General features: G+C 33.8%; 2 protein-coding genes across 2 annotated transcripts; one reads left to right on the top strand and one right to left on the bottom strand.

The window, feature by feature from the left end:
* Positions 1 to 26,291: 26,291 nt before the first annotated feature.
* LOC129229979 (uncharacterized) lies at positions 26,292 to 33,657 on the bottom strand. The gene is made up of 2 exons (XM_054864363.1): positions 32,867 to 33,657; positions 26,292 to 26,645 (listed from the first exon to the last, which is right to left on the bottom strand). The coding sequence occupies exons 1-2, from the start codon at positions 33,508 to 33,510 to the stop codon at positions 26,294 to 26,296; spliced, it is 996 nt and encodes a 331-aa protein (XP_054720338.1). The 5' UTR covers positions 33,511 to 33,657; the 3' UTR covers positions 26,292 to 26,293.
* A 695-nt stretch (positions 33,658 to 34,352) lies between these two features.
* LOC129229750 (DNA polymerase epsilon subunit 4-like) lies at positions 34,353 to 50,922 on the top strand (the record flags this gene model as incomplete). The annotated part of the gene is made up of 4 exons (XM_054864120.1): positions 34,353 to 34,580; positions 36,647 to 36,731; positions 46,277 to 46,318; positions 50,627 to 50,922. Coding segments are annotated over 4 exons (378 nt in total), but the record flags the coding sequence as incomplete, so codon positions are not given.
* Positions 50,923 to 72,089: the final 21,167 nt, after the last annotated feature.

The following is a 72,089-nucleotide window of genomic DNA, read 5'->3' as shown; positions in this document are numbered from 1 at the left end:
ATTATCATAAGTTCTCGTTATTCCCATCACTAATAGGTACTATCGCTTGATTAATCAGTTAAACAACTGTAGGTTCAATTGAAAGCAACAATATTGTGTATTGTACTCGAGTTTAACCATTTACTAAAGAAACAACTAATTTAGTTTAAGAATATGAAATTAAGGATAAATCTTCCTTTCATATAAAAAAATTGCACAAGAGTCGAAAAGAAATATCTCTCGTGTCAAAAGTAATAGACTTTTCTCTCAAGGATTTTTTTTTTCCAATTCTTTTCACTTGAGGGTTCCTACACTCTAAGAGTCAACGATACATACGTGTGAACCTGGAAACATACCTTCATCAATCATATGGCTGGAAATGTAATACGATTATTTTTCAGGTTTTTCTGCGGAATGTACAGAATATTTCCTACACTTTGAGGATGCAATTTTCGATATGACGAGTGAGAAAGATATTTTACGCATGGACATCAGAATATCTTCTTGTAGATTATTTTAATGGCGTATCGTATGCAACTGCACTTCGGAGAAACAAAACCGAAAATGACAGATTTTGACGAAATTTAATTTATGATGCAAAAGTGTCCACAAAGAGATAGCTGTTTCAGTACAACAACAACCAATGCGATGTAACGCCTTTGTATTGATTTTTGTAATCACAACACTTAAGTCCGATAATTTTGGATTTTTCAGCTCTCTGTATTTTTTTATAGAGTTAAAACAAGCAAGGTCTCTTGTAATTCGGGTATACTTATAAAAGTTTAAAATTACCTGTATATTCTTAGTGTAGCATGAGACTAATTTAAAAGTAAAAATTTTCGCTGGTCTCGGTGGTTAAGTCAGATAAAGCTAGGAAATAATCAAGAAGCTTTAAGATCACTTTTTGACACACTGATAATTTTGACATTGGTTGGTGTTCCAAAGTACAACAACAACAACTAATGTCAAAAGCAGTAACGAGTTTTTTTGTGAGGTCATGTGACATTACAGCTACTAATAATCAAAACTTTTATTTGATGCAAATGATTACTTATCTTATTCTTAACATTTACATATTTTTGTAACACGGCAACAATACCAAGTAAAAAATGCACTCAAAAATGTATTTATTATTAAGTAAAAAGGGGGACACCCCCCCCCCTTTCCTGCCGTTTCAAAAAATATTTCACAATTGTTGTGTGCGTCCCCAAATAGAAAGATTTTTTTAAATTTATTTTCTTTTTTGCAAAAAATGGGGTTTAGGAGACATCGTTTGTTAACAAAAAAAAATCACATAACGATCCACAGATAAAAGTTTTTTTTTTGGAAAGTAAGAAAGGAAAAGAAAAGGAGAGGAAAACATAACGCGTCTACTAATGTAAACACCGCGAAATTGAACGTACATCTCGACCGCACTGCCATCTAGAGGTTTTCATACAATTTGTCTTCAAGAATCGTGGGGAAAAAAGCGCCGGTCGGCACACTACTCTTTCTAGGCACTATAGTTTGAACAGATCTGTAAGATTGCCTTCAGGTTGCTAAACACAGGTTAGTTTGGCCAGGGATGCCATGCATAAAAAATTATCGCCTCATTGGCGAGAAAAATATTTTAATTTTGTGCAAAAAAATCGAATGTCGCCAAATGGGGGGGTATATCACATCTGTACCAAAATCACTATCTTCAATTTTTAACTTATAAATGTAACTTATTGCATCTACTGTATACTCTTACAGTGCAGTGCTTTATTATTACTACATTACTGTACGTACCGCACTTTTATTTTTATGTCTCTCTCTCCCATCGATCATTGATTTTGTGCATCGTAACAGTATCTTATGTTAAATAATGCAGCTTTTTTAAAATTCAGCCCTATGTGTAAGAAACAGTAATATATAGTTTAAAAATGGTCTAAAACAGTTTTAAAAGTGTTTAAAAATGTCTAAAATGATTGGGTTTGTTAATAGAAAAAATCATATACACAACACTTTTCCACAACGCGAAATTTCGACTTACGCGAGGAGTCATGGAACGCATCCCTCGCGTAAGTCGGGATTCGACTGTATTAGATTTTTTTTAATGGATTGATTTATTTAAAAATTAAACAATTAATTTTAAATTTCAACAATTGTTTGATGGATTGTTTTTTATTTTAAATATAACTTTCAGTCATTTAATAAAGTGCTTTATTTAAAAGCTAAACATTGAATTCTAAATTTCAACAAGACTGATTTTGGCAACTTTTGACGAACAAATAAGCGTTTTGTTGTTTATATCAGTTAAGCGATCTTTTTTTTTAAATGAGCCGCTTCATACCGAAATCGATAACGAAAAACATTTATCACCCTTCTCCAGGCTTTTGATATCTTGCGTAGTTTATACACAAGTACAATTTTTTTTCTACTAAAACTTATCTTTTCACCTTAATACAATAAAATTTGCGGAATTATAACTTCGAAAAGAATTATGTAATACGAAACATTAAGAAGTTGGGTTTTGCAAGTTTTTTTTAAATAGACTTGAAATTATAACTGTTCCAACGAAGTTAAAAATTACCTCATTAAAAAAAATCATTAAGTTATCTACCGATTTGCGTTTTTTGTTTGACCGATATAAGTAGATTGAAACGTAAATGTAACGTAACTGAGAATAAGAAAACAATGACCGTTGTACAACATACTGTTACGAACATCATGCAAACTTTCTTTTGTATAATGCTAAAATTTTATAAACTTGAATCACCGCAATGACTGTGTTTTTGTTTAAAATATGTATTGTCGTTCAATGCATCAAAAGCCTGTCTGTTTTCAATATCAGGTACACACAAATTGATTTTAAAAAAGAAAAAAAAAAAGGTAGCAGTCGAGAAAAAACATAGCCAGACAAATTTTTGGACGCATGATAATTTGCCCTTGTCTCTCCATTATCGAGATATAAGGTCTTAAAGCCTGTCGAATTTTCAAAAAATCTGACCATAGTTAAAGATTTTGCAAGAAATTAAAGATATCTTCCATTTGCCACTGAAAATCGCTAAATTTGGCGATTTTTCTTAAATTTTCGGCAGATTTGAGCATTTTATATTTAGATTAGCGGTACCCGCACGGCTTTGTCCGTAGTAGAAATTTAAAAGGTCATTTTAATTTTTTACTACGGATTGTTACATAGTTCCACGTTATGATAATTTGGTAATTTACTCGTCCTCGTTATGATAATTTGCTCGGTAAAATGTTCTTAAAATTGGAATAGAAAAAGAACAAAATCGAACTTGCAAAAAATCGCTTTGAGGTGCTCACCCTTATGCCACAAACTAATTTTGTGCCAAATTTCATGAAAAAAGGAGGGGAGTGAACGGTATCTCATTTGAATTGCACTGGGCCGTAAGTGTGTACAAAACAGCATTTTGTTTAAAAATTCGATTTTGTCCTTAATTTTAATTCTAAGCGTTATTTTCACATTAAGTTCCCGATTTGAGGTCGACGAATATTCGCACCAAAAAAAAAAAAAAAAATTGGAATTTTGACATTTTGAATTCAAATTATGTTAATCGCAATCAAGAGTGTGTGTATGTGGGCGTGTGTGTTTGTGTGTGGGGGGTATGTGTGTTTGTAGGGGTATGTATGTGTGTGTAGGCATGTGTGTTTGTGTCTATGTGTTGGCATAAGTGTGTGGGTAGTTGGTGTTTGAATGTGTGTGTGGGGGGGGGGGTATGTAGGTATATGTGTTTGTTTCTGTCTGCAGGCATGAATGTGTGGGTAGTTGTGTGTATGTGTATGTGTGTAGGCGTGTTTGTGTGTGTGTATATGTGTGTGCGTGCGTTAGTGTTGTGTAGTATGTATGCGCGTGTGTGTAGGACATGGATGCAACCTGGAGACGGCTTTCGCTATAGGAGCAGCATCGTGAGGACCCGGTCGACGGTGATGCTGCAGAGGGTGGCGGTGGCAAAATAAAATGATAGCAAGCTAAAAACAGTCAAATGAAAGCAATAAGCAATCGTGATTGCTCAAAAAAAAAAAAAACACCTATCTGTTTTATGTTTTTTCAAAGATGAACCTTTTCCAACTTTTAAAGTTGGTGATAACGCATAACTAATATCCACCTATATATAATAGCGAATGATCGAGTAACGCTCCTGACATCATGAACAATGAAACTCGCGCCACGGCATGATAATTTAATAATATGTTTTGGTAGTGTTTGACCTGCAGGGAAATGCTTTATTTTGACACTAGTGGCACCCGCACGGCTTTGCCCGAAGTAGAAAATTAAAAGATCTTTTGGTTCGCCTGTATATTTACAAATAATGTATGATCAACTCTCGGCAATTAGCTTGTCCATGTTACGGTTCCACGTTATGATAACTTGGTAATTTACTCGTCCATCTTATAATTTTTCTCGGGAAAATGTTCTTAAAATTTTAATAGAAAAAGAGAAAAATCGAATTTTTGAAAAATCGCTTCGAGGTGCTCACCCCCATGCTATAAACTAATTCTGTGCGAAATTTCATGAAAATTGGGCGAACCGTCTAGGCGCGTCTGAGAGATCTAGACAGACAGAGATATGGACAGAGAGAGATCCGGACAGGGAGATATAGACAGAGAGACTTTCAGCTTTATTATTAGTAAAGATAAAAAGGCAGAACTCTGGATCTCGATCTCTCTCTCTCTCCGGTAACTTGACTGTTTTATTAGTCAGATTGTGTCATTTCAGGGGAATGAAGAAACGAAAAAGGGGTCAGCAGTGAACGCTATGTACTAGAGTATAGCGGTCATCCACTAGATATAAAATTTCAACTATCAGAATATCACTATCAGAGTGTGCAGTACACTGTACTGTGGGCATAACTTACTGTCGGAAAGTCATTGCTTTCTAAAGATTCCGGTCAAAGTACTGTCCAACCACGGATTGCATGGAATTTTCATAGGTCCAGATAAGACGAATCTGTGTGAATAAGGGGGAAAAGTAAAAATTTGATGCGCGTATTCCGCTCATTTGAATGAGACTCTGCTTCTGCAAAAGCTGACATCGGAAAAAAATAATAGATTCGTCCATTTCCGGCTGTAAAGCGGATGTTTGTCTTTCCATACAATCCGTGGTCAGACTATAAGCTGTTTGGCTATTGCGCGTGTACACTGAATAATTATTTTATGAATTGCAATACGTTTTATCCTTTTTTCTTTTTTTTTCTTCTGAATACTGAAAGCGATTCGGATAGTCGGATTTCGGATAGTTGAAATATTCCACTGCATTGCTTCTAACGCGCGTACTGTAAGAGGAAATGAATGGAACTGATATAATTCGGAAATATATAGATTCCTGGTGAAATTCGGTGCCCCTCTTAAGAAAACCCGCACATTTTCAAAGTAGTTGTTCAAAAAACAAAAGTAGAAAGAAAGAAATTTGCCCCATTTTGGTGCACCTAAAATTGTGGAACCCAAATCCTGACATTGAGTTTATACGCCAACCCCCCCCCCCCCTATGAAGGAATTCACCGACTTGTATTTAATATAACTCCAAATGAAAACTAAATGTCCAAGCCCCACACACCATAAAGATTGGGTTCAAAACTCGTGCTAATGAATCGATTGAAGCAAAAACTAGCAAAAGAAAGTTAAACCTGCATATCTGGAAAATCGTTTAAATCCTATTAGCATTATACGTATATCACCATTTGATAAACGATCTAACAGGCAGGGCTCTTGATTTTGCAAATAATACAGACTTTCATAACAATACCTCCGAGAATGCACATGGTCTGCTTATTAAGGAGATGCATTAGCAGACAATGGCCTTTGTCAGGTTTTGTGTAGTGTCGAGGAATGTGTTGATAATGAACAAACGCTTAAGTCACTGTCACCTCCCTGGTCACTGTATATCTGCCGGATGTGTTTCCGCTTAACGGAGAGAATTTTAAGATTAATCGAACAACATAAGTATTGATACTTGATGTAGTCCGTTAAAAAGCTACTTTATCAGCCACTGATATTATAATAATGGACAAGCACAGCTTACACGCTTGATATTGAAGGAAGTTGCCCACGTTTGAATTGCAAAAAAACGTGTTGTATAACTATTAAACTGATGGGGAGATCCCGGGTTTGAATCCCGGCTCGGGTATGAATGTACTTTCTCTCTCCTGTCCTTGTCCTTCATTTGCGTGGATGTGTTGTTGTGCTGCGAATGGTTGCCTACCCTATATACACAGGGCCGGATTTGGAAGTGTGGAGGCCCCTAATCAGGGTTCGAAAAGATCATCATATTTTCGGAAAATATCCGAAACTTTGATATATATTCGAATAGGTACAGATGTGATATACCCCCCCCCCCATTTGGCGACATTCGATTTTTTTGCACAAAATTAAAATATTTTTCTCGCCAATGAGGCGATAATTTTTTATGCATGGCATCCCTGGCCAAACTAACCTGTGTTTAGCAACCCGAAGGCAATCTTACAGATCTGTTCAAACTTGTTTACTTGGGTTGTTTGGGTTTCACGCAGGAGAGATACGTGGTATTGTTTCGTGCAATATACCTTACAGGAATGCTTATTTTGTGTTAGTTTAAATGCAGTAGTTGTGTTTTGAAGTAAAAACATTAGAAAATGCCAGTTTCTTCAAACTTGAAGGTTAATTAAAAGTTAACTCCAACGTGGTGTGTATCTGTAACGTGCCATTGTCATATGATGTATTGTTTTAGACTGAGTGTGAATATTTATACCATATAAAAAGGTAAGTTCTTTATTTTAGAATTCAAAAAAACCTCTCACTTCCAAAATTCTTTGTTTTTACAAATCCTTGAGGGGTTCTTGTAGTTTTTAACTTTATTTTTACTGTATGTAAATTAATTTTACAGAAATAGTACGGTTATTTTGTTCTAAAAGTTAATTCTTATCGATGCCACGAATTATTTAGACATTAACGTGCCTCCTTTAGGTACTGAATTTTATGTTAACAATTGAAAGTTCTTTCGGTTGTACTCTTAAAAATGCTGAATTTTATTAATAAATCTGCACAATAATGGTGCATATTTCACACTTAAAACTGTGTCATTATTGTGCACTGAACGGAAGGAGCCACCCTTGGGTGTACATACACATGAATATGCATAATATACATAAATATACATAATTGTGACCATACTCCGACTGTAATGTATATTAACAGTCGGAGGGATATCGGACCGAGCGGAGCGAGGTCCTGGCTCGCCAGAGGTCTCATAGTACTTTCGTAATGAGACCTCGGCTTACTATGAGACCGAGGGCTCGTATCCCGGAGAAATGATGAAAAAAAAATTAATGCATTAATTTCGACTTGTAATTAATACAATAATTTATTTCATTGTATTTTAATATGTTTACAAAATCCCCGGCCCTGTACATTTTTGAAGCATATATTCGTGATGTTTTTTTGTTGTGCTTTTATGTTGTTTTTATAAATATTGTGTTCTGAAGTGCTTTGATCATGTTTTTTTATCTGATTTTTTCCTGTTGGCGCTAAAAAAGCGTCGCTAAGAACGATGTATGACATATGTCGTCATACATCGTTTTCTTGGCGACGCTTTCTTGGCGCCAACAGGAAAAAGTCGCCAAGGGTGGGGTATATCACATCAGTTCCGTGATTTTTGCTGCGCAATCCGATCGTCATTATAATATATTTCTAACTGCAGTGGCTTTGCATTTACTTTTATAACATTTACAGCTATGGTAACACCCTTCTTTCAGAGTCTCTATAATCAGCAATACAAGAGCAGATTTCAGTTTCATATTGTTTGCATTTTGCTTAAACACCACTCTGCGAGCTTCATGTTAAAACTAAGGTCTGGACCTATACGGATTGCCTTCTCTTGACTTTTAATTGTACGTATGAAAACTTCACTCAAACATAATTGCCGTGCTACCTTCGACCCATTTTCTAGTTGTTCAAGCGCATCAAGTATTTTTTACCTTTTCTTAAATTGTCGCAAACTTTCGCTTTTTGTTTCTATCTTCAAACTTTAGATGAAACTGTGCCTAGGTGCCACCATATTTCATCACCTTTGATGAAAGTACATACACGAAGTCAATGTTTAGTAGTCAATAACAAAGCCGAAACTTAGTATCACGATTCCTTTCCAAATATTTTCGCGTTAATAGAGCGAGAAATTTGCTTTAGCTCTAAAAGTCGTTGCTCCTGAAAAACTCGCGTTATAGCCATTTCGCGTAAGTCGAATCGCGTTATAGTGAGAGTCGACTGTAGTTAAACGAAAAAGAAAATCCACCAAACAAATGAACGAAACCGTTAAATATATAAAATTTGGATGTGTCAGAAGGTCTATGCAACTGTTGTATCTATGTTCCAGCCTTGATGCCTTTTTTGATTATTTTCTGTTGTATTTTCGTTTAAATTCATTTCCAAAGACTACTTTTGAATAACTGTTAGATGTGTGCCGTATTGCACAATTGCACACATCTAACACTTGCACTACATCCTTGCAATTTCAGAAACACTTTCACAAGCTCGATGAGCTGCGAGTAAGTACAAAAATATTTGGGAAACATAACTTATTCAATATTCAACTGAATAATTTTCAAGCAAGAGTTAAGGGACAATAGCAATAAGGTAAAAATAGTTAATGAGGGAAGATAGAAAAAGTTTTATTTTTATTTTAATTCCTGTGAATTATGACTTGAATTTAATAAACAACTAATTCAACTGAAATTTTAGAGGCAACAGTTAAAAGTACAGAAGTAGTAATCAAAAACTAGAACAAGTACTACTAAACTACTAAAGGAAATTTCTAGAGCAAGTTTTATTCGAATTTCAGTTGTTGTGCTTGAAATTGAAACAAAAGGTTCTTTATTTAAGGTATGGCTTGGATTAAACAAATATAACTTTTGAATGGAATAGATTAGGAACAACAGTTAAGGTACAGTAGCCCAAAGCTGGAATGCCCTTATCCAAAGAGCAAAGGCGCCCCCCCCCCCCCCACCCCGAAATCGGGAGTCTCCATCACAAAAACGAGAAAATATCCCTGAAAATACTCTTTAAAATTTTAATAGTGCCTGTCTGAGCCATGACCTCTCTCCCCCCCCCTCCCCACCCGGTCCATACAAAAATATAAAAAACAGTTATCAAGGAAATATCGAGCAAGTTTAATTTTTAGTTTAGTTCTTGCGAATTACGGCCTGTGTTTAATTTTGACTGAACTTTTGATCAACAACACATTCTTTCCAAACATTCGTACATACATATTTAACTTAAAATAATGAATTCGAATCAATATCGTCTTTAAAACATGAGCAGTGTGTTTCATTTTTAGTTTATCTGCTAATTGCTAATTTTTGGAATAGAATGTTAACTTGAATTTGTTTCATAACATACAATATAAAGTTGATTAGTAATGGCACTCAACAAAATCAATTTATGGGTTGAATAAGAACAAGGTTCTATACGCTGTATGATACAAACAACTCATAGTGGCCAAAGGGCAAGCCCGGCTCTTGGGGTAGGCGACCTAAGCGGCCGCCTAGGGCATCAGATTTTAAGGGCGGCAAATTTCGAAGCTGAAACATTTTTTTAAAATATGAATATCTGTTTCAGCGGCATAAGCTATTCAACGCTACAGAAAAATAAATAAATAGATTGTTTACTTACATGCAAAGCATAGTTCAGAATTCAATTTTAGAGACAGAAAATTGCGGATTTAAAAAAGGGCTTTTGAAAATATTAATATCTGTTTCAGTGTCATAAGATGCATTACTTAAATGCTAAAAAAAAGATAATTCATGGAGTATACCAGTGCTTGAATATGCAAAACCCAGTATGGAATTTAACTAGAAACTCACTTTAATTTTTAGCACTTTACTATTATTTGGATTTTATTAATATATTATTATTGAGCAATCACGATTGCTTATTGCTTTCATTTGACTGTTTTGGCGTTCCTATGATTTTATTTTCCCACCAGCACCCTCTGCAGCATCACCGTCGACCGGCTCCAAACGATGCTGCTCCTATAGCGAAAGCCGTCTCCAGGGTACATCAATATCCTACACAACTACACACACATACACAACTACACACACACACACAACTACACACACACACGTACTCACACATACAGCTACACACATACACACACGCATACATACAGACACCTACACATACATACACACACAAACACATACACACACAGAAACACATATGCGTACACACGCATACACATACCCCCTACACACAAACACACATACCCTCCCCCCCCCACACACAAACACACACGCCTACATATACTCACACACACTCGTGATTGCGAAAAACATAATTTGAATTCAAGATGAAAAAATTCAAAATTTTTTTTTTTTATATTATTCTATTATTCAATGTGGAAGGGGGCGTGGGCACTTGTCACTATTGCCTAGGGCGGCAGAACTACTAGTGCCGGCTCTGCCAAAGGGAACATTATAAACGTACTTCAGGATAAGAAATAAAAGTCCATTTTGGCAAAACACTTCAACGCGAATATTTTACAAATTAATCACAACTAGCAGTTTTCCTTTATAAAATCATGAACAACTCACCACTTGAGAGACACGGAAACACCAATGAAAAAGCATCCAGGTTCCATAATTATACACCAGCACAAATACGCACTGAAATCACCAACGCGGACTCGAACCCATCAAAACAACCGATGCAGCGCGAGCACACACACACACTTCACTCAATGGATTTGCAGCCGGCCCTCACCGATAGAACAGCTGGGCCACACTCGACTGACTGACTGCCACTCTTGAACTGCTTGCTTACCTGTGGCATGCAGAAGCCCGACTCATCTGTTGTTACGCCACAATGCTTTTTCTCCCTTTTCCCTATTTGTGGGGATGCGCTTTTCCCTCCCTAGCCACAGGTATGGCAGATTTGCCAACCTTCCTTTTCGTTTCCCCGCATATATCGAGGCTCGAAGTATCACAGTAAGGGCCAGATTAAGGCTTGGGCACATGGGGCTCGGGCCCAAAATTTGGGGGGCACCAAATCTATAGGTAAAATTTTGATTTTTGACTCACTCCATATCGCACTATAGCAAAATGAAAATATTAAGTCTAGAAAAAAAAATCCCTGTAAAAATTTAATATCTTTCGCAAATCCCGAAACAACTCCAAGTTCGCTCTATATTTACAACAATTTTTACTTTCTTCTATATCTAGTATATAGAAGAAAGTATTGGATTCGTGCAAATTTTCGAATTTCGAATTTTGACGGATTCGAACGTTTTGAGGTGTGCTGAGTCCATTTCGACCATTTTTGGAAAATGTCTGTCTGTCTGTGTGTGTGTATGTATGTGTGTGTGTGTGTTTGTATGTGTGTGACCAGTTTTTCGTGGCCGCTCTACAGCAAAAACTACCGCATGAAATCGAACGAAATTTGGTACACATATGTGCCCCTATGTGAACTTGTGCCCATTGGTTTTTGGCGCGAATTCCTCCAAGGGGGGTGGAGCAATGGGACGTTTTTTGAGTTACGCGTGCTTGCTATTCCTCAGGAAGTAACTGGCGGAATCAAACAAAATTTGGTCCATATGTTGCCATCAACAGGAACAGGTGTTGATTCAATTTTGGTGTCAATAACTCAAACGGGGGTTGAGCTATAGAACGTTTTTTGTCGTTAATTGTGACTGCTGTATCTCAAGAAATAATGAACGGAATGAAAGAAAAAATTATCGGCAAGTAGCCCTTAGTGGGTATAAGAGCTGATTTCATTTTGGTGTCAACAGGTAAAAAGGGGGGTAGCGCAATCGCCCGTTCTTTTTTTCCATTGTGAGTATCTCAAGAAGTAATGCTACGTTCTGGTTGAAATTTAGAATATATGTGAATCCATATGTAAACAGGCTTTGGTTCAATTTTGACGCCAATCGCTCCAAGAGGTGTTGATTTTTTTTTTTTTTTTTTTTTTTGAATAAAAATAGCTTTATTAATGCAACAATAAGAAAGATAAATCGTAATAGATTGTCGTCTGCGTATTTCTCGTGATTTTAATTGTATGGAAATGATCGGAAATATTATCTCAATGATTTAAAAATTTTTAGCTGTTGCCATCTTATGTTTGTTAACAAATAAAATATTTGTAATTAATTCAAGCAAGGCTTTTAAAATAACTTTCAATTTTCGCTCTTTGCTTTGCTTTAGCAATAATTCAGAGATTGGGATGGTCGTCAAGTTTTTGCATGTGTAATTTTGTTTTTGTTAGGAATATTGCTTCCTCGTCAAGCATGGGGAGAGATCAGAAAAAAAAAGAAAAATATAAAAGAAAGTTTCGTGATGGCCACAACATACTAGTTAAAGCTATACCTTAGATAATTTTGATATGAATGGGATACTGCAACGGGCAGTTTGACGACATCTTATATTATCATGTTTAGTTATCGTAATACTATGTCACTTCTATTTTTTGCAATATAAGGTACCACCCAATTTAGTACAGATATGGTAATACGCAAGTATCAAAATATTTTACTGCTTCTGTATGTAGCACTTGAAAGTACACTTAACTAGGGCTTGATTACTGAACAGGCCAACTTGGCCGTGACTTAGAAGCCCAAAATGGCTAAAATTGTTTTAGGAAATGACTAAAATTAAAAGTTTTGGTTACAGGGGGCCCCTGAAAAAATGTTTGGCAAAGAGCAAAACACAAACATCTTAATCGGGTCCTGCACTTAACATGTTAAAGTGTTGACATTTCATTTAATTAAGAAAAAGCTCTCTTTCTTTAAAAATAGTTTTTTTTCTTCCCATTTTTTCAACACTCACAGTAATTAATTAAAATTGATTAATTAGAATCCAATCATCGAATGGGGTCAGGTGTAAATTGATCCAGGATAAATGGAGTTCTCCTCAGGGGGCCCCGAACTCAATTTTTTGGCAAGGCTAAAAATCTGAATTTTCCGAATAGAACTCCAAATTTTTCCGGTTAATATTTTTTTCAAATCGTCTAACAAAATTTGCCGCATAAGGGAATTTTTGGAAGGTTATGGTAACCTCACATGGGGGGCGCCACTGGTTCTTCTGTACGTAATATGTTGTTTTCTTGCCTAAATCTTGAGCTAGATGTTATCTAGAACTGTATAAGTTGGAGTGCCAGACGTCCCCGTTTTCAGATAAAATCCCGGTGCCCCGGCCGGTTTATTTTACGTCCAAAAAAAGGTAAATATGATTACAAATGACCAATGAGATTTTAAAGTAATAAACTTTGAAGGTCTATTTGGGACATTTACTTTATCATTTGTAACATTGACTTGTAAAATTAACATTAGATTAGCTTGTGAGGATTTTTTACAACAAGATTAAAACCAAAAAAGTCCTATAAAATGAAAAGTATATTCAAATATTATTCATTTTTTGTTCCTCATTCAAAGTGTCTTTTTTAATTAAAATAAATCTTACTAATATTATATATGCGAAAATTTGTCTGTATGGATGTATGGATGTTTGTTACTCTTTCACGCAAAAACTACTGAACGGATTTTGATGAAACTTTACAATAATATAGCTTATGCATCAGAATAACACATAGGGTAGTTTTCGTCCCGTTATGGGGGGCAAAACCCCATTAGGGGGGCAATAAAACACAATTTTTGTATAAATTCGCTAATATTGGGATGAAAAAATACTTGCACATATTTACATCATATGTCCATCGAAAGCTCTGATTTTTCTGCTGAAGATGGCACCTGTTCGAAATTTCTAAGTAGAATAAAAAACGAGTTATGAGCTTTTTAGATCCATGTTCGAAGGCTTTCCTCAACTCAATACAGTATTTAGTGTATCATCTCAACTCCCTGTCGATAGCGACAATTGTTGTATTGTTGACTTTCTTTGCTTTTCGTGATTGTTCTAGGCTTTTCTCAAGTCAAATCTCGAAGTAAGATTTTTGCACAAGATTGGCAAATAATACATGATTTGGCTGATGATTTTCCATTTAAACGGAACTTTAATGTAATTAATGGTTTTTATTATTATTTATGCTGATTGAACACTTACTCATTATCCAAACAACCAGCAGATCGCCAAAATGTTTGCAGAAAGATTTCCGTAGCTGATACATTTGGCAGTTCTTTCAACGTTGCTGTTTTTGAAGCCGAAGACTACGTCATAATGTTTCTCAGCTTTCACCATGTAAACAAAATATCGCCAATCAAAGAATTTTCAAAAGACTTTTTTTACTGTGTTAAATAATCCAGCAACTAAATTAGGCAAATCCATAAACAGCACAAAAACTTCCATTAATTTTCCTTTTTGCACAATTTCAAACAATCACCAAATTTTATTACTTATTTTGGTAACATTTCGGATGAAACTGTTTAGCGCCATTTTATGGTGACCAAAAATATCTCAGCATCTGGCGACGATATCTCTGTAAGGAAAATTAATATCATATCGTTTTACAAAGTAAGGAAAGAATGGGGGAGCATCATCGAAGGTACCCCGAAACGACTTTCGCAAATTCGGTAAAATCGCACCAAGAGCCCACAATGATTGAAATTTCCCGAAATAACTAAAGCAAGTATAAGGGGATTACGAGCGCAGCTACTTTTTTTTTAATCACTTCGTACTTCATTAGCCATACAGAGAAGGTTTTAGACTCCATGTTAAAAAAAAAAGTATCAACAGATTAATCTTTTTAAACACGAGAAGATTAATTTCATGTTTTTTTAAATTTGTATATGCTTAAATATAGTGTTTTCGTTTCTAAATCAATACTACTTTGTTCTTTATACTTACTGCTAATTTAGTTTTATGGGTAAGGAAGAAACTCGATTTTTTAATCACGTCAAAAAGATGTGTTTTAAATTCTTTCACTTAAAACAGAAAACAAAAGCAAGTAACGATTTTTTCTAATAATTATTACTGACCCAGGCAACGCCGGGTATTTTTGCTAGTTGTAAATATTTACATCTCGGAAGTGAAATATCCAAATATTGTCTGCTTATGTCATTTTTCATTACCCTTGTTTTAGATCCACAATTAGTAAACATTATTTTTTACATTAAGAATAAACTGCTCTATAAAATACTTCAAAAATCATCCACAGGTGTGTATCCTTTTGCATACCGGCAACGCAGGGGGGGGGGGAAGCATTCCTGTGTCCCGGTTGAACATTTTAGAAATCTGGTAAGCCTACGTATGAGCCCAATCTTGGATTTTTCAAAAAAAAAAAAAAATCTCAATGACAGCCTTGCTACAGATGCGTTCTAAACGGAAGGATCGAGTGTTGACGGATTGGCAGCTGCTCTATTTTTCTTCGACGGGGATTCACGAAAAGGGCCAACACCGTCACGCCGGCTGCTTCGCGCGGACGGTACAGGTACACGCGAACGACGGACGTTCCCCAGAGAGAATGGGGTACACCAAAATGTCGTCCTCTCACTCTCATGGAAATAAATTATGGCAACAAAGCTAACATCGAAAGCTGAAAATTGGAAGACTTATGCGTATAATCAGGGCTGGCTCTAGTAGTTCTGCCGCCCTAGGCGATTTGACAAGTGCCGCCCCCCTCCATTAAATAAGAATATAAAATAATAACAAATTAAAAAAATAGAAATAATAGTAAAGTACATGAAATACACCACTCATCAGCCCGGCATAGGAAAGTGACTGAGCTGGAAATGGAAAACCTCTAAAGGAAGCCAAGAGTACCAAACAAACTAGTAGCTAATATAGAATTAGCAGACCAGACGAGTGATCGAAGCAATGGTTCGGTTCAACTCGAATATTGAAGGCAAGGCATGGTATATTCAGTAAATTATCGCCCATTAGCCAGGGTTAAAGCAGAAATACACCGCCAGCTCAGTCATTTCCAGCCGAGGACTGTATTTTATGTATTTCTGCTTTAGCCCTGGCCAATGGGCGATAATTTACTGAATAGTAAAGTGTTAAAATTAAATATAGTTTCTAGTTAAATTCCAAACTGCGTTTTGCATATCCAAGCACTGGTTCACACTTTAAGTTATCTTTTAACATTAAAGTAGTGCACCTTACGGACCTGAAACAGTATAATATATTCAAAAGATTTTTAAATCACGCCATTTTCCGCCTCTAAAAGAAAATTGAAATTCTAGTTAAATTTCGAGCTATACTTTGCATGTCCAAGCATTAAAACACACTCTAAATTATTTTTATTTTTAGCATTGAAGCAGTGAATCTAATGGCGCAGAAACAGATGTTTTGCTTCAGTTTACTTCAAAAAAAAAACATGTTTCAACTTCGAAATTTGCCGCCTCTAAAATCTGCCGCCCAATGCGGCCGCCTACCCCAGGAGCCAAGCCTACGTATAATTAGGGACACTTTGCACGAACAAATCTAAAGACAAAAATTAAGACTGAAGTTAAATTTTTGAGGAGGCTGAAACTCTCAATTTGCCGGATGGAGCTCCAAATTTTGCCGAATCGTCAGACGAAATTTGCTAAATAAGGGCATTTTTGGGAGGTCACAGTGACCTCCCATTGGGCACTGCTGAGTGAAAGGGACTTTTTAAAAAAAATACTAAGGAAAGAGCACCTATAGTAGATACTACCCGGGGCTCCCCGATGGGAAGTCAAAAATTTCCTGATTTCGGTAAAATTTTCACCATTCGGCAAAATTTGGAGCTCTATTTGGCAAAATTAGTAGTTGGCGAAATTTTGTGTTCCATTCGGCAAAATTTTCATCATTTGGCGAAAAAAATACTTAATTTTACGCTAGTAAAGAAACCCATTTTAAACTAATATACGTATCGGACATTGAAAACAGCCGAAATTTCAATTTGTTTCCGATACCACACTAGAAGCGGAGAGCGTCTTCGAAAAATCAAGATAATAAGACCTTTTACCTAGCTAGATGGTCCCCCTAAAAACTACCTCCTTATTTGGGGGCTACGTAGCTAGGGAAAAAAGTTTTATTATCTTTCTTTTTTCAAAGATGTTGTGAGCTTTTGGTGCATATCCACTATAGGTGCACTTACCTTAAAGCCTAATTAATTAATCCGAACTAATAGAGGATATAAGTAGTCGGAATTAATGAAAATAAGGATTAAACAAATAACATATAAAATGGGCTAAGGCTGAACATCATAATATTTAGGTTATTTCTAAAGCAGTCAATAAAAGCTAAATTAACGAGCTGATGTGTGCCTCATATGACTTCCTTTTACTCCAATTTAATGTCATTTTCCTATTATTGACAATTTTAATGTGATTCAATAGTTTACTCTCTAAATACCACCAACAGTAACCAAATTGAAACCAGATTAAAAAAAAAAAAAAAACTCGCCAAATTTGTCGCCAAGTTGGCGAAAAAACTTGGCGACCATAATACTCAGGGTTCATACCCTTTAGGCAGAAAAAAATTCAAGCACTTTTCAAGTACTTTTCAAGGTAAAAAATTTTGTTTTCAAGGCAATATCAGAAATTTGTACTAAAAATATTGTATGCAGATTTCATTTACTACAAACACATAGAAATAAGGCAATAATACAAAAAAGTATAGGAAAACAAAATTGCTTTTTTTACAACGAGAGACACTTTGATGAAAGATCTACTGCGTCGAAAGTTTTTCTGAAAATGTTTGAAAAGTTTGGTCATAAAGAGAAGCAGATACCAAGAGGTTTAATTTTGAGGTTTTTCAAAGGTTGCAGCAGTCAGAGGTTTGTATATTTTCTAGAATCAGCAAATTAATACTTAAAAAAAAAAACCTTTCATAAGTGCTTGTAACTTTCATGGGAAGAAACTAAAATACCCAAGTTCAATGGCATTGCCAGAGAGGAGTTTTTGAAGTCACTCCCCCCCCCCCGTTTTAACATTTATTAACAATAGCTATAGAGTGGTTTATTACGATATAAGGGCGGTTAGGACAAAAACACTACCCAGAAAGTTATTTCAGTTTGCACTATTAAGTTCTAAAAATATTAGGTTTGCAAATCATTTATAAGTATGCAAATCAATTATTTGTATGTATGTATTATTAGCTGTTCAGCCAATAAGGCATTTCAACTGTCCTCGAGTAAATTTAAAAATTAGGAAGTAAGAAAAGTTTATGAAAGTCCACAGTCCAGTCTCTACACCTCAAAATATACAAAAGCAGCTTAAACAGTGATAAATACTCTGAATGCAAACTTGAGCCTATTCAGCTTTCATTGATTAACTTGCAATAGTCAATAAATGTGCAAGTTCAGATTTATAGAGCCATATTTCGAAATTGAAAAGATTCACAAGAAGTTGACATATGTTATGACAAAAGTAGTTTTATTTTGGGAACAAATGGGTTATTGTTGAAATTAGAATTTAAATTTAGAAAGGCAATAATATTCAGGTGTGATTGTGATTTGTGAGTTCATAAAAAATTACCTGAAAGTTTCAAAGAGCAAAATGGGGCGAGGGGGGGGAATAATTTTTAAAACTAAGACCCCTATTACTTGAATATACATATGTACAACAATAACTTTTGCTATGCATACAATTCATAAAATAGTTTATTAAGTCAAAATATTTTGCATAGAAATACCATGCCCAGTGCCTGTTGATAACCAGCAACAGGCACTGGGACTAGCTAGGCTGGTCCTGGTCAATTTATTAGATCCAAATGAAGATGAATGACCCTCCTTAAGCTATCTACCCCTTTGCTGATTAAAGCCTCTTTCAGTAAGCTGCTCCAAGTACCCACAACCTTAATAAAGTAGTAATTTTGAACATTTGAGGAAAAGGGGAAAATTGGAGATATAGGGAGGTAAAAGCATAAAAACGAACACTACTGGATTTCAAGTAAATAATCATAATACAACCACCCCTGTTATACACCTGTATTTTCCATAGTTATCTCGAAATTTATTTTTCGAAACCCTTGATATGTTGAAAGTTTTGCACAGAAGCAAGTTTCAGTTGTCTTTTTTCTTTGGCAATTTTTGTAGTAAAATCAGTTCCAGGGACCAATTTTCATCTCCCTTCTTGGAAACTTTGTGATTAGAGGATTGAACCAAGATAATAGGGGAGTGTTGGTATGAAAGGGGTGCTGTGTTTTCCCCCAGAGTTTAGAATCTTTGTGCATTTCTCTCGAACATGTTGTCCATTTTGAGGAAAGGGGGTTGATTTTTCGCCAGTCACTTTTCAAGTGAAAACAGAAAATGCATTCCTCATTTTCATCTTTCTGCTTTTTTAACTCCTACAAAATGGCTGCTGAAAAGTTTTTGAATGTGGGGAGCTACTAGTTGAAGATAAGAATCTTTAAATTTTTAGGTAAAAAGCCAAGTTTAAATTGTTGTTCATTTCAAAATTTCTTCTTTTGCACTTTGGACAATTATAAAATTTAAAATCTAGTAAAATATTGAAGACTACTTTATTAATCGTAATTCAAAGTGGTCTCATAGTACATATATAAATGCATATAGCGTACATGTGTGTAATTGTGAGAGTTTCTAGTGTATTTTTTTAAAAACCTTGATATAACTCAAAAACTCGATATCTCGAATTTTTTTCCCGTCTCGAGAGATTTGAGATATCGAGGTTGTACTGTAATCTGATGTAGCAGTGTCAAAATAACTACTAATTGCCAAAAATATAAAAATATTTACAAAATGCAAAAGGATTGAAATCTCAAACAAGGGAAGCAAATTTTCGCGAATTAAATTTAATGTTGTCATGTTTTCCATAAAATAAACTTATATTTTACTAAAATTAAACATAAAATATGCTAATCTAAGGTAGCAAATATGAAAATAACATCCGATTAGTGAATATATTTAAATATTTGCAAGATGCAAAAAGATTGAAATTTCAAACACGAGAAGCAATTTTTCGCGAAGTCTGAGCTCGTTCGACGTGGCATGTTTCCCATGAAATAAATTTATTTGTTTTTTATTAAAATTAAACAAAAATCATACTAATCTAAGGTAGCATATGCGAAAATAACATTTGATTAGCCAAAATATTTAAATATTTGCAGGATGCAAAAAGATTGAAATTTCAAACACAAGAGCAATTTTCCGCGAAACCCGAGTAAGTTCAATGTTGTCATGGTTTCCAAATTAATTTCTTTGTTAATTAATGAAATTAAACAAAAAATGAACTAATCTAAGGTACCAGATGTCAAAATATCTTTTGGTTGTAAAAAACATCAAAATATTTAAAAGATGCAAAAGGATTAAAATCCCAAACACGGAAGCAATTTTTCGCGATGTTGCATACTGAACACATGTTCAGAAAATTGCATTGGTGAAATACTTTTTTAAAACTTTTAAGCACAATTCGTTGATTTTTGAGAGAATTTAAGCACTAAGAAACTTTTTCAAGGTTTTAAAACTTTTTCAAGGTTTTCAAGCACTTGAAAATGAACTTTTTTTTTCAAGCACTTTTCAAGGTTTTTCAAGGGCGTACGAACCCTGATACTGGCGATATATCGCCAAGTGTCCACCAAATTGTAACACCACTTGAGTTTACATCGAAATTAACAATGATTCCCCCCCCCCAAAAAAAAGGGAAAAAGACCCCCTTAGAAACACCCGAATGCAACCAAAAGGGGAGGTACACAACTAGACCCCAGTAGGAGTCTACGTACCAAATTTCAACTTTCTAGGACATACCAGTACCAAATTTCAACTTTCTAGGACATACCGTTCTTGAGTTATGCGACATACATACGCACATACGCATATCCGCACATACATACATACGTACATAGAGACGTCGCGAGAAAACTCGTTGTAACTAACCGGGAATCGTCAAAATGGATATTTTGCGTATCTATACGTTCTTAGGCACTTTTCCACGTGTGGTCGAGTCAAAAAAAAAAAAAAAAAACATAACATATTCGGGGGTGAGCAAAATGGAAATTTAAGGTCGATTTTTGAGTGAAAATTTTTTCGCGAATACAATACTTCCTTTTTTGTAAAAGGAAGTAAAAATTTGACGGAAAAAAATAGGCGATATACAGCTTTGTCCGAATAGAGCTCTTACCATAACGCTTATATTCTCCTCCTCTCTCTTTTTAATTTAAATGTTGCTGGCTGCTTTAAAATTAACCTAAATATGAAGATATTAAGATCAACAGCAAATTGTTGAAATCAAGAAATCATTTCGCTTTTTATTAGAAACTTTTTAATGCAAACCTCAAGCTTACAGAAATAACCTTTAGATTTATAAAACATTTTGTTTTATTTTATTCATGCTCTTATTTTTATTTTTTCTTCCGAAAAAAGAAAAGAACTTTTAGGAGAAAGTTTACCAACAGTAAAACATATCATATACTAGCACAGGCTGAATTTTCTCTGAGGGTGGGGGATTGATCATACAATTATCACACATGCACTATGCAGTCTTAACACATCAATATATTTAACGTTCAATATGACGCAAACATCTTTACTGCGCTCCTGCGCCTATATAGTTATCAAATTTGAAAATTTTGTTACAAACAAACAAATTATTCAAAGAAATAATGCGAAAAATAACTCAGTAACGGAATAACATAAAGAAAGACACATCCAAAAATATTTTTTTATTCTGAAACATACAACACTATTTAAGGCACTAATTCTGCGATTTTTTGACAAAGGAAATTATGTAAGAAGCACTGTTTAGCAATAGTATGTAATTTTAAATCCATCCTCCAAGTAATAATTACAAGTTCTTTCTTGGACGTAAAGCGTTTCCTGAAATTCCTAAACACATGTGTGGAATATCTCAAAATGTGTTTTCAAGAAATTGTTCTTTCAAGGTTTTAAAATAAAAAAAACCAACGCAAGTTTAGTGTTTTGTCTCGGGTTTTTAAAAATAAATTGATGATTTGTTCAAGATACCAATTTTCGTCATTGGCTTTATTTAAATGATTTATAATAATTAAAGCTAATTTAATTGTCCGTTGCCTTTTAAAAATAACAAAATAATAATAATTAATTTTGCAAAACAGTTTTTTGAAAATTCGGAACACTTTTAAATTTACGATAAGTAAAACAATGTGCTTTGTTTAAAGTTAAGTATTGTTGTGCATTTTGAGTTGCTAGCAATGTGTTTAAATCTCGAAATTTATTTTCTAGCTACAATTAGTACTCTATTGAAAATTCTCTAATTAAAAAAAAACACACATAATAGTAAAGAAAGTTAAATGTTTTCGGAAGGTGTCCTGTATCTTCGCTTCACCGTTGATACGCTACATTTGCCGTATAACCCGTTTTGCAGTAAAACATAACCGATGTATTTGCAAAAACGGGCCTTACGACGGATTGTAAGATTCCGTCGTAATTGTAAGGTAAATAAAAGAGCTAAAGAGAGTTTAAAAAAAAATTAACTATTTCTTCAACTCTCTTTCTTTATTTGTATACTTCTATTTACGTTTTTTCATTTACTCAGAAGAAATATTTTTGCGTTAATATAACAGTGTCCTCCTAAAAATGTATGTACTTTCTTTGAATGTTTATGATGGCCAAAATTTGTCCGTTTTTCAAGTGTGGTGGCTTAAAATAATGGCTGAAGACTGACGTAACTTTGAGTAAAGGCGATTCACTCTTAAGTGCAACTGGAAAGCTGAGAACATGGCTCATAAAAATTCTTTGAATGTTTATGACGGCTTCAATTTTTGTTCATTTTTCAAGAGTGGTGGTTTAAAAGTTAATTTTTACTCCTCAAAGTTCAGTCTAGCTTCAGCCATTATTTTAAGCACTTGAAAAACGGGGAAAAAAAATTGTGGTCGTCATAAATATTCAAAAAATTTGTATGCGTCATGTTCTCAGTTTTCCAGTTTCACTTAAGGGTGAATTTTCCTTGCTCGAAGTTAAGTCTGACATGACACACATAAATTCCTTGAATGTTTATGACGGCCAATATTTTTGTCCGTTTTTCAAGAGTGATGGCTTAAAAGTGAATTTTCTTTACTCAAAGTTAAGTCTATCTTAAGCCATTATTTTAAGCCACTTGAAAAACGGAAAAAAATTGTGGCCGTCATAAACATTCAAAGAATTTATGAGTGCCATGTTCTCATACACAGTTACACTTAAGAGTGAATTTTCCTTGCTCAAAGTTAAGTCTGTCTTTAACCATTATTTTGAGTGCAACTGGAAAACCGAGAACATGAGGGAAGTACAAAAACAGCTTAAAGGAATTTCAAAGAGGTGTACCAACGAAACTCACGTCACAATTATTCGTTTGCTGAATAAGTGTTAAAAAGAAGGAAAAGTTGAGAATGTCGATGAGAATCATTTCGGATGACTACGATCGTCTGCAGCCTCACACGAGCAAGATAAGTTATTGAAATACTCCGTCAGTCTCTTAGAAAATTTGTTCGGCAAGCGGCTCCTGAGACAACCGAGCGACTATCACATTTTGATGTAAGCCCAATTGGAAAGGTTTAGTCCTAGGTTTGTGCAGACTATTTATGAAGATAACCGGAGAATTGAATTTTGTTAGAGGTACCAAACAAAATTTGCAGAGGATGATTAATTTCCATACACTCTTCGACAGACTATAGATTAAATCCGATGTTTTTTTTTCTCTGTAGAGGCATGTCAAGCACAATGCTTACAGCTCAAAACTTGCCACTGTCAATGAGTTGAGAGCAGCCATTGAGAGGGAATGTTCCCTAACAGCTATAGAATTACACTGTAAAATTCATTATTTAAAAAATAGGCAAAATCAGAGGTGAGAGAGAGAGCATGGACTTTCTAGTCGATATGAAAAACTGGACAACCAGTTAAACAAGTAAACAACGTTTGCTACAGTTAAAATTTTCACAACAAAAAATATACCGATGGAACGAGAACCATGATCAATCCGATTAATTTCACACCCAGTTAATCAGCATCCAGATAATCGGTGATTTACTATGCCTAAATTTTGACATCAAAAAGCTCAACTGTTTGGCTTTCACCATTTTAATCATACTCTGAACCAAGGGTGACACTCATTTCACTGCCATCTATTACAGTGGTGTGATACCACTGAGATGATCGATGTTTTACTATACCTAAATGTTGACAACAAAAAACTTAACTATTTAGTTTTTACCATTTTAATCATGCTCTGAACTAAGAGTGAGAATCATTTTACTGCTATCTATTACAGTGGGGCGATACCACTGAGATGATCGGTGATTTACTATACCTAAATGTTGACAACAAAAAATTTAGCCCTTTTGTTTTCACGATTTTATTCATACTCTGAACCAAAGGTGACTCATTTCACTGTCATCTATTACAATGGTGTGACACCACTGAGATAATTGATGCTTTATTATACCTAACTTTTGACAACAAAAAACTTAACAATTTTGTTTTCACGATTTTAATCATACCCTGAACCAAGGATGAATCATTTCAGTGCCATCTATTACAATGGTGTGACACCACTGAGATAATCAGTGCTTTACTATACCTAAATTTTGACAACAAAAAATTTAGCCCTTTTGTTTTCACGATTTTATTCATACTCTGAACCAAAGGTGACTCATTTCACTGTCATCTATTACAATGGTGTGACCCCACTGAGATAATTGATGCTTTATTATACCTAAATTTTGACAACAAAAAACTTAACAATTTTGTTTTCACGATTTTAATCATACCCTGAACCAAGGATGAATCATTTCACTGCCATCTATTACAATGGTGTGACACCACTGAGATAATCAGTGCTTTACTATACCTAAATTTTGACAACAAAAAACATAACTCTTTTGCTTTCACCGTTTTAATCATACTTAGAGTGTCTTAACCAAGGGTGACACCATTGCACTGCCATCTGTTACGTGGTGTGATACCACTGAGATAATCGATGCTCTACTATACCTAAATTTTGACGACAAAAAACGTAACTCTTTTGTTTTCACGATTTTAGTCATACTCTGAACCAAGGGAGACACTCATCTCACTGCCATCTATTACAATGGGGTGATACCACTAAGATGATCGGTGGTTTACTATACCTAAATGCTGATAACAAAAAATTTAGCCCTTTCCTTTTCACGATTTTAATCATACTCTGAACTAAGGATGAGTCATTTCACTGCCATCTATTACAATGGTGTGATACCACTGAGATAATCGATGCTCTACTATACCTAAATTTTGACAACAAAAAACGTAACTCTTTTGTTTTCACGATTTTAATCATACTCTGAACCAAGGGTGACACTCATCTCACTGCCATCAATTACAGTGGTGTGATACCACTGAGATGATCGATGTTTTACTATACCTAAATGTTGACAACAAAAAACTTAACTATTTAGTTTTTACCATTTTAATCATGCTCTGAACTAAGAGTGAGAATCATTTTACTGCTATCTATTACAGTGGGGCGATACCACTGAGATGATCGGTGATTTACTATACCTAAATGTTGACAACAAAAAATTTAGCCCTTTTGTTTTCACGATTTTATTCATACTCTGAACCAAAGGTGACTCATTTCACTGTCATCTATTACAATGGTGTGACACCACTGAGATAATTGATGCTTTATTATACCTAACTTTTGACAACAAAAAACTTAACAATTTTGTTTTCACGATTTTAATCATACCCTGAACCAAGGATGAATCATTTCACTGCCATCTATTACAATGGTGTGACACCACTGAGATAATCAGTGCTTTACTATACCTAAATTTTGACAACAAAAAATTTAGCCCTTTCCTTTTCACGATTTTAATCATACTCTGAACCAAAGGTGACTCATTTCACTGTCATCTATTACAATGGTGTGACCCCACTGAGATAATTGATGCTTTATTATACCTAAATTTTGACAACAAAAAACTTAACAATTTTGTTTTCACGATTTTAATCATACCCTGAACCAAGGATGAATCATTTCACTGCCATCTATTACAATGGTGTGACACCACTGAGATAATCAGTGCTTTACTATACCTAAATTTTGACAACAAAAAACATAACTCTTTTGCTTTCACCGTTTTAATCATACTTAGAGTGTCTTAACCAAGGGTGACACCATTGCACTGCCATCTGTTACGTGGTGTGATACCACTGAGATAATCGATGCTCTACTATACCTAAATTTTGACGACAAAAAACGTAACTCTTTTGTTTTCACGATTTTAGTCATACTCTGAACCAAGGGAGACACTCATCTCACTGCCATCTATTACAATGGGGTGATACCACTAAGATGATCGGTGGTTTACTATACCTAAATGCTGATAACAAAAAATTTAGCCCTTTCCTTTTCACGATTTTAATCATACTCTGAACTAAGGATGAGTCATTTCACTGCCATCTATTACAATGGTGTGATACCACTGAGATAATCGATGCTCTACTATACCTAAATTTTGACAACAAAAAACGTAACTCTTTTGTTTTCACGATTTTAATCATACTCTGAACCAAGGGTGACACTCATCTCACTGCCATCAATTACAGTGGTGTGATACCACTGATTAGTGTCGATCAAAATAATGTCCCCGCGGTGCACACTGATATTCATCGGGGTGCACACGTCTTCGCATTCGGGTGGAGGCAGGAGGTACCAGTTCTTGGTCCCCCGAATCTGCGCTTGCCACGACGGCCTTCGAACATAGTCCAGATGCATGCTGGCTCCGGGACCTTGATACCCCATGAATATCCAATCGATGGCACTCAGTTCAGAATCGTCTGGGAGGAAATGAGGCTTTGAGTAATGTTGTCTCAAAACAGAAGAAATGTCTGGATTGCAGTTGCTCCTGTGAAGCAAGAGAACAAAAAATTTCAGATACACAAGGTGTAGTAGCGTCTTTTGAGAAAACCTTTTGAAAAACTCAAGAGCAAAGTTTAACCCAGTGTTTTCCCCATTTTTGTAAGCCGGCGGAACCTCCCCCCCCCCCTTTTTTTTTGTCAAAAACTGCTATGCCCCCTTCTATTAGGGGGATTGAACAGTAATGTCGCATTTTCAATCCAATAAATTTTTACTAAGTTTTAATTTTTGATAAGTGATGCAATTTCTCTCGCTATCAACAGCCTTTTACGCCGTTTCCATGAAATATTTCGTTCATTATTTAAAAATAATGCAATTTTACTGTAAACTGGTTTAAACCCACCTTTTGAAAACAATAACAATAAATAACTGCTTTTTAAATTAAAGCTTGCTAATTAATCTAAACTGACTTTTTTGTGGGCATAACCAAAACTCTTCCCCCAATGGCTCACCCCTCCCCCGTCCAAATGCTGAGAAGTACGTCCCCCCCCCCTCCCCAAGAAAAAAAGATATCAGAAACCCTGTCAAAATCCTGTCACTTAAAAAGTTAAACAGCGCATTTTGCGCCATGGACTCTCACCGATTGCTTTTTCCAACTACAGTACTAGCCTTAAAATGCCTAACTCAGTGCTGTAGTTGAAAAAAAAAATGCTTGGGGGGAACCACGAAATAAAAGGTGATTTAAAACCTATTCACATCACATTTGTACCATTTTGAAATAAAAATAATAAATTATTTCTGGGGATTCTATCCCTCCCCCCCCCCCCCACACTACAGCACTTGTCTAAAGGTCTAATCAAAAACCGTCATATGTCATGTATTATATTTTACTAAAATTTGAAGCTGAGTAAGAAAGTTAAAAGTAGAAAAATTGATAATCTTTTAAGCAGTGGTGTAGTCCCGGGGGGTGTAGGGTTGCAGGGAGAGTAAGTTGGTTCAAAAATACATGCAAAAAAATCATTTCTCCTAGATACCGGGACACACCTCAATATTTTTAGACTTGTGGACAGCAAAATAATGGAAGAATTTTAGCTTCCTATTTCAACTGAAAGAGGGTGCTCAACGCCCCCTCCCCCAAACTTCAATAGTATGGGAAGGGGGGTTAAAATAATACTTCGAACTGAAAAAACAATGCTACATATTATAATATGCACTAGAAATATGCATATACATTGCAATAAAACAATTATTTACAAAAAAAAAAAAAAAACAGCTGGGGAAATCAAATATTTCTCAATTTGTGGCATTTTCTATGCTACGGCTAATGTTAAATTGAGGGGTCATTGAGCACCGTCTTAAAATTTAAGTAATAAGCTAAAACTTTTAAAGCATAATACTATTAGTATGTGTAAAAAAAATAGGGGGTGTCCTAAACTCCAGCTGGAAAAAAGTTTTTTTGAACCACACAAAGGGAGAGCTGCTACCCTGGGGAGGGTCTCTCTTTTTTTATGGTATTTGAGGGTGTGCTCTTACTCTTGCGGAATATGGGCACTAAGCACCCCTGCTAGGACTACATCAGATTTTAAACAAGATAAAAATGCACAGAACACATTTGAAAATAGGGTTTTTATGGGATGTACTAATGTCTGGAGTAATGTTGGAGATCATTTGCACCACAAATCCTACAGAACAATCCGCAAAAATCTATTGTAGGTGGAGATGATCTCTTCTGAAGCAACGTGAGAAAGAATCGCAGATACTGTCTGACCAAGGGCGTCCATATAGGGGGCAAGTGGGGGCTCAAGCCCCACCCTTAGAAAGGAGAACTTCCTTGCTTTTAGTGCTTTTTTTTTTTTTTTTTGCAAAAATGTAAAAAATTTCTTTTCCAGTCATTAATGAATAAGTTATTAAAAATGTCAAATTTTAATAACTCAAATCTGTATTGAAATCGGTTTCTATGAGAAAAATATCCTGCTAAACGATGGGGAAAGATTCTGAGCCCCCCCCCCCTTAAAATTTTGCATATGAGCACCCATGTGTCTGACCATAGATTGGAGGGAAAGGCTAACATCCGTTTTATAGGCGGAAATGGACGCATCTATTAGTATTCAGGGATGCCAGTTTTTGCCGATGCGTGTAAACCTCTAAATTAAGCCAGAGTCCCATTAAAATAACTGAACCATGCACATGAAATATTTACTTTACTCCTCATTTAGATAGGCTCGTATTAACTACGTTGGCCATCGTCATAGCAACTATGGGCAGACTGTATGCTGCTCAATAACGTTCATGTCTGGGTATCAGGGCTCAAAAATATCCGATATTTTGATATATATCAGATATTTTGATATATATCGGATATTTTGATATATATCCAATATTTTCACCCAGCACAAATTAAAGTCTTCCAAATAGTAAATCCTCAACTCCCTCTTTATTTACTAAAATTATTATTACAATATGTAGACTTAAAATAAGGTTTCTTTCATTATTTATATCTAAAAATTAAGATAGTAAATTTTTTAGAGACTAATAATCTATTGACTAGTTTCCAGTACGGTTTTAGGAAAGGTAAAAATCTCGTGCAACTAATTAATTACATTTCTATGACAAAGTTACCACTGCTTTAGACAATAAGAAGCATGTAGATGTTGTTTACATTGATTTTCAAAAAACTTTCGATAAGGTACCGCATGTTGCTCTACTTAGCAAATTAGCTGATATAGGAATAGGAGGGAAAACTTTCACTTGGGTAAAAAACTGGCTGATCGGAAGGAAACAAAGGGTAGTTGTAAGGGGAAATTATTCTAAATGAAGTGAGGTTTTAAGCGGGGTTCCTCAGGGATCAGTGTTAGGGCCTATTTTGTTCATTGTTTTTATGGTCGATATTCATAAAAACATTTTTGGGAACATTTTTGAATTGTTTTGCTGATGACGTCAAAGTTATGGGGATTATAGATAATGAAGCACAAGCAAATCAGCTGCAAGACGATCTAGATCATATTGCGGAGTGGGCTGATAAATGGGGTATGGCTGTTAATGTAGGGAAATGTCAAGTGCTACACTTAGGTCTTGGAAATTAGCGTATGAGATATCGTTTACAGGGTTCAGTCATAAATCAGGCAGACAAAGTTACTGATCTGGGGGTCCTAATAAGTCAGGATTTAAAGTTTAGCCAACAGTGCAGCATTGCTAGCAACAAAGCCAATAAGATGCTTGGGTTTATCAATAGATCTATTTCAAACAAATCTAAAGACGTTCTTCTGCCCTTATATAGAAGTTTGGTAAGACCCCATTTGGAGTATGCTGTTCAGTTTTGGTCTCCTTATCTTAAGAAAGACATTAATGTATTGGAAAGGGTTCAAAAGCGTGCTACAAGGCTAATAAGTGGACTTTCCCACTTAGATTATGATTCCAGGCGTAGAAGGCTAAAAATGTACAGTCTTGAGCAAAGAAGAGACCAAGGGGACATGATTCAGTTGTTTAAATTTATTAAAATGAAAGATGTTACGGGGCTGAAGTTTAGCACTGAAAACAGGACAAGGGGTCATTGTTTTAAGCTATTTAAATCTCAGGCTAACATGGATGTTAGGAAAAATTATTATTTTAGCAGGGTAGTGGAACCTTGGAACAGCTTACCGGAAGAGGTGGTAATGAGCAAGGGAGTAGATAGTTTTAAGAGGGCCATTGATCTTCACTGGGGATTGTAAATTGACTAGGAACCAGCCTAGCTGGGCCCAGAGCCTGTTGCTGGTCGTCACTTTTGTATTTGTATATTTCGTTTTGCAGTTTTATCAATTTTAATGGAGTTAATTTAGCAATTTAGCCGTTTTACTCATTTTAAATTCTGTTAGCTACTTTTACACAGCTATATGATTCAGAAATAAAAAATATGTGTCAGTCAATTAGGCACTTTTTTTTTCTGATCAACGTTTAATATTTAATAGGGCACTTTTAATCTGAATTAAAATTGTTACATTACTAATAATTTTATGAATATAAAATAAAAAGGAATATTATATTACTCGTTGTATCAATGATGCATTTATAAATCATAACAATATAGTACATTACTTTTTGGTTATTTTTAATAATAAATGAACAATATTACTATGATTAATATAATATTTACATCGAAAATACCGTAGTTGAAACAATAGATATCAAAAATATCATGATATTTTCAAAATAAATATCAGATATATAATGCGATATATATCATGATACATGTTGACTGATATATATTGGCGAACCCTGCTGGGGATATATATATAGGTGGACAGTGAAGGATGTCTGTGGCAGCAACTTCTCCGGGCGGCAAATTCAGCCTATTTCTGTGGCTTTTAAACGGAATATAAAAACTTGAAAAAAGATGTCCAGGGGCCACAGTTGGCCTAAAAAAATTGGAGATTCAGCACCAGGGTCGACGAGAGACCATGTCAGTCTAGATGGAAACTATGGACCCGACGTCTTTTGGGGCCCAATTTGGAATCAGAGTACTATGAATTTTATAAGTTTAATGGGAGGGGGGGGGGCAGCAACCAAAACTGATAAGGGGGCTGCCTTGACGCTCGGCAGCTCTATTCAGCACTGGCACTGAATATTTAGTTGGTATTCTGCATACTGCCTATTTGGCAGATAAACCAAATATTCAGTTCGGTTGAATACTTTAATGTTCTGTAACCAAAGAGCAAACAAATTTAAATGATTGGCAATTGGTAAACAAATACATAATTCATATACAATGAATGAAACTTATAAAACAGTACCACAGTACACAACTGATTCATATTGTTTCTTACTAATGTTATTATAATGAATAAAATATGACAACGTATATAAAGTACAAATTGAGAATGGAAAAAGGTTAAAAAACCAGCAAACAGCTGTTTCGGCACTCTAAAATACAAGTGCCATCATCAGTGCATTAAAAACGAAGACAGGTTCACCCGACTAAAACACAGTCGACAGTTTTGACTGTGTTTTAGTCGGGTGAACCTGTCTTCGTTTTTAATGCACTGATGATGGCACTTGTATTTTAGAGTGCCGAAACAGCTGTTTGCTGGTTTTTTAACCTTTTTCCATTCTCAATTTGTACTTTATATACGTTGTCATATTTTATTCACAATGCAGTACAAAGTTTTCGACTACTTTTTATGTAATGTTATTATATTCCAAGCAATTTTAATGCAAGAGCAAATACTGAGATATTAAATTATCGGTTGATATGTGACTGAAGATACTAAGGTAGCAGAAAATCACTTGAATAAACTGTAATTTGAAATTACAGTGAAGCACCGGTTATACGTTTTTGAAGGGACTGTATGAAAAAAGTGTACAGATGAAAAAAACCTATAATAGGTATAGGTTAATGTGTATTAGACTGTGCAGGGACAAATTTAAAAACTGCATAATTCATAAAAACGTATAAAAGAGAAACATATAAGCAGTGCTTCACTGTATATTAAGAACTCAGGTTTGTATAAATTCAAGATTCTTTATAACATCACATCTATGTTTATCACTTATTATAAATCATGCATCAGGAAAGAAATTAATTACCAGATTATGCAAAATTGCATATCAATGGACTTCACTTTAGTAATGACTTGTTATTTTCTTTATTTGAAATTAATAGTTACACTTATTGTAGATAAAGCTAGGAAAAAATATAAACATTTTCTATTTTAGTATGAAATAAAAATGCAAACATTATAACTAAACAGGTAAAGTGAATTTTCGGTATATGACAGAATATTTGGTTGCAATTTTAACCGAATACTGGGCATTTGGTATAATACAGTCAGATACTGATTTAACAAACCCCTATTTATGAATTTTTCTTTTTCATCAACTAAAATGAAGAGAAAAACCCTCTAGTTACCAAATAATAAACCCCAAAATAACGAATTATTTTATAAGTTGATTTTTATTTTTTATTTATTTATTTATTTTATTTTATTTTATTTATTATTATTTTTTTTTTGTTAATTTGACATATTTCTCTCTTTTAACATATCTCCTGTAGCAGGCTGTAAATGATACAGTATTTTCTTCTCTCGATAAAATTGAAATAGAACTATTTCAAGTCGGGTTTCAAAGAAATTTTCAAACATCTAAAACTCAGTACTCTGAAATATCAAAGTAAAGTATTTCTTACTTTACTTTTCAGCACAAAGGTATTTATTTATCTCATTAAATCATGATCTGACTGTATGATATTTGGTGCATTTCAAATTTAAAGAAATCAAAAACTGAAAGTAAACCTACCATCCAATGTACCAAGTCTCTTCATCAGGTGTTGTCATTTTAGCTCTACTCTCAGGCATATTAAATACTTCTTGTAGGCTAAGAAATGTTGTGCGAAAAGGAAAAAATTGACATTCAACTTCCACGCTTTCAAAAGCACCTTTTGTTGATGAATACAATTCTTTAAAAAAATCATAATTAAATACCTCCAGTGCTGACCAATTCGAACAGCCACCTTTAATAAGCAAAGGATGTCCTAAGTAAGCATATTTTGAAAATTGTTGCTTGGTAACATTTTCAAGAATCGAAAAACTGTCAATATTCTTGCATATATTGCAGTCTGTAATAGGTCTCGTCATCTCCATGATGAAATAATTGTTTTCAATTATACAACGATTTAATGAAAATTCCTTGCCGTTTAAAACGATTGCAGAAATAGTTCCTATAATCAAAAAAAATAGTAACACGTTAGTATTTAGAAACATTTTCAAGTATGAGATTTTTGCTTTTGGTTTCCTTAACTTCGTCATTACTAACGCAAGTATTTCATCTTCACTAAGATTTAATTTTAGTCCTTCTTTTTTAATTTTCAGCAAGCAATTTTTCAACAGTTCATAATCGGCTTTGGACTTTTTAGTACGTTTAAAAAAAGTAAGCCAAGACATTTTTGAAAGCAAAGGTTTTGTTCTGAAAACCAAGTTTTCTGAAACAAATTCGAAAACTTGATTCAATCCTAGTCACATTGTAAGAAAAAGATGAAGCGTGTATTTTTAATTTTAATTCTGACTCTCACTCGCGCGAAAATTTGACAGATTCGGATAAACAATAAACAAAACTCTGATGAAAGTTGCAGTAAATGCCAATAAAATATTATTATTAAAAATATTTTACAGAGGCAAAAAAAAACTGATATTATTAGTAAAATAAAATTATTAAATAAATTAGGTTTTGAATGTGATAATCAATTTCAAATTTTTGAAAATTAAAAGTTAAAGACTTAGCTTACGCTCGACAAGCTCATTCGGTAGCGACCGGTAGATTGATCACGTGACAGCTGTGACGTCAGTTAATGCTAAAGTATACGACGTGACGTCATCATTTTGCGGCATTATTTTTACCGGTTAGCTACCGGTCGCTCATCGAACACAACCTTATGATGGAGCTGTTCATCAACAATCGTTAAAAGTACTTCAACTACTTCTTCAATTGTTTTGTTTTACTTTACCGATTTGGCGGAAATTTTCCAAATTTTCAGGAGACTGAACTGCTTAAAAATTATTTTCTTGTGTGATGATATGTTTTTGTGATTCTTTTTTAATTTCTCGTTCACAAAGGCGTACAAGTTTCTTACCACCCTTCATGTTTTGGAAAATTTTCTAAAATTATTTTAGCAGAATAACGATACTTGGTTATTTAAGGCTACTCTATATTTCTAGAAACTTTTCTTATTAAATATGTCTGAAAGTATTGAAGATCTTGTAACAAATGCAGAAAAGAGGGACAGTGAAATCGAGTAGACTTACAGACAAATGTAGTAGAAGAAACGGTTGAAATTGACCACACCGAATCAAACCTTCTTAATGATTCTCTTGAACAAAATTCTCCGAAAAAAGTTGTTGAAGAAAGTGAAAAAATTCTTCAGCTTCCTTTGACTCGTATAAAAAAGTTGATGAAATTAGATCCCGACGTTCACGTAGCTAGTAATGATGCCGCTTTCCTGATTGCTAAAGCGACGGTTTGTATAATGCTTATTAAAATTCAGATTTTTGTGAAGATCGCTTAAAATTAATTAGTCTGTGTATTGCTGTTAATCGAAAATTGCCCGAAAACTCCCTGAGTCATTGTTAGGTTTTAGAAACATTGAACACTAATGTCTGTGAAATTGCAGACACTTGTTTTGGGGCAACAAGGAACCTTTTTTATTTGAAATAAATGAGCTTATGAGTAAGAAGACATCTTTGTCTGGTGTCTTTTCAACCATAAGTTATTGTTTTGTAAAAGGGGCTTGTACACCTAAACAGGGATCTGCAATTATTTACGAAAATTTTTGCACATTGCTGTTTTATATTTTTTACTTTATACAGCTATTTAATTTTTAAACTAAGATTTTGTTTATCCTTTAATTCTTTATTTGTATGTCTCATTTATTTCAATAAATCAAACTACAGTAAGGCAATTCCATGAAAACGTGGACACGAGGGTTGAAGTTTAAAAATTGTTTTATAGTTTAAGTGATACATCAAATTAAAGCTAATAACATGAGGTTTATGAAATTATAAAGAAAATTGTCATAAAAGTACCTTTTTATTATTTTTTTGAACCTGTAGTTAACGTAATATAACAAACTTGTATTTAGGAAAACATAGTATTTTCATTCGCCCAGGATTACTATTTAAAGCAGGAGCATTTTCATTGTATGCGTGTATATACTATTATTTATATAGTATATTACTATTTGTGACATTTGTCTATCATTTGGGATACTTAATTTTTCATGACAAAATATTTAACACGATTTTTAGTATAAAATGAGTAAAAAATTATTATAAAATTAGTACTATATGAAAATAGCCCAGACTGCACGAATAAATTTTCAGTCCATGTAAACTGTATTATTACTTGGCAAAGTATGAGTAACACTTACTTTACGACTACGCCACAGTATTCAAAAGGGTAAACAATCCTTGTTGATTTTTCAAAAACAAAATTACGCACACAAAAACTGGACGACCATACCAATTTTTGAATGATTACAAAAGCAAAAATTGAAAGTTTATTTTTTAAGTCTTGGTTTTATTAATTACACACATTTTATTCGTTAACAGACACAAGATATCAACAGTTAAAATTTTTAAATCATTCATATTTTTCGATCATTTTCCAACAATTAAAATCACACAAAATATGCAGATGTCAGTCTATTATGATTTATCTTTCTTATTGTTGCATTAATAAAGCTATTTTTATTCGCACAGAAAAAAATCAGCCCCCCTTGAAGCGACTGGCACAAAAATTGAACCTAGGCCTATTTACATATAGGTTCACATTTGTTCTAAATTTCATCCAGAGCGTAGCATTACTTCTTGAGATATGACACTCGCAATGAAAAAGAAAGAACCCCCTTTTCACCTATTGACGCCAAAACAGAATCAGCTCTTGTACACTTTAAGGGCTACTTGTTGATAAATTTTTGTTTGATTCCATTCACTATTTCTTGAGATATATCAGTCACAAGTGACAACAAAAAAACGTTCGATAGCTCAGCCACTGTTTGAGCTATTGACACCAAAATTGAATCAGCACCTGTACCTGCTAGGGGCAACATACGGAAAAAATTTTGTTTGATTCTGCCAGTTACTTCTTGGGGAATAACTGGCACGCATAACTCAAACGTTCTATTGCTCCACCCCCCTTGGAGGAATTCAGGCTGAAAACTAATGGACAAGTTCACACAGGAGCACATATGTACCAAATTTTGTTCGATTTCATGCAGTAGTTTTTGCTGTAGAGCAACCAAAAACCGGTCACACACATGCAGGGCACACGAATGCACACACACACACTTGCAGAGATTTTCCAAAAGTGGTGGAAATGGACTCGGCACACCTCAAAACGTTTGAATCCTTCGAAATTCGAAAATTTGCATGAACCAATACTTTCATCTATATATTAGTTATAGAAGAAAGTAAAAAATAAAATAAAATGTTTTGTGCATCTTATATATATTTTTTAAATAAGGGCTTTCATATGAATTGTGGACTTCACACATAATTACAAAGATTTTTTTCCTTTATTTTCTAGGAAATGTTTGTCAGCATGCTTGGACAAGAAGCATATAAATTCACCAAGCAAAATAAAAAGAAGACTATCCAAAAGAAAGACATTAGTATTTGAAAAACAATTATACCAGTAACTTTTAACATATTACTGTGTTTGTAATTTAATGTTGTTTCTAAAGTAAGCAAATTAAAATTTAAAAAAAAAAGAGCTACTAAGGTATGTGATACTAAAATGAAAAGAAAAATATTTCTTGAAATTTTTTTAAAACCTGTTACTACTACTTTGCATGAGTTTATTTTATTTATTTATTAGCAATTTCATTGTTAGTACAGTGGATCATCATTTTACGTTGGGGTTATGTTCCACAGAAATGCCGGGTAAATCAAAACCGCATAAATTAAAACTTAATATTGTTAAAATAGGGGTTAGGTTCCATTGATGAAAAAAACATTTCATTCTAGTGATAGATAAATGTATGTATAATATGTTTAATGTGTACTTATTCCGATATATAAATGCAGTGTGCATAAAGAAAACATGAATTAACTAAGTGTTTATAAAAATGAGCTGGTTATAATATTCTTTTTGTAGTTATTAATTATTTTTCTCTGTTGTACCTTGTGAGGCATTACGCTTCCATGACCACTTGCGTCATTTCCATGATGGGATCTTATTTTGCTAACAAATCAGAAAGATAATTTGTCATTGTCAAGAAATTACTCAAAATTTTCAGTGAGAAAGCTTTTGATTGTGTCATCAATGTCAGTATCCTCGTTGGTTTCGTTTTCCTTTATCACTTCAAAGAGCTTTTCTTCCAGTGAGCTCTGAGTTGTGTGAGTTTAATGACTTTACTTCTGGAAAGAGTTCTGGAATCAATGGCAAAAAATGTCCCCAATGGTCCAAGCCCACTCATTATCACTTCTAACTGCAGTTTATAACGTTTTATCTGTAATCTTAGAAGTTTGGATTTTGAAAGGTTGTCTATTTGCAATACCTCATCTGCGTAAAATGAAATAAAGGTGTCAAATCTTCAACCGCATATATAATCAAATATGCGTAAAATAAACCTGCGTAAAACAAGGATCTTCTGTACTTAAAAAATTCTTGGTAGTTTTATTTTTTAAAATAATAGGCACTTAGTTGTTAGAATCTTTTTATTTGTTTTAAAATAACATATTTATTAGAAAAAGCTTTCTTAAATTAAAAAATCCAGCTCAGTGGTTCCCTATTCGCCAGTAAAATTATTGTACCATCATTTGCTACAAATTTGAAAATTCTTTTATTTTAGAAATTTGTTTTTGAGTCAAATACTTTTATGCAATATTTTTTAATGATTGAAGGAATATTATTGAATATCATATGATATTTTTCACGTTAAAAAATTGTTAACGTGTAAAATTTTAACTGTGAAAAATTTTTGTATGATTTGTCATATACCAAAAGAATTGTCAAAGTTTTTGGATTGATGAATACATTTCTTTAAAGGTAAATATTAAATTTAAAAATCTGTAGCTTTGCTTCATGTGTAGTATCACTAGTCATTGTTGTACTGTTTTTAGTTGTATAATAGTTGCTCAACTAGTTACATTTTGAAATACACTGCCAGCTCAGTCGATTCCAGCCTAGGACTGCAGTTTCATGCTTATTAGTACTCATCAGCCCGGCATAGGAGTGACTGAACTGGAGGTGGAAAACCTCTTAAGGATGTCGAAAGTGCCAAACAAACTGGTAGCTAATATAGAATTAGCAATGACCAAGTTACATTTTGCTTCAATTTGAGTTTTTTAAAAAATGTGTGCAAAATAAGTTCAGATAGTTGCAATTTTATTTCTACAAAACATTAGTTTTGATAATCCTGTTGAAAACTGTATGTTTTTTTTTTTTTTTCTTCTTCTTTTTCGAAAAAAATTGCATCTTGTTATATAGAGGCAGTGAGAAGCAAAGGGATGTAAGTGGACATTTTCAAGTTTTGAGTGAAACGCGTTTAAAGATAACATCCTAGGTAGGCTTTATTGAATTTTTTTTCTAAATTATGCTGTTTAGCAGCAACTACCGTCCCAAGACAGAGGAAAAGTTCACCTACTATGTGTACTGGTTACCTCCAAATTTTTAATTTTGCCACTTACATCCCTTTGCTTCTCACTGCCTAATATGTTGATGTATTTGTATGGTTATGGAATAAAGAAATAGATGTGATTAATTCAGATTATGTTTATTGGTGCTACAATGTAAGCACAGCATGATGGAAGATGTAAACAACGAACATATTGGTCAGGGAGAGGTTACAGTTACAGTGGTAGAAAGCGATTACGGTTAAATGCAGATACATGACATCTCCTTTTTTTTAAAAAAAAAGCATATATAATGAGCAAATACAAAAACACATTTTAAAGAAAAGGAAATTTCAAAAAAGTATCTAACAAGGTTAAAATATTAAAAGAGAAAAAAAATTAAATGTCCATGTTGATTTAGTCTCTAAATCTTGATGGGGGTTTAATTATTTGGCCCGTGTAGGTCATTAAGACTGTAGTAGCCAGAGGAGTACGACTTTGAGCCACTGGAGCAGAGCTAGTTATTGGAACAATGGGTTGTTGGTATGTGATGTTGTTGCTAGTTGGAATCATGAAAAGATCCTCTGCTGTTGATTTATTGCCAACAGGCTGTGTAGAATTGAAAATTTTAATATAAAAACGATTCCTACAATATACTCTTACTGTTTTCAGCTCTTATGCAGTAAGACCTGAGCTCAGGTCCAAACTGGAAAATTTTTCCATTACACCACTCTTTATTAAGCCAGAAAACTACTTTTTGATTATTTTGCAATGGCTCTAATGGATGTGTGTAGGTCATATTTATGTTGATGTTGCTGTCTGAGATGTAGACGATTTTGGACAGCACTGAGGTGTGAACAGTGACAGTAGGACAGGAATCAGGGTGTGAATTTGGCGACCCATTAAAATCTCATCTGGAGAAGGTAAACCATCCATGGGAATATTTTGTAGTAAGTTACCGCCCTAAAGCCAGGGCTAAGGCTGAAATACTTAAAATACACCGCCAGCTTAGTTATTCCATCCGAGGACTTCAGTTTCGTGCTTTTTAGCACTCATCAGCCCAGAAATTTTTTGCATTAGCCCTGGCTTTAGGGCGGTAACTTACTACAAAATACCTTAGCTTTGCCATCAATCTTTGAGTTGAACCACACCATTGCTGCGGTCGCTCATCTGGTTTGCTAATTCTGCATTAGCTACCAGTTTGTTTGGCTCTCTTGGCTCCCTTAAGAGATTTTTCGCCTCCAGCTCATGTGATTCCTATTCCGGGCTGATGAGTGCTAAAAAGCACGAAACTGCAGTCCTCGGATGGAATAACTGAGCTGGCGGTGTATTTTAAGCATCCATGGGAATGTTTCTGTATTCCATCAAGACTAGATGAGAATCCTTCTTTTCTTGAGCAGCTTTGTTGAGACTTGATTTGATGGTTTGTACACATCTTTCAACCTGTCCATTTGAACGGGGGTATCCTGGGCTAGATGTGTCGTGAAATATATCCCAACTTGTACAGGATTCACTGAACTCTTGAGAATCAAATGATGGTCCATTGTCTCTGACAATTTCTTCAGGAACTCCATATCGAGCAAAGCAAGTTTTTAAGGCATTGATAGCTGTGTTAGCTGTTGTGTGGTGTAAATGTTGCAATTCAATATATTTGGAAGAATAATCAACAATTTAAAGATATGTTACTGATGAGAGATGAAAAAAATTAATTGCAACCTTTTGCCAGGGTTGCTCAGCAAGTTTCCTGTCTAACACTGGTTCTTTGATGTTGGACCTTTGGTTTTGTTTGCAGATGGTACAGTGTGAAACAGGCTTGGAGTCAATTACGAAAGAATGTAACACATCGTTCAATAAGTCCCGAGACTAACCCATAGATGGCGCTAGTAGTACCAAACTAGCCACGTTTCCCTAGAGACATAACCTTTACATGAAACGTGTAAAAATTTCACGTCGATTGAACAACAAACAGCAGAGTTATAGAGGTTAGAGTAAAGTGATTTTGTTATTAGTTTGAAAAATGGAAAAAAGCGAGTTTCGCGTGTTAATTAAACATTGTTTTTTAATGGGTAAAAACACCGTAGAAGCCCAGCAATGGCTTGAAAAACATTACCAGGACTCCTGTCCATCCAAATCAACGATTTGTCGTTGGTTTGCTGAGTTTAAACGTGGTCGTACGGACACAAATGATGCGGAACGTTCGGGTAGGCCATTGGAAGCCGTTACACCGGAAAATGTGAGTGAAACGTTAAAAATAGTAATGAAAAATCGCAAAGTGAAGGTCCGTGAGATTGCAGAAATGATACAAATATCATCTGGAAGCGTGTTTAAAATCCTTCATGAAAAATTGAGCATGAAAAAGGTTTTTTCAAAGTGGGTGCCGCGATTGCTTTCAATGGAGCAAAAACAGCAACGAATTGACGACTCAGAGAGCTGTTTATCGATATTCAATCACGATAAAAAAAATTTCCTGCGCCGATACGTGACCATGGATGAAACGTGGATACACCATTTCACTCCGGAGTCGAAACGGCAATCATCTGAGTGGCGCATGGCTGGAGAAAGCCGCCCAAAGCGTCCAAAAACGCAGCAGTCTGCTGGCAAAGTCTTGGCGTCTGTTTTTTGGGATACAAATGGCGTCATTTTCATTGACTACCTGGAAAAAGGCAAATCCATCAATAGCGATTATTATGTTGACTTGTTGGTACGTTTGAAGGAGGAGATTGCGGCGAAACGACCGCATATGAAAAAGAAAAAAATCCTTTTTCATCAGGATAATGCGCCATGCCACAAGTCCATGAAAACAATGGCAAAAATTAATGAGTTGGGCTTTGATTTGCTTCCCCACCCCCCGTATTCGCCAGATTTAGCCCCTAGCGACTACTGGCTCTTTGCAGATCTGAAAAAAATGCTCCAGGGAAAAAAATTCGGCTCGAATGAGGAGGTCCTTGCCGAAACAGAAGCCTATTTTGAGGCAAAGGAGAAATCCTTCTATAAGCATGGAATAGAAATATTGGAAAGGCGCTGGAAAGATTGTGTCACTCTAAAAGGAGATTATATTGACGAATAAAAATGATTTAAAAAAAAAAATGTTGTTTTCATTGTTAGTCTCGGGACTTATTGAACGATGTGTTAATTGATTACGATTACAAGCTTGACAAATAGGAGTTTACGATTAAGATTATAACCCTCTGCCAAAACTTAATTAGGATTACTGCAATGATTAGATTATTTAAAAAATGTAATCAATTGAAATTATGATGTGCCGATTGCGATTTTGATTACGATTACAGACTCGTGGAAAAAAAAATACATGCACATATACATATTATTCTAAAGGCTCGTTTGCGGTAACTAAATGAGAATCCTTCTCCTAATGATTTTTGATTGTGCATTTAAATACTTCATAACTATCTGGACAATATATGTATATCCTTCATAAGTAATTATATGTTCCATATCTCAATGTCTCGCCCCATCATAATGCGTATTGTACATGATTTAAATATTCATTGTTATTTTGCATACAATCAAAATTTTAGAGGTTACGGCTTCTAAAATTTATGTGCTATATTTCTACATTCTATTCCCTACAATTTAGTATAATACTACAGTCGGATCTCCATATATCGAAGTAGCAAATTTCCGGGAAAAAATTCGATATATGGAAATTTCGATAAATAGAAACAACCTGTTTTTATCATAAAAAATCTTCTAAAACATTAAAATTAAAGCTAATTTTCTTGTATGAAACCCAATTTCTAATTTATTTGAGCATCGGATTAAACGAAAGTTAAGAATTAAAAAAATAACAGAGATTACACCTTTGCGCCTTCATACATCCTCATTCTTCGGCAGTTCAACTTGATCCGCAACATTAGGGTATTTTCGTTTTGACAATGTAATCAGCAAAAAAGTAAAAAACCAATCTACTTAACCTGAATGATTTTTGCTGAAGCTAAAAGACTAATAAAAATGATAATCAAACTTGAAACTGATTTTACAGTGTTACTGGTTACAACTAAGATTTGAAATGAACTTGACGGAATTTAAGAACTCCAGAACGGAACAACGACCTTTCTTCACACCCCTCTACCCCAGATACCTTATGAGTTTCATAGCAACCTTAGTGAGCATAATTTTCTCCCTAACCTTCATTTTTCATGAGACAAACTGTCTAAAGTGGAAAAAAAAATCTACGAATGTCTCAAGAAAAATTTCGATATATAGAGATTTTTTTGATATATAGAAACAAATTTTCTATGTAATGAACATGGAAATATGCTAGGATTTGGATATATAGAAAATTTCGATATATGGAAGTTTGATATATGGAGGTCCGACTGTATTTAATTCAGCCCAATTATTCAGGAAAAAAAACCTTTTTTTTATAAATATAGCAGGATTTATAAAACATGTATATTATTAAAATACATTCAGTTTGTCTAAGTAAATTATATGAAAGTAAATGTTCAAAAATAAATACTGCATTTAAAATAATCTTTATTGCATTTCAACAGCACCAATGCTTCAAAACTGTCAGGTTTCATTCTCATTCTCTGAGAAGTGTAAAATTTTCCAGCAATGCTGAACAAATGCTCAACTGGAGCAGATGATGCGCATAGGTGCACTTTCACTAAGTAATGGATACACATGACACACACCACTGGATACACAGGTTCTGGTTGTGAGTCATCGAAACTCACAACCAGAAAAGTCATGATTTTGAAACTCTAAATGTAGCAGGTACCCAGCATATAAATTGAGGTGGTATAGCAACTATTTCAGCACACCCTTGATTATTGAGACGGTTTAGAAATAAATTCTAAGACAGGTGATGAGCTCACACAGTAGCATTTCTGAATAGTGACAGATTCTAAAAGATGCTACCTAATAGGAATAAAACTTAATTCAATTCCTAGTGTCTTATAGTGTTAATGTAAGATATTATACAAATTTAGTATGGCGTATTGGTGGCATATCAACCCCATAATGTATTTTATTCGATTTTGAATCTGATGGTACTTGAAAGTACCTCAGTAAATAGAAGGTTAATAAAAAATAATTATTAAATAAAAACAAAAAACCTGCATAAAAACTAAAAAGAAAAAAATATAAACCCAGTAATTAAGAATGTTATTGAGTACTACTGAATATAACTACACCATTGAAATAGTTTTATAATCAATACACATATAAGAAAATCATTAATTCAAAATCAGAATAGAAGGATCCACAGTCGGGGCCCATTCCTTTTTGACCGATCAAGGAACCCATAAAATTTAAATGTGCGTTGACTCTTGATCCTTCTATTCTGCTTTTGAATTTATGATTTGTCTTATCTGTGTATCAATTATAAAACTATATCAATGGTGTAGTTATTTAGTAGTACTTAATAACAGTCTAAACTACTGGGCTAATACATTTTTCTTTTCTTTTTTACGCAGTTGAGTTTTTGTTTTTATTTGATTATTATTTTTTTATTTTACTCTTTTTAGTTAATTTTCATTGGCATTAAACTCATGATGACGCAAACTCGAAAACGTCGTCAGTCAAATCTTTCTCGCAAAACTAAACAAGCCTGTCAAGAAAGTACACATCGCAAAACTCAGTCCCATAAATCATGATAAAAACAAATGCAACATGTTAGAGATGAAAATTGAATAGTAGATTTAGAAAACTAAAAATTCAGACAGCGAAAAGGCTACCTGCATTTGTCGCACAATGTGTGTATTTGTGCATGCACTTAGTGTGCGACACGATCCTGAACTGACAATATGGTGACTGGTTGTTGATATAGTGAATTTTTATTACCGTACTGTCATGTGTTTTGTGACACTCCCAAGGAACACTCCACCTAAGACAAATCGATTGACGTAAGAATAATCAAAATTGGCCAAAGCGTTTAGCCTCTACTATGCCACATGGGAACAAACATACATACATAGACTCATAAACACATTACCCGCCTTTGCGTCGTGTATGCCCAGTCGGGTAAAAAAAAATTCAAACCTAAAAGGTGCAGGGTTTTTTTTTTTTTTTTTTAGCTACTAAAAGAGAGAAAAAAGTTTTCTCAATTTCTGAATTTTTAAGTTTTTTCCACCCTTAATTTGAAAAATCTCTTTTAATTTCAAACTTTTTACACTAAGTTTACTCATACAAACTTTCCCTAATTTCCATCTTCCAATGTTGGGAGCTTGGCTATTGCTTACTTTTTAACTATTTTAATTTTCATACATAAAATAATTAAATAAATAAATAAATATTTAAGAAATAACTTGTGTTAGTTATGTTGTGTCTACTTAATAATTTTTTTAACTTCCATTTAAACGACCTCTGCCTTTTGTCAGTGATCTTTCTGCTACATGTTCCTAAAAAATTAGTATTAAATACCTTTTAAAAAAGTTTGCTGAATAATCTACGTAATTTAGAACTAAAGTGTAAGAAGGAAATTTTTTTGGATATGAGCCTGTAGGAGTGAGGCCAATACTCTGGTTTTACAAAGAAAAATAAGTGAAGAGATAATCAAAAACAATCTTTTTTTTTTTTTTTTTTGAGCAATCACGATTGCTTATTGTTCTCATTTGACTGTTTTGAATTCCTATGATTTTATTTTCCCACCACCTCCCTCTGCCAGCAGCACCGTCGTTTCGACCAGCCTCACGATGCTGCTCCTCTTGCAAAAACCGTCTCCATATCCTACACACACATGCCTACGCACTCATGCCTGTGCACAGACACAAACACACACTCCTACACACACACACACATATACTCATGCCTGCACTCAGACACAAACACATATGCCAACATACACACACACGAGGGCCTACACACACGCACATACACACAGCACTACTTACACAACACGCACACACATGCATACAAGCACGCGCATTCATACACACACATGCTCGTGATTGTGAAAAACATAATTTGAATTCAAGATGCCAAAATTCAAATTAATATATTTTCTTTTCTTTTCATATTTTTTTTTAAATATTTCTCATGAGTTTCCTTCCTTGCTACAAATGTTCCTGCTCTTGAACTATTCACCGCTCTAGCCGTTCAGAACAAGGTTAACAATAAATACGGTGCTCTATCTGTCTCCAAACAAAAATAATGGCTATGAAACTGCCAAAAATCTGAAAGCAATTGGGGGATACTATCTTCAAAAAGGGATGGGTGATGGAGAAAAACTGTGATCAGATTTGGATTCAAGGTGTCATTTTGCATAAGAATCAGCAAATGGTGTCAGAAGCATGTTGAGATGGGGGATTTTTCGGCACCCAGTGTTTTTAATTTTAAATTTCGGTTTGTCTTGCAGACTTTTTGGGGGGGGTTAAATCTGCACTGCAGACTACTGGAAAAAAAAGTCTGCTACTGGGTTTTCAGCTAGCTAACATTTAACAACTTAATTTGCACAGACAGCAGTTCATATATAAAAAAAAGTTTTGTAACTTCTCAATTTAAAAAAATGTAGTTTTAAAATCCTTTGGAAATGTCATTCTAAAATGTTTGTATCAAAAAATTGTGTTGCTATGGCGCCATCTATCATCTTTCTCTTAACTAAAATTACTTATGTTTTTTTTTTCTTTCACAGATGATTGCATCAGTGCTTGTGAACCTTTAGCATTTTTAGAAGGTATGCAATCCCAATTATAATTCTTAAAAATATCTTTATTAAGAATTTCTATAACAACTTATCTAGTCTAGCGATTCTCAAGGATTATTTTTGTTATAAAGCACATTTGAAATTGATACTTAGATACAGAAACTGATTTTCTGTTGCAAGTTATTTCATTTAATCAATCGAATGAGTTTAGTATTGATTTTGCAAGATGCAGTTTTGGTGTAAGGTGTTACTTTTTATGGTGCAATTATTTATTTATTTATATGTGCAATTAGCATTTATTAAATGTTAAAACAGTCTTCAAGCTAACTAAGGATCTTGTTGTTTTACTATTTAAATAAATTTCTTTCACATTTGAGAAAAATTAAAGAATTAAACAGTTTATTTCAGGCATGGCAGTTGAAAGGTGTATACTTGTGTGTTATTCAGAGATAACTTACTAATAGTTATAGATATACAGTTAATGCTCCTTATAACTAACGCTGTAGTTCGAACAAAATTGGTCTTTATAAAATTATTTTTGAAACTATTCCACCTATTGAAATATTTGGTACAGGAATTTAAAGACAAGTACAAGTTTGTTTGTTTTTTCGATTACAAATGTTCGATGTCTGAGCTTTTGGTTACGTATCAAATATATAATCTGTAATCCAGTTTGTTTCTCACATTTTGTTGTGCAGTCAAACTTCCATATAATAGGCACAAAGAGGCAGCAAAATATGCTTGTTATAGCCGAATGCTCGTAAAAAAATCATAAAAATTCATACGTACATTAGGGTGGTTTTAAAAAGCTGTTTTTCAGCTAGAGTCCCGGACACACCTTATTTTTTTTAGACTTACTAATAGTATTATTCTGTAGAAGTTTTAGCTTCTTAATCAAATTTTAAGAGGGTGCTCAATGACCGCTTAATTTAACATTAGCCGTAGTAGCGTAGAAAATGCCTCAAATTTAGAAATATTTAATTTTCCCAGCTGTCGTAAATAATTATTTTATTGCAATGTATATGAATATTACTAGTGTATATTATAATGTTAGTATTGTTTTTACAGTTCAATGTATTTTTTAAACCCCCTCCCCATACATATGAAGTTTGGAAGAGGGGGTTGAGCGCCCTCTTTCAGTTGAAATAGAAAGCTAAAATTCTTCCAGTATATTACTATCCACAAGTCTAAAAATATAATGGGCGTCCTGTTATCTAGGAGAAACTTTTTTTTACATGTATTTTTGAACCACCTTAACGCACATACTTTATTTTTTATTTATTTTGTTAAGTACTTAAATAGAGGATTAATTTACTTTGCACTATCTTATTGTGTTCTTTCTGTTCTTTGTTTTTTTCTTTTTTTTTTGCGGAATAATTATTGCCTGAAAAACCTGTTCATTTCCACCCCTTGTTTTGAAAACCGTTGACACTTCTATGCATAAAATATGTTGACATTGAGGGTTGTTCAGCTTAAGTCTCCACCTTTTCTGTTAGCGTCGTCACTCTTATAATTTCCCCCTACATTGACTTGAATTTCAGCTGGAATATCCTCGGAAGTGATAATATTGGCTGCAAACATCAACAAATATATAATTTTCAAATGCGCAAATTTAAAAAAGCAGGCCATCATCAATTGTTCTCACCACTAACTTTTGATTGACTTCAGAATCTTAAAGGAATCTTCAAAAAAAGATAAGCTAAGCTGTGATTTAATAGAAGTTTATTAAAAGCTTTAATTTTTTGAGCAGGGTTTTCTCGTTAAAAGCGAGCTACCATAAACTTAACATTGTACCTACTAATTTTTTCCCATTTCCTTGCTAAATCCAGGTTTTCTTTGAGTCAGGATTCGTTAAAAGCAATATTGACTATACAGTGAAATCCTGTTACAACAAACCTTAATAGACTGCAAATTTTGTTCTTTGTAATGGAATTCAGCAATGTAACGGCAATTAAAGGGGATATGAAAACATATTTCGTTAAAGCTGATTTTTGTAGTATTGGTATTAGCTGTAACCAGATTTTATTGCATTTCTCTATCAATAATTTGTAATGCTGCACACAATTTTGTAATATTGTATTACACTGCATTATCCTAGGAGAAAAATTTAATGCTATAAAAATATATGTTCAGCTTGAAAATGAAATATAAGTTCTATATATATATCTTATTAGTATTACAGGGTTTGTACAAGTCATGGAAATCCTGGAAAGTCATGGAAAAAAATTTAACAAATTTCAGACCTCGAAAAGTCATGAAAAATAAATATTCTTGTTAAAGGTCATGGAAATTTATTTAAAGTCATGGAAAAATGTCCTGTGCAAAGAAAGAAACAGTAGCTAAAGAAAACATTTGAAATCTTGAATGAGATAACAGTGTTGCATGTTAAAACTGGAAAATTTAATTATCCTAAAAGCAAACTGAATTTTTAAATCCCATTGCATCCACTTCTGTAGCAGCAGTCGCCTGCCTTCTTTTCAAATGAGATTTTACTGCTTCAACATCACTAAATTTGAATTTACCATTATTTTCATCACTTCTTTTATTTTATATTCTGTGGTAGCAGACTTGCACATTCTTAATTTTTCATGCCCACTCAAAAATCACAATTTGATCGCATCTGAGTTCGTTTCAACTACTTCTAAAAACTTGATTATCAAATTTATTAGAGTTTATCTTATTTTGCTAAAAGTTTTAGAAACTAATTAATCAGGTAATAAAATACAGAAATGGGAGAATCCTAGTATTTTAAAACAGTAGTGCCCAACATATGGCGAGGCGAAACTGTGGCCCTCTGTTATGTTCAATGTCAGGAATCGAACATTTTTCTAGATTTTAGAAAACCTTTTCATATGCATGCATTTGAAAATATGTTCGGGGGGAAAAAAAACATTTGAGTCGGAACATTTATTCACTACTGAACGGTGTTTCATTATTATCTGGTTTAGAAAAATGAATTTACTGAAGACTGTGGCTTTGCTTTTAAGAACCAAAACACTGTCAAGTCAAATAGATTAATAGATGCACTGTTGACACCAAAATACAATGTTTTGTTGAAGCATATTTGTTGAAACTTAGTAATGACTCATTCAAGTTTTGTCCCATTCTTTATCATTTTGCTCCATTTATTAAATATTTATTAGACATTCCATCAGTATATTGCATTCACTGTATTTTTACTTTACTTAAATTTATACGATGAAGAAAAATAAAAATAGCTTAGTTTTTGCTGTGTACACTGATATTTTTTTCAATTACAAGTAAGTGCTTGGATGAGGTAGAAGCATTGACATAGAAGTTTTGAATGCTCATTTCCAAAAATTAGCGAGTTTGAGTCGAGTAAAATTGCTTTTACTGGGTGTCTTTACATCTAGAAGCTCACACCTTTGAATTGAAAAGGGGGTTCCTTGAAACCTCGAAACACATGTATTCTGAAATCTGTTTATTTGTGCTAAACAACGTTGGATATTTCCTGTTAAGGAAAATATTGTTTAATAACAAATAATTTTATAAAAATCAATTTTAAACTAAGTAAGCAAACATTTAAGCAGTAAGTGACCACCCCTAAACCAATGTTAAGGAATTTACCATAGCTATTCAATAAATAAAAATTAAACTTACTTCTCTAAAAGGAACCTAAAATAATTTATTTAAAAAAATTATGAACAAATTGCAGTAACAATGATTGCTTCTGAATTGATTACTTTATTGGCATATAATTAAATTCATTAATAATGACCTACCATAAATAACAAGCACATATTATATGCATAACACTTTTTTTTTTTTGAAAGAAGGTTGCTTTCGGGATTTGTTTTATTTTTTTCCTTGCAGTGGTTTGCTTTCTGATTGGAATTGAACGGAGAAATTTACTTCTGTTTTGTTGCAAAATAAACTTCAAATTATCCGGCATGCCAGAAAATTCAAATTTCCCGGCATGCTGGTCAACCTCGTTTTTTTTTTTCCTTTTTTTTTGGCATGCCAGATAATGCGGGTAACACGGTATGATTCTGGCAATTGCTCATAACTGCATTCTAGTTGTTATTGTAGTGTTTTTAGCATTAATGTTTGGGAAACAGTACCTTTAAAAAGAAATCACTCGCCGTGTAGAACGAACTGGATTACAGATGAGATGTTTAACACATAACAGAAGTCTTATGCGTTGAACATTTGTTGCTGAAAAATACCTTGATATGTTTTTCTTTAAATTTGTGCGTTATTTTAATTTCTGTAATAGTTATGAAATTATAGTTTTTTAAAATGCAATCATTCTATTGCATTAACCTTATGTTTTAAATTTCAGTGAATGTTTCTCATTTGTTATATTTTTATTTTCAGGCACACTGAAAGATGATGTGTAATCCTTGATATGTCATGTGCAACTTTAACTGTGAAAAATCTTTTTAGCATTTTTACTTCCTTATTAGCTGTATATTTTTTGTTCACTTTTTTGTAATAAAATTTGATACATGTTTTGTCCCTACACCTGAAAAGTTGAAGCTTTTCTTAGACCTGCAATTGTTGACTTAGATGTATGAAAACATTCTTTTAACTAAAAATTATTTATTCAGTAAAAATAAAGAAATTTGTACATTATACAAGTTATGCATGGAAAATGATTGAGAAAAGTAGAATTTCATGTGTAGTAAACAATAAAATCTTGTAAAAATTAGATTTCTGTAATGTACAAACATAGATTTTTTTTGAACTACCATTTTCATTAGATATTCTGAAGTGATTTGGGACAAAAAAATTGTCCAAAAGTAATGCGACTTACCCAAAAGGCGGAAATTATCGTTTTGGAACTATGACTTTTCACGTTATAGCTGAACAAAAGGTGTTGTCTAAAAACGTAAGAGCTAATATAGTTCAGAAATTAGTAAACTAATTTAAAGATCAGGTGGTATGATATATAGTTATAGAAAATATCCTGTTAATTATGTCAGAAATTTTAACAGGGAAAATAATCCATGTTTACGTTAAGTAACTAAGAGGGAGAAAATTAGTTCTTCAAACTCAATTATATACTTAAAATAATTCAATGGAGATTAATTCAGATCTGTCAGCTCCTGTTAGGTCTAGCTGAGTTATTTAAAACTTTAATCCCCAACAATGGTTCAAAGTATTATTGAGGGGAGATTGCATGCAAAGAACCTTCACAAAGAATTAAAATCTGTATTTAGCAGAAATTTAACTCTGGAGCAAGTTTCAAGCAGAATACAAAATTTAGCTTATACCTCTACAAATAACTGAAAATTATAAGTCTAGCTGTCGCTCTGATAAGTTGAGCTATAACAGGGATGACCACCTGGGGGGGGGGGGGGTCATGGCACAGACTGGGGCATTGAAACTTTTAGGGGGGGGTGTTGTGAGGAGTATTTTTCGATTTTTTGAGGGGAGGGGTCTCTGCAATATTGTGGCAATGTGCCCTTGTCCTTAGGGGGGGGGGGCACCCCAGGCTATGACCTTGAGAGTGTTTACTCCCTTTTAAGGAATTCAATAAAAAGAGACATTATTGCAAATTTGAGCTGGAGTACGTTTGCAAAATCACTGCGAAAGTAACCCAACTGAATTCAGTGCCAATTATCCTCTCGTATTATCCCAAAAAGTGGTAAATATTGTCAAGGTCATGGCTTAAGTTATCAGAGCCAGACTATATGTTCCACATAAACTGTTTAATCAATAATATCAAACTTGCTTAATATTATAACGAGACACCGAATTTAACAAGGAAATTAGAAACATTCGATTGGTACAACGTTAAGTCTCGCGAGCAATAATTTTGTGGTTCATAAATTTTCTATTGACTTTCAGCTCAGCTTTCCTCTCTTGGAAAAATTCCTTCAACATTCTGAAAGTTTGATAATTTTCTGAAAACATATGATGGAACTTTAAAAAATATATATGGAGTAGAGAAACATTTGAAAATTAAGCATTTGTTAATGCCAGTGTTGCCACTTCTGAAATATTTATTTCCCAGAATATTGTTGCTCTAATTCAATCTAATGCAAATGGATAAGACAAAACGATGATAACAACAAATGTGAAGTTGAAGTACTCTCAACAGACTCAATGGCTTTCAAATTTGGCAGAAAAACTTGAAATGTTCCTCGAAGCCAGACAAAACAAGAAGCAAGTGTGAATGACTTTTTATGATTTTTTTCATGAATCCAGTTATAATGAGCAAATATTATCCTTCAGTAAGTTACCGCCCTATAGCCAGGGCTAAGGCAGAAATACATGAAATACACCGCCAGCTCAGTCAATTCCAGCCGAGGACTGCAGTTTCGTGCTTATTAGCACTCATCAGCCCGGCATAGGAGTGACTGAGCTGGAGATGGAAAAACCTCTTAAGGAAGCCAAGAGTGCCAAACAAACTGGTAGCTAACATAGAATTAGCACTGACCAGACAAGTGACCGAAACAATGGTTCGGTTCAATTCGAATATTGCAGGCAAGGCAGGTATATTCAGTAAGTTACCGCCTTATAGCGTGGGCTAAGGCAGAAATACATGAAATACACGGTAATTTAGGTCAGTGCTAATTCTATGTTAGCTACCAGTTTGTTTGGCACTCTTGGCTTCCTTAAGAAGTTTTTCCATCTCCAGCTCAGTCACTCCTATGCCGGGCTGATGAGTGCTAATAAGCACGAAACTGCAGTCCTCGGCTGGAATTGACTGAGCTGGCGGTGTATTTCATGTAAATATTATCCTTCCTTCACGCTCATTGTGAACGGGTTCGACTGCACTAGCAAGTTGTATTTTAGATGTATGCATGGATGTTGGCTGTTTCCGTCTTAGATAATTCTTTCATTTATTCATCCTGGAAGATAAAACTGAAAATTTTTGCTTTTAATACTTAGATCTTATGTTTACTGCATGTGTGTCCAGTTACTTAGTTTTTGTTGTATTTCTTCAGAACAGACAATTAATTCAATTTCCATCTTTTCCATGATGCCAACTTCTATTTTTTGACTATATTTTTTTCTGATAGTTTTTATGTGTAGCATTGTTTGAAATTTCATTCATTTTCAATCAATAATTTTTGGAGAAGTTTTTAGAAAAGCCATTTTTTTTCATTCAATTTCCTCCACTGCATTTTCAAATCCCACGTTATATAGAAGCTTGCAGAAAAATGAACACATACAGTAAAAACTCCACAAGTCACCAGTTGTGCAACTCTCCATATATTACACAACTTTCTAGAATTACATGGTAAATTTGCTGTTGAGACAATACTGTATTCTGTATTACAGTATTTTTTCTTTACTTAATTAAGTTTAAAGCTATTTAAACAGATGCTCTTTCATTCAAAGCTTTTAGTGGGGGAAAAAAAGTATTGTTATAATAAAATAATTTTTATTTTATGTAATCGGTAATGTGACCTGCATTATATAAAGGCTTACAGAAAGATAAAATGAACACATAGACAGTAAAAGATCTACAAATACGTCCCTGGTGGTAAATGGTAGAAATTAAGAGATTACAATACTGCTCAAAATCGCATCGTTCATAAAAGCTTAGAATTATGCACAATTTAGGTTACTATTCTTCGGGCACAACACTATATTGATAACACGTACCAATGACCGTTGTGTGCTTTAGGTTTGATAGATAATTCATATACATTTAGGCACAGAATTTGTAAAACCTTTATTTGTTCCTGTTGCATCCAGCAGCCACTTCTGATTTGGGGGCCTGTTGCAATGAATTTTTGGGGGTCCTTTACAGGTGAGCAGAAGTACATAGATGTTTGCTTTTCAGACTAATTAGGTTGAAAATTAAAAATTAATTTCATAAAAAAATCAAAACAATGATTTTTTTAAAAAAATGGTTGGAGGGTTTTTTGAAATATTTTCATTAAAAATAAATAAGATAGGGACGTAGCTGGTCGAGATCAAAGGGATGAGGTCCAAGAAAATAATCTTTTTCTCTCTACGTGACCTGCCTCCTCTCCTATATAATCGAAGATCATCTAAAATTGTATTTTTGAAACTTCAATTCTAAATTTTTCTCGAGGAGAATTCTCTTACAACATCTCTTCTTATCTTCATCAAATATGGCGTGTAATTGCCTTTCTAACTTCAACTTTGAAAAGTGTCGAGAGAAAATCTAACTCTCCAAGCAGAAAAAATGATGACATATTAATATACGATTATATAGGGTTTGATTTCGGTAAAAATTTCAACAAGTTGGGAGAATACAACTCCTCTCATTACAGTAAATACTGCTTGAAATTATGGTTTAGGACTTCGTTTCGCAAAATTTCCATTTGGAACCCCCTCTTCAATCATCCTGGATGGTTTTAAAAGGTTTTTTGATAAATCACAAATTGCTTTTCACTCTCACTTGACCGCAGTTGATCTTCCTTTGATTTTCATACCTGGACCTCTTTCAGCACCACTGTCCTTCGACCTCTACAAGCGGGACCTCCTCCTGGGTGGTGGTGTCCTGGCCGTAAGCACGCACCACCGCTCAGGAGGAGACGTGCTCGCGGAGGCCCGTGTTCCAGAGGACTCTGCGACACCACCGCCCAAGAGAAAAGACGTACTTGCAGAGGTTTATTGTGTGCAAGATGCTGTTTTTCTCAACAGATTATCATGTAAAGTTGGGTATAATCAAAGTCGATTCTGGGGACAATAATCATTTGTAGAATCAAAAATCCTACGCGTTGGGTTCTATCGCAGTTCGTGATTGCGAAACACATAATTTGAATTCAAGTATCAAAATCAGATGAATTTTCTTTAAGAGGGGAGGGGGGGGGGCTCAATTTCGAAAAATTGCCGAGGGAGAGTCCCTCAACCCTATCCCCTTCCTTAAAATTACTAAAGATGTCATATTGTATGTACCAGTTTGCAGTACAGCTCAGTTTGCGTGTCCTGATAAGTTCTGCTGCTTCCCCTCTTACTTAACGCTTTAATTTAGGCATAAATGGTTCAATAGAATCGAAATAAGAAAGGATTTGCTTTTAATCTTTTAAATGACATTTGATTAAAGATTAACAAATAAGTTCTATCAAACTATATCAAGTAGCACTAAGTTAGCCCCGTGGTACATTATTAAAAATTCAGGAAGAAAGGGATATAAAATGCAAAGCATGGTTTCATATTCTGGTCTTTCTTCATAGAAATGTGCTATTTATTTTTACAAATCAATACTTCATTCCTATGATGGAGCACTTTCTTGAAATGCAAACCAGACGACAGCACAACAGGTACCTTGACATTAGAGCACTTCAACTTCAACTTTGTTTTCTAAATGCGACAGATTACAGGAAGTGGAAATGGAGTTGGAAACGAGAAAGGTTGCTAGATTGGCGACATTATCACTTTTAAATAATTCTGAAAGAGATGTTACGGATACAGCTAAGATATATTATTAATAGGCTACAGTTAAAGAAAAAGGTATTACAGAAACATTAATATACACGTAAACAATGGTAAATTGTATCAAACTTATCCTGTTTGTATTTCTGTTTAGAACTGTTTAAAACCTTACGTTTTATCGTACAATTAGTTTTTAGAAACGAAAAGAGCTTAAATAAATAAAGCTCAGAAGTCGAAGAAATTGCATACTCTAACTTCGACTTCATGTTTACCTTTGACGAGTGGTTACGTGTTTGAAGGAAATCGGTCAATGCAGGAACGATCCTGACAGATAAACGGGAGGCAACCCTATATTTTGGCGCTAAATGATATCATTCTAAGACTTGGCGACAAGGATTCTTCCTGTACCTCGTGCTTGGTTTAAAAAATGGCTTGAAGAATGTAGTAATGAGTAATGTGTTAATGTGTTTGTTATGATGAGATTTTTACAATTAAATATGCAAGAAAGTAAGTGAAACATTTTCTTGGATGTGACTATAGTAAGTTGTATCTTTTTGTTTTTTTTATTTTGAAAAAGAACATGTTCCTTTATTTATGCTTACTGTCTGACCACGGATTGTATGGAGTGACAAACACCGTTTTACAGCCGGAAATGAATAAATTTATTATTTTTTTACCGATGTCAGCTTTTGCAGAAGCAGAGTCTCATTCAAATGAGCGGAATACGCGCATCAAATTTTTACTTTTCCCCCTTATTCACATAGATTCGTTGATCTGGACGTTTGAAAATTCCATGCAATCTGTAGTTGGACAGTACAACGGTCATGAAATTAAAAGCATGTATTAAGATTTATTATGGCTAGGCCTTAGGTTTTTTTCTAGATTATCATTCTGTGCATCTGTACTTTCTAACCGGACAAAATTTATATTTATTTATGCCATAATTAGACGTCTTTCAGATATCTAATATAATATGGGAATTGTTGTTAGACGTTAGCTTGCATAAGTGTGCATTAAATAAACGTTTCTCGTGTGCTTGAGATTTTTGCTTCCCCCCCCCCCTTGAATTATCGAAACTATTAGGCTTCTTTTAATTTCCCGCCTAAATTAACGTACATTTCTTTAAGACGTCCTTAAGGATTCTTCCTGTAAGCGTGCATGTATTCACATCATTAAACGTTTATCCTTTGTGAAACATTTAGATGTTTCCTTTTCCTTGCATAATTAAAAATACTGAGTTGCTTAATTATCCAAAATTAACAATCATTTTTCTCAGATGTGTTGACTTTTGTCAGAATTGTTCCTGGGGCATTCCAAGGTATTTGAGACATAGGTGTGTCGTAACAAAACTTGTTAAAAGGTTAAAATTTTTATATATATTAAAAAAGCACATTCCAAAGGACACACATGTCATATTTTTTTCTTCATTTACTTCATATTATCCATGTAATCGCAATCAAAACATCAAAAATACAATTTTTAACGTTACGGACTCTACATTGAATTTTTCTTCAATAGTGCCTTGAACCGAATTCTAAGCCAAAACTGGTGCTTGGGACAAATAAAGTAAAGGATTATCTCTAATACATATAATAATTTTAATCAAAAAGAGCATTCGTTAAAAAATTATAAGTTGTGAAAATGGTGATTGTAGAGTCCGTAACAATAATTAGAAGAAAAGTTTTGTTAAAATTTTTATTTATGCATTTTATGTCACTAAATTGAATGTTTTCTAACTTCACCTATAGTATTACAATATCCTAAAATAAGTTTCATGATTATTTAAATTCGGTATTTTTAATTAATTTTCTAAATTTGGTTACGGACTCTACAAAACGTTACGGACTCTACATTTGGCAACCGTTTCAACACAGCTCTTTCTTTACCAAAATGTTTGAACAACCTGCACAAAAAAAAAAAAAAAAAAAAAGTAGCCCTTTAAAGGAAATTACAACTTATACTTTAAAAAAACTTTGACTTTCAGAAGAATTTTGACTGAACAAGTAAGTGTATAGGGGGAGTCAGGGCATATTGGTCTGGCTCTCTACTTTTCTTCTTTTTTTTTTTATCTCATTATAAATTTCAATTCGTAATTTTATTTTCTACCATGAGTTAAATATTTCTCACCATCCCAGAAAATTTTCAATTCATTACCTTTTTCCCCATTAATACTTTAAGAGAACTTTGTGAAGTGAACCAACCTGCCACAGTCCCGGTGTCCCCACATTACGAACTCAACTTCTATTACAATTTTAATGTTAAATATTATACATTATTTGTACCAAACAAATGTTTTATGATTAGAATCAAAAACCAAAGTTTAAAGATCAATATAATTAAAATTGACCAACATTTACTGTTACTCTTTTTCAACAATCAGCACAATTTGTGTTTTTAGCAACTTCACTATTGCTAATACTGGAGTATTGCTTTTTTAATTGTTCTAAAAGTTTTCGTGTGTTTTCTAAAAGTGAAGCAACATACCCCAGGTACTTGGTCTAAAAAAAGTTGTCCTGATTTTTTCCCTACAACAAAAAACAAACTGCTAATACTTAAGAGCTAAAAAAATTTATTTCAGCAGAGGAATTCAATTTATTGCTTCATTTTTCATGAAAACCATTTAAAAAAAATAAAGTTGCTTAGTTATGAGAGTTAATCAATTAAAAGTAGCACAGCCAAAATAACAGTTTCTGAAATTTGTTCGAAATAACTGTACAATATGATTTCATTATAGGAATTGTAGAACTATAGGCGCTACTTTTTGTTGGTCGTAAATTTAAAAAAAAAGGGTATTAAAATTATCAAGGCCGGTTTAACGAGTCCCAATTAACCCTATTATCTTAGGGGATGTTGACTGATCTTGTGATCCCGAATTTCAGTATATTTCCAGTGTGACATTTGAAAAATTTCCAGTATAAAATAGGAGTATATATTGTACAAAAAAAAAGAAAAAAATCACTTTCACGTTAAAATAAAGGAACAAAGTAAGGCATGTCAGATGCCATTTCGTACATTAATATTAGGGCCATTAAACAAAAATATAAGATCTTTCGTGCCATACATGACTGAGACTGATCATACGTTTAATTAATTAAATGCAATTATTTGAACCGGAAATGAATAAAATTTTGTTGCTTAAAAATATATGTGATTCCTGAAGCAAAAAATGTTGCCTTTTTAAATTAAATTAACAGAAAATTTAACTTAACTTTAAAAATGCAATTTAAAAAGTATTGGGTTAAAAACATTTTCTTCCTAACATGTCCCGCCCCCCCCCCCTCAAAAAAAAGTTATCCCGAAATTTCGACTTACCGAAGATGATCCGGTATTGATCACTTCAGATAACCAAGGTTCTACTATAAAAGTTGAATTGTTAGTGAAATTTGCATTAAAACCTATCTTTTCTAATATCAAATTCAAGACTGAAGAAATCAACATATCACTTGGTCTGTTCCAACAAGAGGCCACCTTCAATCTGGTAACCCCACCCCCACCCCTAGAGCTTGGGTGCACCTCTCCTAAATATCCCACAGACCCCCTCCCCCATAATATCAAAAACCTCTCCCTAAAAATGAGAAAAATACCTCTCAAAACACCCCCTAAAAAAACTTCAATGGCACAGTCTGCGGCATGCCCCTCCCCCCCCCCCAGGTGGGCACCCTTCACATATATGATGAAAAAATAGTCATAACAGTTGATTCTATCTTTGTAACTATTGAACAATGAGGTAGTATTGTTGTTGTTTACACTCTATAAACAATAATTCAAACTATACTCGAACGTGACAAATATGTAGAGTCCGTAACATGTTCATAATCGTGCAGTTCTTCAGTAAATAATTCCGTAAAAAATATTTTTTACCTTTTTAAAAAATATTTTGGTGTTTAAATGTATTATAGATAAACTGAGACATAGTGGAAAACCTTCATTAGGTAAGAGTAGTTATTACTTTCACAGAAAATTTGAAGATAGTTTAAGCAAAAATTTCCATGTCTTTTTAGCGTAGAGTCCGTAACATGCTATATATCTTCCTATATCTTTAGAAATTCAACACAAATCTAAACTTTTTTCAATGTTATGACATAACTACACATAGGACTAATCATTTACAAAAAGTTTAATTTTACTATTTGCACTAATCATGAGTAGGAGGCTAAAACATCCTTATGAAGTGTAGAGTCCGTAACAGCCAAATACCTTGGAATGCCCCTCCTGTCAGCCTTTAACGTGCGTAGATCTGCGTCAACTAGAAATCTGTTATCGTGAGTAAATTGTTTAATTTCCTTCATTTAGTAAAACCATTTTGATGTATAATTAATTTAATTACTGCCAGAATTAAATTTATTCCTGTCATCTATTCTTAAGGGCAGATTCCTCCTGTTAGCCATTAGCGTGCAAAGATGTGTTTCTAATGAACGCTATTGAAAATTGTACTGTAAAGCATTTTTGTTCCTTGAACAATTAGGAATATTTAGCAGCAAATTTAATTTTCTGCCAAAATTAACTTTCTTTCAGATATCAAGTCTTAAGTAAGGATTCTTTCTGTCTCCTGTGTAGTTGAGCATCAAATAACTTCATTCTGACATTTATTTATTTTTCCTGTTGCATAGTTGAAACTATTTAGGACCATTCTTCCGTCACATGTGGGACAAAAATACGCTTAAATTTCATTAACATTTCGTTATATCTCTTAATATTTTAATGAAACTGGGGTAAGCAATTTTTTTAATCTTTAAATTTGATACAAAGATACTTCTGAAACAATTTTGTTATTTAAATTAAAATTTATTTACATGCGTCACGTGCGTGACATCTGAAGTCAACCTCTGGTAACTTGCTTGTGGATAATCTAATATTTTTGCTCTATTAATACAGCAATGCTTAATACAGCAATGACGAAACAAACTGCAGATTTTGAAAGCTATGGTTCCAATGTAAAGGAAACAGATCTCATAAGTTTAGAAATAATTATTTAAACCATTGAAAAAAAAATGTCTATGCCTATTCCATTGAAAATGGTCATTTTGTCCCGCACGTGACGGTTTCTGTATTTCATAAAAAAGAAATAATTTTTGAAGAAAGTTTTGCTAAAGAAGTCACACATGCGTTTGTGATGTCTTAAGCAACAAAATTTTGTTCATTACCTTTTTAAATTATTTTTTATGAAATATATGAAGCGTCACGTGCAGGAAAAAATTACCGTTTTCCGTGGAATAGCCCTTTAACTGTTCAATTTCCCGGCAAAATATTTCCTTCAAAAATTAACTCTGTAAAGGTTCTTCCTGTTATGTCCCCTTCCCTTCAACCATCATATCTTGTCTTCTTGTTGAATATTCTCCCTATTAGCCTTCCCGGGTGTTCCAAAAATGAACATTTATTAATTTTCATATTCTTGGTGTCAGAAATCAGTATGCTGTTTAATTTACTGTCAAAATTCATGCATTTTAGGTATTATTCTTATCTAGCATTATAGATGTGTAACAAATAGGTGTTTATCATGAGTAAAATACTTATTTCCTAATCCGTACATAATTAAACTATTTAGCTGCTTAATTCATTACTTAAAATTATATGACAGATTTTTAATTTCTACTGAACTTTAACTTTGTCTAGCAACAAATGAAAGATTTTTGTAGTTTGCTAAGAGCTAAATTATTTAAGCATGAAACACTATTCTATTAAATAAGTAGGGCACCTGGTACATTTGTCAAACATGCTAACACTTATCTATACTACACTACAAGCTTAATGATGCAATAAAATATTCAAAATTAAACTTATTGATCACATTCAAATACTATCACACGCCTAACCAAAGAGACGCGGAAACGGGAAACACAATAGCACTATAACAATAGATAGTAGTAGAAGTGGAAAGTTTCCATTGGAAACAAGGACACAAGGCTGTTTTTAACGATTTGGCGTGCTTTGGCGATTTCCTGTTTCCAATTTGGCGATTGCCGATTCCTATAATCTGCTTCTTTCTTGTTTTCTTTCTGTAATTCGCAGACGCAGAGTTTCCAATTCCAGTTTCCTTTCCGAATTCGTCAATAAAATTATAAACTTGTGAAAATTTGATTGTTGTAGATGCTTAAGATTATGATTTCTAAATGAAAGCAAGGAAAATAATCTATTTCTAAAGTCAACCGTTGTAAGTATTCTAGAACGTTTATTGCTTGCGATAATATGTCAGGAATAAGTTTACTCTGTTTTTACTCATTGTGTTTTTCTACTCCGTGTTTTCACGAGTTTTAACTTCAAATGAAGCTGCAACAATGACCCTCTGCGCCTCTTTTAATGCTTCCTATTCGAACTTATCATTTATTTGTAGCATGCTGATCTTTTATTAGCCATTTAAGGGCTGTCCTTGAAAACATAAATCTGAAAAGGGGGCCAAGTTCGATCGAAATGAGGCTCGGGGTTATACGATGCCTCCGATAAAAGAGTTCAGATCAAACGGGTACCAAGCTCCATAGCAGTTTATCAAAGATGTTGTATTGTCTAATGTTCTTCAATTTATTTAGAAAATAATATTTTACTTTGATATCGGATTTTAAACTTGCGGCAAGTTATAGTCGTCAATAAATTATTTTCAAAACATTTGACTGCTCCAATCCTAAAGTAACTTGCCAAGTTTTAAATCCAACAGCAAAGAAGTAAAAAGCTTTTTTAAGTGAATTGAAGAACATTGGACAATACAAAATCTGTGAGGATGGATCTGCTATGGAACTTAAAATCTGTTTGGTCTGAGCTCTTTTGTTGGTGACATCGCATACCCTGAACCTCATTTCAATCAAACTTGGCACCCTTTTCACATTTATGTTTCGTTGGGATATCATTAATTTTTGAAAAGCTGAATGAAAGGTTATGTTCTTATTTAGACAATTGAATGTAAAAGCATGTACAAGTGCATGACTTTTTTTTTCCTACTCATACGGTGTACTGGTTTCTTTTTATTAGAAAGTTCAAAGATATTTTGATAATTGGGGGCTTGGTGCAAGCTTCAATTTTGTGGAATAATCGTTTGCTTTTGCCACTATCAGCCTAGGGCATGCATAGGGAGGGGGAAGAAAAGACACCTGTCGACCCAGGTCTGAGGCGAAAAGGGGCCCAAGATTTGTAAAATGTGAGGTGAAATATATGTAGGGAAGTAGGGGGGGGGATAACCTATAGGGAATAGCTGGTAAGCCTGGACTAAAGCAGAACTACATTGGCGCTCTTAGCTATAGCCCTGGCTTAGAGGCGGTAACTTACTGCTAAATACTCAAGCTTTGCCTTCAATTCATGAGTCAAACAGCAGCATGCTGCGGACACTTGCTGGTGAGGTAGCTTTACTCTTATCGACCAATTTGTTGGCCATCTCATCTTCAATGAGATGACATCTGCCTCCAGCTCGGTTGTTCACCATTTCAGACTGATAAGTTCTAACAAGAACGAAATTGTAGTCTCTGGATGTGATAACCGGGCTGTCTGGTATACTGCATGTATGCATGTAAATATTTAGATAGTTGAAAGCAAATTAATCAACTTCTTTGGTAATGCATAGAGGTTAAAAAGAAGAAAAAAGCCACTGTGATGGATTTTTATGATTTTTTTCGCAAACTCATTTTTTTTACAAGCACTCAGTTATAATGAGCAAATATTGTGGTCCCTTTGTGCTCATTTTTAGCGAGTTCGACTGTATTTACTTCTGTAGCATCTGCTTAAAAGAGTTGGATTAAAATCGGAGAAATGTTCATGTTTTCTAGTGTTTTTTTCCCCCAAAAATTTAACTGGAAAATTTTTCAGAGGTTCTGCCCCGTGTAAAAGTAGACCCCCTATCACTTACCTCATTTTTTGTACTAAGTTTCTCGACTTATACGCAAGCATATATACAGTAATTTAAATTTAATTTTCTTGTTAAATTCATCTAAACAGAGAAATTTTAAACAAAACTTCTGACTAAATTAGAAAATAAATCAATTCTCTAAACAATATAAATTGTGTAACTATATACATTTGAACATAAATTTTGTAATCAGCAAAAAATTTACACCTAAAATCATACATATGACTGTAAATTAATTATTACTTTAAGGGACTCAGAGTTTTCAATGATTCTTTTTTTGGTTAAATAATATTTGTGTTCATTCCATTTCTAACAAATGTATCAATTGCTATTTTTAGTTCATAATTTTGTTCCAATACTTCAAAAATTTTGATTATAAAAATAGCATTTTAGCATATTTAAAGGTTTTTTTTTTTTTTTTTTTTTGTCATTCATTTGTGTATTTATTTTTTACTTTTTTGGACAATTTAGAATGTAGATGAACAAAAATTTGATTTTTCCCATAACTATGTTTTGAAGTGGGTTAATTTGTATTTATTTTTAAAAAAAATTCGGAAAATAAATGTATATGGGTTGAAAGAAAGCATTGGAACTAATGTCATATACCCACCCTTGGCGACTTGTTCCGAACCATTGCTTCGCTCACTCGTCTGGTCAGTGCTAATTCTGTTTTAGCTACCAATTTGTTTGGCACTCTTGGCTTTCTTAAGAGGTTTTCTACCTCCAGCTCAGTCACTCCTATGCCGGGTTGATGAGTGCTAATAAGCACCAAACTGCAGTCCTCGGCTGAAATTGACTGAGCTGGTGGTGTATTTCATGTATTTCTTCTTCCTTAGCCCTGGCCATAGGGCAGTAACTCAGGGGCGTAGCTAGGGGGTGGGTTTCGGGGACAACCCCCCCCCTCCCCCCGAAACGTTAGTCTCAAAAAAAGAGAGAGAGAAAAAGAAGAGAGGGAACAAATCTGATATACCCCCCTCTTGGCGACTTTTTCCTGTTGGCGCCAAAAAAGCGTCGCCAAGAAAACTATGTATGACGTCATATGTCATACATCGTTCTTAGCGATGCTTTTTTCGCGCCAACAGGAAAAATTCAAATTATGTCATTAATTATTTAATGAAATTAATGCATTAATTTTTTTCCGTTGTTTCTCCGGGATACGAGCCCTCGGTCTCATAGTACTTTCGTAATGAGACCCCTGCCTCGGTCTCATTACGAAAGTACTATGAGACCTCGGGCTCGCCAGTTATCCCTCCGACTTTTAATATACATCACAGTCGGATATAAGTCACAGATCTCCTCCGTTCAGTATACAATAAAGTCACAGATTTTATGTGAAATTAACACCATTTTTGTGCTACAAAAATGCCAACCAGACCAAAATACAAACTACCAGAAACACACTAAAAACACAATAATTCAAAATATGTTCACTTACCTTTTTTACTTTTCTTTTACTTCCTCACGTGAGGCAGTGCACATATGTTCCGCTCTTAGGGAAATTATCCCATTTTTTATTATTATTACTTTACAAAAATTCATTAATTTTCATAACAGAATTACATCTAGAACATAACATTTCATTCTTAAGTAAACCAATTTCCCTTAAAAATTCTAAAAAAACCTCTTTATTTTCAATTAGTTTAAATATAAAAAATCTATTTAGGACTCCGGTACGTCCAAACGTTGGACGACCTGACGAAAAAGAAAAAGAAGATTCATTCAAAAATTTCAATTGATACTTTTGGACAACATCACAAACCGAACGTGCAAAAAGACAGACTTCGAGAAACTACTTTCCAGCGTTCAAGTTGCAAAACCAGGGTTGCCAAGTTATCGCCTTATTGGCGATTTTCGTATCGAGCGAAAAATTAAAATCTCGCCAAGAGGGGGGCATATCAGAGGAGAGCCGAAGAGAGAAGAGAAAGAAAAAAAAAGAAGAAAAAGAAAAAAATCAAAACGATTTTTTTCTGAGTAACAAAGGTCAAAAATTCTCTTTGCTTCCCCCCGCCCCCCCAATGCCATTGAAAATCTGCTCCATGTGTGACCCACTAACATAAAGACGCCTCCCTCTGCTGCGACAATTTTTTGATAATTGAGTGAAATTTGACACTTTGCTTTTTTGCTTTAGAATTGAGATTGATTTGTTAATAAATCCACGTATATGCAGCCTTTCTTTGTTATAGATTTTGCAAATTGTTAAATATGTTTAATTTTATGAGCCGCCCAGTGGGAATATTGTATACAATCAAATCTGTATATTTCGAATTTCACATTTAAGAAAAAATCGAGATAAAGAAGTTTTGAGATACGGGGCTTTAAGAAACTTTTTATAAAAATTTGAAATATTATGGTGAAAATTTGAAATCAATACTAAAGACAATATGGGCTCTTGATTAAAATTCCTCTTTATTAGTTTTGTTAGGTATTTATTCTATTATTACATTATTAAGTGCTTTATTGCGAGTTTAAGGAATCATTTTGACGGTAAAAGTAACTTTCAGCATATCTTTTTCAAGAAAACATCTTTTATTGCTTTTTGGTCCCAGATTTTTTTTTTTTTTTTTGGATTCATTATTTATACTCTTGAGGTAGGTTAGCAATTGCTGCAAATCTAACTTGGCCAGTATTCTACGGTTTTCCTTTTTTCATTACTTGAAAAAATCTTATACTTTCTTTTCACTCCTATCGTTTCGGTTTTCTAAGGAATCACAATTTTAAGAAAGAGAGCAACCAAAGAACAGTACTAATCCAGGTAACAGAGCGAAATGGCTTTTAACTTGAATGACCTTTAACCATGAACTTGAAATGTTCATCTTACATGTCAAACCTGTGAATATCACCCATATTTACTCTTCTTCCAAGAAAGTGCGCGAAACGACTGTCCTTTGGTTAATCTTCCTGGAAAGCTTATTCGTGGAACGCGTTTCTCCCTTTTTTCCACTGCCTCCTCAGCTCTTGAAGACAATTCCTCTGTTTCTGAGTTGAAGAAAATGTTTTTGTTTGCTTCTTTTTAAAGATCATTGGGCTTCAAAACCGAAAGTGATAGCATAATTGGAATTCGAGACGATAGAGGTTTTTGTTGGTCTGGTCTCGTGTGTGTCATAGATCATAGTCAAAACAACCTTTGCTAACCAGAGTATCCATTGCAATCACATTGATTTTTCAGTCAGTATTTACTACGTATTCCTTTGGAAATGTACAGTCTGTTTAAAATAGTACGTTCTAAGTGAAAGTTGTTGCATAATGAAGCGAGCAAAACCGATAACAAGCTTTTTTAAGCCCAAATAAAAATATTAAAATGACGAAAAGGATTACTCTAAAAAGAAAGTTAACGTCGTCTGTAGAAAACGAAGTACAGTCTGCAAAGCAGCATTAGATCCATCGGACCCTTCTGAAGGTAATTTTATTTTAATTCAAAAGAAAAACTGCGTAGCATTACATGAATAAAATGTTTAAAAACGAAATGAATCTAGATTATAACTGATGAAGTATGAAGTGAAAAGGGGGGGCGCTTGAAACCAGCGCGAGCACCGAGACCACAGGTTGTACTATCCCCGCTTAGGCTACTAAAGGAGCCCAGTAACAGAAATAATAGAGATTATTTATAAGTAACAGAGATTATTTCTGTTAGCTTGGTTCGCATTAAAAAGTAGAAAATAAAAAAGACTTCTGTTTATAGTACTCGAAAATTGCTGTTGCTCTCTCAAATAGATATTTATGTAAATTCTAAAGCAGCTAATAAAATTAAAAATAAAGACTTGAATGGAGAACAGATGGTATGCATTTGAGCGAATAACTTTCTACCGCCTATATTTCTTCCCTAACTTTTTTTATTCAAATTTTATTAACTGCTTTAGAATTAGCATAAATGTAAATACATAAAAAGCAACATATAAATACTAGCAAAAATACCCGGCGTTGCCTGGGTCAGAAGTAAATAAGAAACAACCGCTACTTCCTTTCATTTTCTGTTTTAACTGAAAGAACTCAAAACATATCACTTTGACGTGATTAAAAATCGAGCTTCTTCCTTACCCATTAAAGTAAAATAGCAATAAGTATAAAGAACAAACGAATATTCATTTAGAAACGAAAGCACAAATTTAAGCATATAAAAATTTGAAGAATTTCCAAAATATGAGCTAACAAAAACAAAGATCACTGAAAAAACTGTGCGCTTTATTTAATTAAATAGTACACACTCAAAAGGAAAAAAAAGCTCTGTACTATGCTTCTTTAAAGATGCAAAAAGTAGAGTTTTCAAGTGTTTAAACGTCTGCTCCGGAGAAGCCTTGATTCAAAAATTTCATTATGATTACTTTTATTATTGCTGTTGTTAGGCAACGAATTTTCGTAACAATGGGTTTTATATTCGCAACTTCAAAACTCAAATACGCTACCTTGCGGTGATTACCAATACTAAAGAAAAAGGTAAAACATTCCATTCCACGAGTTTTCTTTGGGGTAAATTTCTGGCTTTAAGCAGTTTGTGGTGTAATGTAATTTCAGAAGAATAAAAAAGAAAGCTTCGCACAAATACGATGAAAAAGTACTGTCATTCACTAAACGTCAAAGCAAGTTATAAGTTATGGCATTTGTTTGTTTCACCTTTTTTCATCCGCCATTAGACAGTGGCTGCTGCGCCCTCTATAATTTATTGGAGTTGCGAATTTAATTATTAAATGGGGAAATGATATGAAATTTACTGTTTTCCACCATAACTTTTTACAACTAAGTTTTTCAGGAATAAATTACAGCCTAAGTTGCTCCCTCATAATGTATCTATCTATGGTGAAAAAATGGTTAAAATCCGTCCAGTAATTTTGAAGTTTACCCCGGACATCCGGTCAGAGATTATCCCTTTATGTATAAAGATGAGGTTGCAATTCCTAAGAAAGCAATGTCATGCTTGCTCCAGAGAGGCCTTGTTTCAAAATTTACATTATGATTACTTTTAATATTGCTGTTGTTAGGCAACGAATTTTCGAAACAATGGGTTTAATCTTTAATCATTTATTGCGGAAATTACATGACATTTACTGTTTTCGATCACGACCTTCTTAAACTAAGTTTTTTTAGCGATAAATTATAGCCTAAGTTGTTCCCCGATTATGTAGATATCTATGGTGAAAAAATGGTTAAAATCCCTCCAGTAGTTTTGAAGTTTACCCCGGACATCCGGACAGAGATTAGCCCTTTATGTATAATGATAACGATATGAAAAGCAATTTCATTTTTTGCTGGTTATAATTAAAGAAGTCTTTTTTTTAATTTATTTCATACTTTTATAGCTAACCAAGTTGGGTAAAAATAGTCTTTATAGTCTGACCACCAATGAGATTGAAAGTCAAACATCCAGTTTACAGGCGGAAATAGAAGTATCTATTAGCTTTCAGGGATGCCAGCTTTTGTAGCTGTGTGTTAGCCTCTAACTTAAGCAGTCATACTGAAATGAACGGCACACGCTCATCAGATATGTGATTTAACCTTGATTTGGATAGACTGGTTTTGACAAGACGTTGCTAGAAAATTTCATTTTAAATCAAATGGAGGGAAAAGAAAAAAAAGTTAAATTTTCCAGAACATTAAAAAAAAAAAAATCTTTGCTTTTGTTTTGTTTGACACAAGTATCGGAATTGGAGCACCCCATTCCAAAGTATGTAAGATTCACCTCCCTCTTATTTTTTTTAATACTAAAAAAATGTGTATATATATATATATATAAATATATATATAAAGAAATACCCCCCCCCCCCAAAAGTCAGGTCTAGCTACGTCTCTGCAGTAACTTACTGGATAAAAACTAAAAATAAAAGTTAATTCATGTTTTCTGTATACACGTTGTGCATATGTGTCGGAATAAATACACAAACATATTATTATAAATATTTATCTATCGCTACATGAAGATTCTTTTTTCATCTAGAGAAACCTAACCCTATTTCAACACTATTATTAAGTCTTAATTTATGCGGAAGGTAACCACTGCATAAAACGAGGGTCTACTGTAGTTACAAAGAGCAAAATAACTGGAAAAAAAAAGTTGTGTTATCAAAGTTGGGCTGAGGGTATCACCACGTAAACTAAGGAAATGATCCTTAATATTTCATTCAGTTTTACGTACTATCTAAACTATTTGTTTTTTTACTCTGTATACTTTCATTCAGTGTGCTATAGTAATGTTTGCTGAAAATTGCCTTTATTTATTGTTAACAAACGTGTTTATCATAGATTCTTGTAGAAGGTATACTTCAAAAAAAAAAATATTTTGGAAAAGCGATTAATTGGCAAAAGTTAGTTAATTGTAAATAATCCGCAAAGTAGCCAATTAATCGCCGCATCCCTAATATGTACACTACTGGGCAAAAGTATTGTAAGCTTGAGAAGAATAGCTTTTTATACAAATACAAATACAAAAGTGACGACCAGCAACAGGCTCTGGGCCCAGCTAGACTGGTCCTAGTCAATTTACAATCCCCAGTGAAGATCAATGGCCCTCTTAAAACTGTCTACTCCTTTTCTCATTACCACCTCTTCCGGTAAGCTGTTCCAAGGTTCCACTACCTTGCTAAAATAATAATTTTTCCTAATATCCATGTTAGCCTGAGATTTAAATAGCTTAAAACAATGACCCCTTGTCCTGTTTTCAGTGCTAAACTTTAGCCCCGTAACATCTTTCATTTTAATAAATTTAAACAGCTGAATCATGTCCCCTCGGTCTCTTCTTTGCTCAAGACTGTACATTTTTAGCCTTCTAAGCCTGGAATCATAATCTAAGTGGGAAAGTCCACTTATTAGCCTTGTAGCCCGCCTTTGAACCCTTTCCAATACATTAATGTCTTTCTTAAGATAAGGAGACCAAAACTGAACAGCATACTCCAAATGGGGTCTTACCAAACTTCTATATAAGGGCAGAACTTCTTTAGATTCATTTGAAATAGATCTATTGATAAACCCAAGCATCTTATTGGCTTTGTTGCTAGCAATGCTGCACTGTTGGCTAAACTTTAAATCCTGACTTATTAAGACCCCCAGATCAGTAACTTTGTCTGCCTGACTATTGACTGAACCTTGCAAATAATAACTTGTACACTTATTTCCATGCCCTAAATGTAGCACTTAACATTTCCCAACATTAACAGCCATACCCCATTTATCAGCCCACTCCGTAATATGATCTAGATCCTCTTGCAGCTGATTTGCTTGTTCTTCATTTTCTACAGTCCCCATAACTTTGACATCATCAGCAAAACAATTCATGTTCCCAGAAATATTTTTGTGAATATCGTTCATAAAGACAATGAACAAAACAGGCCCTAACACTGATCCTTGAGGAACCCCGCTTAAGACCTCACTCCAATTAGAATAATTTCCCCTTACAACTACTCTTTGTTTCCTTCCGGTCAGCCAGTTTTTTACCCAAATGAAAGTTTTCCCTCCTATTCCTTCCTATATCAGCTAAATTGCTAAGTAGAGCAACATGCGGTACCTTATCGAAAGCTTTTTGAAACTCAATGTAAACAACATCTACAGGCTGCTTATTGTCCAAAGCCATGGTAACTTTGTCATAGAATTGTAATAAATTAGTTGCATAAGAATTACCTTTCCTGAAACCGTACTGAAAACTAGTCAATAGATTATTAGTCTGTAGAAAATTTACTATCTTAATTTTCATCAATGTTTCAAAAATTTTGCAAACCACCGAAGTTAGACTCACAGGTCTATAATTTCCCGCACTCCCTTTAGACCCTTTCTTGAAGAGCTGTGTAATGTTAGCCAGCTTCCAGTCCTCTGGCACTGTCCCCGAATTATAAGAAGCATTGAAAATGTTTGCGATTACATCTGCTAATTCCTCTGCACATTCAACTAAAATTTTCGGATAAATATTATCTGGCCCTGCAGCCTTAGTCTCTTAATTTTTTTTCAAATGAAGTAAAACGTCATCCCTGGAAAATACATGTCCTCAAGCTGTACTATAGCTTGTGTCTTGTTGGTGTCAACTGTTGAGATACAGTTATCGTTAAAAACACTCGAAAAAAAGTTATTAAGAACATTAGCAATATCACTATCGTCCTGAATTAAAATTCCGTGCTCATCAACCAGTGGCCCAATATGACTATTTCGAACTTTCCCCGAATTAGCGTCAAGTAATGATTTTGTCAAGCATTAGACCTCTCCTAAAGATTTTTTCTTTTTTTGCAATTCAATTGACACTTTTTTAGATCAAAATGTTCAATTAGCTTAAAAGCAAGTTATGATTAAGTATTGTGCACTAGTAATTATTTAATTTCATTAAAAAAATGTATGAGAACAACAGGGGTGCCCACAAGGGGGATTATGGTGTAAGTTGCACCATCAAAAAAAATTTTTTTAGGGGTGGGGGATTTTTTAATTTATTTATTTAAATTGTTTTATTATTTAATTTAAATTATTTATTTTATTTTGTTCTGTTTACATTTTATTTCATTCATTTATTTAGTTTGTGTGTGTATGTTATTGGCGTAGCACAGAACCTTTCTAATAAGAATAATATTAATATTTATAAATTAATAAATAAAAATATTTTTATTATAAAAATAAAAAAGAGAGCTAAAAATAAAAAAGTAAAAATAGGTTGAGAAAAATTTAGGGGGGGGGGGAATTTGTGCC

The sequence above is a fragment of the Uloborus diversus genome, chromosome 9, assembly GCF_026930045.1.
Source record: "Uloborus diversus isolate 005 chromosome 9, Udiv.v.3.1, whole genome shotgun sequence".
Classification (NCBI taxonomy): domain Eukaryota; kingdom Metazoa; phylum Arthropoda; class Arachnida; order Araneae; family Uloboridae; genus Uloborus; species Uloborus diversus.
This window is presented reverse-complemented; position numbering and strand designations above follow the sequence as displayed.

What these genes read in the sequence shown, in the direction of transcription:
- LOC129229979 (XM_054864363.1), bottom strand. Translation starts at nt 33,510, where the DNA reads ATGTCTTGGCTTACTTTTTTTAAACGTACTAAAAAGTCCAAAGCCGAT. An exon ending in GAGACTTGGTACATTGGATG is followed by an intron (nt 26,646 to 32,866) that starts GTAGGTTTACTT and finishes CTTGCTTCACAG; the next exon opens with GAGCAACTGCAATCCAGACA.